The sequence below is a fragment of the Heptranchias perlo genome, chromosome 12, assembly GCF_035084215.1.
Source record: "Heptranchias perlo isolate sHepPer1 chromosome 12, sHepPer1.hap1, whole genome shotgun sequence".
NCBI classification, from domain to species: domain Eukaryota; kingdom Metazoa; phylum Chordata; class Chondrichthyes; order Hexanchiformes; family Hexanchidae; genus Heptranchias; species Heptranchias perlo.
Genome location: NC_090336.1, coordinates 71091165 through 71162509, shown reverse-complemented (window position 1 = coordinate 71162509; position 71345 = coordinate 71091165). Strand labels below are relative to the sequence as shown.

The following is a 71345-nucleotide window of genomic DNA, read 5'->3' as shown; positions in this document are numbered from 1 at the left end:
ATAGACTTAAAACCTCAATACATGTGGCAGTGCCTCAAATCAATCGACACACCCATAACACGTCTGAGTTTCTGATGTGGGTCGCCTTTTTAATGTGTGTGTGTGTGTGTGTGTGTGTGTGAAAACATCAACAGCTGTGAATTATGGTACATTGTGATAGCTTTTTATATTGAAATTATGTGTGCTTTAGAATATCTTTTTTTTAAAAAAAAACAAATACCTGTTTGTTGAGTAACTACATTCGGGAAATGGGACTGTTGGTGTCCAGACAAAGATAATTTTTTTTTTTAGTTATTGTGGGAAACGTAGTCTAGCTTTTCTGTGTCGACAGAAAACAAAAAAAAAACAGGAAAATAATGATTGTAGACACAAAACATTTAACTGTGGGATGACTGTGTAAAGATAATTTATTTAAAAGAGTTTTTTTTTTCCAAAGATGGTATATTCACAGGTATATATTTATCGACATGTGGATATGCGGGAGATAGCGTCAGGATGAAGTTAGCGGGCTCAGGCCGAGAAGTATCTCAATGCTGGTGAAAGAATGTCAGTAATTTAAAACAGTCACCAGGTCTGTTTGCTTTCAGGTTTCCTTAACAAAAAAAAAAATAAGAAAAACACACACACACTCCTTATTTTAGGACATTGTTAAATTGGAATGCAGTAACTCGCGCCTCGAACCAACTGGACAGTTCCGGGGAAAAAAACCCAATCAGCAACCTCCAGATGGTGTTGAACGTTAAATTTTCACGAGGGTGAAAAGAGTGCTCGACGCGCACGCCCCAGGTATTTCAGTTATTGATCGAGACTAAGACCGGGATTAGATCTTGCTTTGCCACTTGACGGTGACACTTACCGCAAGGACCTGTTCAGTGATGACTGCAGAAAGGTTGCACAATTTTTAAATTTTAATTTGCAGGAGAAGGATGGATATACATCGATCGTGAGCTGTTGTTTCTTTGTAAACTTTATGAGGAAATGGTTAACCGGTTGGTCACCACGGTGGGGAAGTGACTTTCTGAAGGCTGAAGCTTTTTGGTTCTGAGAGTACACAAAAAAAATAATAAAAATCATAATTCCACCATTTAAAAAAAAAAAAAATTTTAAAATCTTTGAATCCACTTTTCACTCAAAGCAGGGAAAAAAAAAAACAGGAATTCTTCCCCAGCCCACAAAGAAATCCCGGCTCAGTTCCTGGTGAAAGTTTGCAGGACATTTGTATCTGTGTACAGCAGGGGCACCGTTCCGGATCTGAATGTGAAGGGGGGTTCTCATACCAAATTAAAAACTATGACCGTATTGCAAGAATTTATTACGAGAGTACTGTGAATTAAGAAACAGCCAGTGTTTTGTATGTTTCTATAATTCTATTTTGTAATAGTGTTTGGACGTTTACTTAAAAGAAAAAGCGTATTTTTTTTTTGCGCCTGTGAGAAGTTGCATGTTTTTTGAAAGCCACGGGGAGTTCAGTACTCGCAGATACCGCCCCTGCCGTAGATTTGTAATGTTGCTCGCTTAAGAGGCTTGTAAACGAACCAGTGTGATTTGTATCCTTGAGTTGACGAGGTGTGTGTTTGAATGAACCGAAAGAAACTGCCAGCAAGAAGTGAGCAGCGTTACATCCAAGCGAGCGGTGAATTTAATGACGCCTCTCTGTCCTGAGCACTTGGTTCTTTTTTTTGAGACGCGCAATACTCCAGCGGGGTGCCTCGCCTTTTTTTTTTCCTCTTGTATTTTGTTTCAACTTTGGTACTTGCGTGTGTAATCAGGTGTGCATTGTCCCAGTTAATTTGGCAGGAAGGTGACGATCGTGTAAACAAACCAGCTTCCGTGTGTTAAGGTTTTGACTTAAGTTGCAATGGCGCAGTCGCTAAATGTTTAATTTTGGGGAAAAAATGCCATGGTTTTAAAGCATTTGTCTTTACACAATTAAATGTGTAAGCGAAAAACACTGTTGTGATCACTGTTCATTGTGAGAAATTAATGAAATCCAAATAAGATGTAACTGAAGCTGTGAGTTCTTTCCTAAGCTGGAAGTTTCTGATATGTTATCAGTAACATTTCTTTTCTGATGTAATTTTAATTCAGTGCTACCAAAGCGTAGATTAATCAGTGCCTTAATAGCGTACGATAGGAAAATACAGTTCGCCTGTAGATCTACATTTTTAATTGGAGAATACTGTGCTTTGAAAACTGTTGAGTGCTTTGTCTCTTACTGCTACCCTTTCCAACGTACCTGTGTTGCGTGCGATGGATCCGAACACGCTTTAAAGGGATTTTGAGAGTCTTTTTTTTTTAAAGTGTGTTAAATCATTGTGCCAACTGAATGGAATTGATGAAACGATCACTTCAATTCGGTCAAACGAGGACCTCGTTTCACGGTTTGGATTACAACCAGCGCAGAAACGCAAAAGTAGCCAGCCTTCTCGACACATGCCTTTAATATCTAAATGACCAAATAACGATCTTCATGCATTTCCTGCACTCCAGCACGTAAGTGCCTTTCTTTTTCGATATTCCAGCCTAGAAAAGATCAGCTCAGTCAAAAGGAAAAAAAAAAATAAAAATTGTGCGCAGACCAGAAACCAAAAAAGTAAACAAGTAAAGTGATCACCTTTATTGCCTTTATTGGGTTTGAGTACTGCAAGAAACACTGAAATAGGATAAATCCAGAGGTGGCGTTTTGACGAAGTGTGTTCGGAGATGCATTCGGAAGACACAACTGAGGTAAAATTGTACAGCTGAAGCAAAAAAAAAAAAAAGAAAAATGATTGCAATTGTTTATTTTTTTAGCGGATGTTATGGAGCTTGAACCTTGCGGCGGATTTTGACCATTTGCACGAGAAATCGTGAGAAGGTTGTTTGTAGAAACTGTAACCTCGACAGCCCTGTGTCAGCATCGAACTTCTACAAACACAGTGACTGTTGAGGGGTTTTTTGGGGGTGGGGGGGGGAGGTGGGGGAAGAGCCTATGGTTTGTAGATTAAATGAGTACTGATTAAATTATCCTTTTAAGAAATACACAGTGCAGTGCAAAGTGCTGACCTCCAACATGATATAACTAATAGATTTAACGTTGGGTTTGTTTGACATAGAACGAACAGCACAGGAACAGGCCAACTGGCGTTTATGCTCCACACGAGCCTCCTCCCTGACCCTACTTCATCTCACCCTCTCAGCATATCCTTCTATTCCTTTCTCCCTCGTGTGTTTATCGAGCTTTCCCTTAAATGCATCTACGCTGCTCGCCTCGACTGCTCCATGTGGGAGCGAGCTCCACATTCTCACCACTCTCTGGGTAAAGAGGTTTCTCCTGAATTCCCTGTTGGATTTATTAGTGACTGTTCTTGTATTTATGGCCCCTTGTTCTGGATTCCAGCACATGTGGCAACATCTTCGATCGGGTAGACGTAGAGAACGCTTTCGTAGTCTTAAAGACCCCGACTAGGTCACCCCTCAGCCTTCTCTTTTCCAGAGACATTGGGGCTCGAGGCTGATCTTAACAAATCAGGCTGCTGATTTGTTAAGATCAACCCGTATTTTTATTTTCCGGTTCTCGTTAGCCGGCAGCTGTGCCGTGAATCCGGAGTGACACTGCTCGGATGTGTCCCAGTTTAGCACCTGCGGCAGTCAACAAACTGGAGGAGGATCCAGCCTGGATCTGAACCCAGTTCTGTGGGTAGATGGAGGAACAGCATTTAAGGCCGAATGCTTTTTTTTTTTTGGCCGATTTAAATGCCATTTGAAACATGGAAAACAGGAGCGAGAGTAGGCCATTCGGCCCTTCAGGCCTTGCTCCGCCGTTCAAAATGATCACGGCTGATCGTCTAACTCAGTCCCCTGTTCCCGCTTTTTCCCCGTATCCCTTGATCCCTTTAGCATTAAGAAATATATCTCTCTCCTTCTTGAATACATCTAATGACTTGGCTTCCACTGCCTTCTGTGGTAGAGAATTCCACAGGTTCACCACCCTCTGAGTGAAGAAATTTCTCCTCATCTCGGTTCGAAATGGCGTACCCCGTATCCCGAGACTGTGACCCCTGGTTCTGGACTCCCCAGCCATTGGGAGCATCCTCCCTGCATCTGGTCTGTCTAGTCCTGTTAGAATTTTATATGTTTCGATGAGATCACCTCTCATTCTTCTAAACTCGAGTGAATACAGGCCTAGTCGACCCAATCTCTCCTCATACGTCAGTCCTGCCATCCCAGGAATCGGTCTGGTAAACCTTCGTTGCACTCCCTCCATGGCAAGGACATCCTTCCTCAGATAAGGAGACCAAAACTGCACACAATACTCCAGATGTGGTCTCACCAAGGCCTTGTATAACTGCAGTAAGACATCCCTGCTCGTGTACTCAAACGTTGTAGGTGGGATTCTTTTCGGCCCATCATGCCTGTACTGGCCCTTTGAAAGAGCTCTCCAGTTAGGCTCACTCCCCGTCTCTTTCCCCATAGACCAGCAATTCTTTTTCCCCTCCAAGTATTTATCCGATTCCCTCTTGAAAGTTACTATTGAATCTGCTTCCACCGCCCTTTCAGGCAGTGAATTCCAGATCATAACAACTCACTGCGTAAAAAAAAACTCTCCTTATCTCTCTCCTGGTTCTTTTGCCAATTATCTTAAATCTGTGTCCTCTGGTTACCAACCCTCCTGCCAGTGGAAACAGTTTCTCCTTATTTACTCTATCAAAAACCCTTCATGATTTTAAACACCTCTATTAAATCTCCCGTTAACCCCTCTGTTCTGAGGAGAACAATCCCAGCTTCTCCAGTCTCTCCAGACAACTGAAGTCCCTCATCCCTGGCACCATTCTAGTAAATCTCCTCTTCTGGCTTAGCAGTGAATTGTTTAGTCCCCAAAAGCTCAGGTCTTGGCTTCTCTTCAGCAGCGCTTCCATTGGTCTCCCCATGTGATGGCGGCAGAAAGAGACATTAATCTCGGGTCTTCACCAAGCCCAGTTGCGATCTGGAGTGTTCGCTTGGTTTTTGGTGTTGGGAGATTCTGGTTTCTTAGGGTGTGCATAGAATTTACAGCACAGAAACAGGCCATTCGGCCCAACTGGTGCGTGCCGGTATTTATGCTCCGCACGAGCCTCCTCCCTCCCTACTTCAACTAACTCTATCAGCATATCCTTCTATTCCTTTCTCCCTTAAGCTTCCCCTTAAATGCATCTATGCTACTCGCCTCAACTGCTCCTTGTGGGAGCGAGTTCCACATTCTCACCACTCTCTGGGTGAAGAGGTTTCTCCTGAATTCCCTGTTGGATTTATTAGTGACTATCTTATATTTATGGCCCCTAGTTCTGGTCTCCCCCACAAGTGGAAACATCTTCTCTACGTCTACCCGATCAAACCCCTTCCGTAATCTTCAAGACCTCAATCAGGTTACCCCTCAGTCTTCTCTTTTCTGGAGAAACGTGGAGATCAGGGATGCTGATCTCCATCACCAATTTGACCTCTGCAATTTCCCAGCACTTGAACTGTATTCTGAAGCGCTCGGGATTCTGCCTCGTGGCATTTTTTTCAAGGGCCTTTGTCTGGCTGCCGCCAGAGTTTTCTGCCTTCCGTCGGCTCCGAGCATACATCGCTCATGGGGAGCCCGTCGTCTGCTATTCTCATCGCCTTGCCTGGCCGATCTCATTTGCGCCTTCACCGGCGTGGCTTTGATCCAGATGTTGCCGCTCCGCGCAAGACGCAAGTGTCGGGGAATCTTGGCGTCGAACAATGTTCCTCTCCCTCAATGTGCCGACCATTCATATAATGGAGACGCAGAACGTGAGTTTCCAATCCGATAGCCTATTGCCTCCAGCCTCCTTTTTTTTTTTCCCTCAAAGTCTATTAAGGCTTCTTGTTCGGTTTGGAGAACCGATTCGACGATGTCCTATCCCCGGTGGATATAAACTGGCGTTGGGGTTCAGTGTACTGTTCTTGAGGTTGACCTGGGGTTCGGAAGAGTAGTTTGGAGGCATGCCCCTCCTGTCGTCTTCAAGCTAATCATGGGGCCGACTCTCTTGCGAAAGGACGTACAGCGGATCCTCTTCCGGATGGGCAGTTGTCACCAAAAAACCGAGTTCGGGAACAATCCTTCCCTTCGCCTTGGCTCAACGTCTCCATCGATGGAATAGTTTCCCTTCCCAAACGCACGCTACCAACATGTACGGTCTGCAGTGAGGATGAACTATTGCAGTTTATTTCTGTGAGTGTGAGAGTCCCAGCCCTGAATCATAGAATCGTACGGCACAGGAGGAGGCCATTCGCTCCATCCTGTTCGTACCGGCTCTTTGAAAGAGCTATCCAATTAGTCCCACTCCACCCCACCCCCCCCGCCTGCTCTTCCCCCAGAGCCCTGTATATTTTTCCCCTTCAAGTATCTTTCCAATTCCCCTTTTGAAAGTTATTATTGAATCTGCTTCCACCGCCCTTTCAGGCAGCGCGTTCCAGATCATCGCAACTCGCTGCGTTAAATAATTTCTTCTCGTCTCCCCATGAAGTGAAGAGGTTTCTGGAACTCAATTATCCATGAAGTATTGTGCGTGGGCTACACAACCTCTTTTTTTTTTTGGTGAGGCTTGTTTGAATTCTGGAGCTAGGGTGCCAGATTTCAAATTGCAGTCCTCCGACCGATGCTGGCCGCGCTCTGTACGGTCTCCTGTGCACCGCGCTGTTTCAAGCTGGGTCATTGGGGCGGGACAGGGGAGGAAGAGCAGAGAAAAACTGACTGGGAACTGGTCTCCACCTCCCCCCCCCACCCCCCCCGCTATCGTATCCCAGTAACTTCCCCACATGCTTCATATCCAGTAAATCACACCGTGTGTGCAACTGCTGTTGCTGTGCAGATAAGAATGACTTTGGAACAACGATATAAATTATCACGTTTTCTTTTCACGGGGAAAATCTTTGAGGGAACTGAAAATTCCGCTCGTTGAATGAGTTGTAATTAGGTTTGATCCCTCGCTTCTGTTTCCTCCTGATAACCCATTAATTGTGGGGGGTTTTTTTTTTCAAATCGTTAGTTATATGCATTTTGGAGGTCCATGGTCCTTCTTATATCCAAAAGATAATGCTTGTACTTCAGACACATCTATCATGTGAGACATTTAAACTAAAAAAGGGCACTTTGTATATCTGTCCACAGGAGTTTAAACACACGCACACAGATACACGCAGACATGCACATGAACAGATACAGACGCACGCACACAGGCGCACAGACGCACATGCACACAGACACACATGCACACAGACAGTGGAAGTAGTCGAGGTCTGAGTGATTGAAGGATGCAAAAAAAAAAAAAACAGCTTGTCCGTGTACATAAAATGTTAGTCACAACGAGGCCATTTTGACACAAGTTAGCGCAATTGTTACTGTAATTCTGGAAAAGCTAATGGTATAGATTTGGTTATTTTTGTGCGGGAAGTGCGGTAACTGTGTGTGGGAGTTTGCCTTTGCTTTGTAAACCTGTGCGTTTGGAACGCACAGTGGATGAACTTCGGAACAATGTTTTATTTTCGCGGTGGAGAATTCTTGGAATCAACATACGGACTTCACCCATAACTGCGTAATTGCAGGAACAGCCGTGATACCTCCTTACTGGCAAATGGTTTTATCGCAGCCTGTGTGCAGTTGTGACCTGTGACTTGATCAAGTGAAGATTAGCCAGGGGGGAAAAAAAAAATGTGCCTGAGTTAAGATAATAAAAAAAAAGGAGTTCAGTATCCTTTAAAACCTAAGTAGCCTTTCATGTTTTTTCCCCTCTATCTGCAAGTTCCTTCTGTGTAAACAATTGTTTATTGCCATGTGTGTCTGCTCACATGTATGAAATAACTCATTGAATTTAACTCTGCTTATTTTATTTTTTTGTGTTGTAATGTGTATGAGATGGTATTGTGGCTTTAACTGATGCTTTAAAATATGGTCTGGTTACTTTTAATATCACATACAGCTGGTAAATTTGATAGAAATTTCTTCTTTTGACACATCCCACGTACACACACACCCCCGGGGAAAAAAAGAAACGATTTGACTGAAAAAAAAAACCTTTAACGTTCCAAGACGGAGCCCTCGTTCTGAGTGATTAATCGTCGCAGCAGGGTGAGAGGTCAGGGGGAAACACTGCCCTTAAAATATAAATTGTACTGTGTGTGTGTTTTTTTTTTAAAAAAAAGTACTTTTCTGCTAAATGTGGGTAGATGCGTTTGTCCTTTTTAATTTATTTCCAGCACTTGGCCTTACTCCCGAACTTGTGCCCTCCTGCGTCGCTGTCCCAGTGACCTTTTCCCCACAGCTGCTCACAAGAACACTAAATTATAAACCGTCTGGAGGAGGAGATTGCTTCAAACTTGCGAGCTGTACAAGTATGTTTTTTTTGTATTGCTGTTGACGTGTAGGTACTGGTACCTTTTTTTTTGGTTATAACCATTTAAAATGTTGGCTTTGAAGTAAGACGCATCTTTACTATGGATAGTTATATAAAATTTATAGGGTTTTTTGTGTGCAGAGAATTTTTTTAAAAGGTGCTTTGTAAAAAGGATGTATCTTAGCTTTCTTGGTACAGATGTGCGATAACCTTAATATCCATGACAGTTAAGTGCAATTATTTGATCATCACTCTGAAACACAACTTTCTGTGCCCCTTTACAGCAAATGTTTGACACATTTTAATGATTTCCTAATAAAGTAGTAGACATTTTTGTAGCTTTCTAGAAACTTTGTATTTGTATTCATACAGTATAAATCAACAATAAAAAAAAAGGACAATACCTTACCTCTTTTCTTTTTACTGTCAAAAAGTGTTGCAGCCTTTTTTTTTTCGAATACATACCTGAGTGCGGGTTAAGCATATTGGCCTTTTCGTCCGGATGTCTACAGCGGAATTCAATTCTCAAAAAGAAAAACCAACCCTGTCGTTGCCACCAGCGAGATTGAGTTGTGGTTTATTGGGTGCGTTAAATAAGGACGTAAGAAATAGGAGCAGGAGTAGGCCAATCGGCCCCTCGAGCCTGCTGCGCCACTCAATAAGATCATGGCTGATCTGATCCTAACCTCAAATCGAAATTCATGTCCAATTTCCTGCCCGCTCCCCGTAACCCCTAATTCCCTTTACTTCGAGGAAACTGTCTATTTCTGTTTTAAATTTATTCAATGATGTAGCTTCCTGGGGCAGCAAATTCCACAGACCTACTACCCTCTGAGTGAAGAAGTTTCTCCTCATCTCAGTTTTGAAAGAGCAGCCCCTTATTCTAAGATTATGCCCCCTAGTTCTAGTTTCACCCATCCTTGGGAACATCCTTACCGCATCCACCCGATCAAGCCCCTTCACAATCTTATATGTTTCAATAAGATCGCCTCTCATTCTTCTGAACTCCAATGAGTAGAGTCCCAATCTACCAGTTTCTAACCAGAGGACACAGATTTAAGGACCAGAAGGGAGACGAGGAGAATTGTTTTTAATGCAGCGAGTTGTTATGATCTGGAACGCGCTGCCTGAAAGGGCGGTGGAAGCAGATTCAATGGTAACTTCCAAAAGGGAATTGGATAAATACTTGAAGGGGAAAAAATTTGCAGGGCTGTGGGGAAAGAGCAGGGGGGAGTTGGGACCAATTGGACAGCTCTCTCAAAGAGCCGGCACAGGCACGATGGGCCGAATGGCCTCCTTCTGTGCTGTATGATTCGATGATTTCCGAATGTAATCATGACGCTACATCCAGAGACCATACAGCATCGGTGAAATTTCACGCAGCAATTGTCTAAGGAACACAAGAAGTTGCTACTCAACCTCTCCTCATATGTCCGTCCCCTCATCCCCGGGATTAACCGAGTGAACCTTCTTTGTACTGCCTCGAGAGCAAGTATGTCTTTTCTTAAGCATGGAGACCAAAACTGTATGCAGTATTCCAGGTGCGGTCTCACCAATACCTTATATAACTGCAGCAATACCTCCCTGTTTTTATATTCTATCCCCCTAGCAATAAAAGCCAATATTCCGTTGGCCTTCTTGATCACCTGCTGCACCTGCATACTAACTTTGTGATTTTCTTGCACTAGGACCCCCAGATCCCTTTGTACTGCAGCACTTTCCAGTCTCTCGCCATGTTTCAATATCTAAATTACTGTGATGAATAAAACAAAGACTTTGCCTATTTGAAGCTTCCACGTCTCTCAAAGAGCTTCACGTGCAATGACTTACTTGTGTGCTGCGGTGCCCATTGTCATTTAGGCAAAAGCGAATAGTGAGGTTCAGCCCCGACAACTCATTGGTTTTATTATAATGAGACCCGAAAGTTGAGTAAAAGCACCAGCACCATTCGGGGCAACCCAGTTCAGCACAGGGAGGTCGCAAGTGGGGGTTGGCCCCCCTTATTTTCATTTGCACAGTGCCTAACGACTGAATGGGGTGTGGGTCCCTGGACGCTTTAGGGGTGATCTAATCGAGGTGTTTAAGACGATTAAAGGATTTGATAGGGTGGATAGAGTGAAACTATTTCCTTTGGTTGCCGGGGTGGGGGTAGTCCAGAACAAGGGGAGGGCATAACCTTAAAGTTAGAGCCAGGCCGTTCAGGGGTGATGTCAGGAAGCACTTCTTCACACAAAGGGGAGTGGAAATCTGGAACTCTCTCCCTCTAAAATCTGTTGAGGCTGGGGGATCGATTGAAAATGTCAAAACTGAGATGGATAGATTCTTGTTGGGTCAGGGTTTTTAGGGTTACAGAACCAAGGCGGGTAAATGGAGTTAAGATACAGATCAGCCATGATCTAATTGAATGGCAGAACAGGCTCGAGGGGCTGAATGGCCTCCTCCTGTTCCCGTTTTGTACTGCAGCTGCAGTATAATTTTTTAACTCTCGGAAAGACAGTTTCTGAGCTGCAGCCTGAAATTTACAAGCAGTTGGTGCTGCCGATTATTCTTCAGTTTACAAATAGCCTCCATTACCTGCATTTGCCTCGTTGGGACCATTGCCTCCGCAGGGAGGACTTGAGCAGTAGCCTTAAAGGGACAGGCCTGGTTAGCAACTAAACATCGCAAACATGCTCCGGACCTCAGACTGCTCATGAGCGACTCCACAGGACGTCTACTAACATATATATATTTTTTTAGAACACAGTTCTGGAATACATATGGGTACAATTCCAGATCAAAATTATGAGGGGTTTTGATAGAGTAAAACTGTTTTATGAGGAGAGGTTGAGTCGATTGGGACTCTACTCATTGGAGTTCAGAAGAATGAGAGGCGATCTTATTGAAACATATAAGATTGTGAAGGGGCTTGATCGGGTGGATGCGGTAAGGATGTTCCCAAGGATGGGTGAAACTAGAACTAGGGGGCATAATCTTAGAATAAGGGGCTGCTCTTTCAAAACTGAGATGAGGAGAAACTTCTTCACTCGGAGGGTAGTAGGTCTGTGGAATTTGCTGCCCCAGGAAGCTACATCATTAAATAAATTTAAAACAGAAATAGACAGTTTCCTAGAAGTAAAGAGAATTAGGGGTTACGGGGAGCGGGCAGGAAATTGGAGATGAATTTAGATTTGAGGTTAGGATCAGATCAGCCATGATCTTATTGAATGGCGGAGCAGGCTCGAGGGGCCGATTGGCCGACTCCTGCTCCTATTTCTTATGTTCTCATGTTTCCTCTGGCAGCAGGGTCAGTCACCAGAGGACACAGATTTAAGGACCAGAAGGGAGACGAGGAGAATTGTTTTTAACGCAGCGAGTTGTTATGATCTGGAGCGCGCTGCCTGAAAGATTCAATAGTAACTTCCAAAAGGGAATTGGATAAATACTTGAAGGGGAAAAAATTTGCAGGGCTATGGGGAAAGAGCAGGGGGGGAGTGGGACCAATTGGATCGCTCTTTCAAAGAGCCGGCACAGGCACGATGGGCCGAATGGCCTCTTTCTGTGCTGTATGATTCGATGATTTCCGAATGTAATCATGACGCGACATCCAGAGACCAGACAGCATCGGTGAAATTTCACGCAGCAATTGTCCAAGGAACACAAGAAGTTGCTATAGTAATTAATTCCCAGGAGTAAATCATTCCACCTGCAGGAAATAATATTCCCAAACTGAATTCAACAGAAACTCGGGAACGAGCTGGTGAGTCAATGTTTTGTTAATGCAATACAATGATTTTGCTAATGATTACCTGCATCGACTTTCGCGTGATGCTGATGTTTGCCTACAGCTTCACCTGCATTTCACCTGTTCTCAACTACAATCCTTGGTGAGGCAGATGCACCAAAGCCAAGTCTGGAGTATCAAACAAGAAGCCGTAAGCTTTGTTCAATTAAATGTTGAAGAATGCAGTTTGAATGTTTAATTAATGCAAAACTTTCAGGATTGTGCGTGTATGTATTTGTGAGTTTGGGCGTGTGTGTATTTGCATCTGTGTGTGTGTATTTGAGTCTGTGTGTGTATGTATATTTGTCTCTGTCTATTTGTGTCTGTGACTGTGTATTTGTGTCTCCATATGTATGTGTGTGTGGTGTGTGTATTTGTGCCTGTGTATGTGTCTCTGTAGGTATTAGTGTCTGTGTCTCTGTATTTGTGTCTGTGTGTGTATGTATATTTGTCTCTGTCTATTTATGTGTGTGTATTTGTGTCTATATATTGTAAACAATTTTACAACACCAAGTTATAGTCCAGCAATTTTATTTGAAATTCACAAGCTTTCGGAGGCTACCTCCTTCCTCACATTCACCTGAGGAAGGAGGAAGCCTCCGAAAGCTTGTGAATTTCAAATAAAATTGCTGGACGATAACTTGGTGTTGTAAAATTGTTTACAATTGTCAACCCCAGTCCATCACCGGCATCTCCACATCGTGTCTATATATGTGTGTGTATGTGTATTTGTGTCTGTGTCTCTGTTTATTTGTGTGTGTGTGTATTTGTGTCTATATATATGTGTGTGTGTGTTTGTATTTGTGTCTGTGTCTCCATTTATTTGTGTGTGTGTGTATTTGTGTCTATATTTCTGTGTGTGTTTGTATTTGTGTCCATATATATGTGTATGTGTGTTTGTATTTGTGTCTGTGTCTCTTTATTTCTGTGTGTGTGTGTGTGTATTTGTGTCTCTATATATGTGTGTTTGTATTTGTGTCTCTGTTTATTTGTGTGTGTGAACATTCTTGCTTCAAAATAAAACCTTTCTGAGCAGGAAGCTCAGTTCAGAATTTAAAGGCTTCACAAAATGTATTGGTGGGCAAACCTTATATTTGGGTGTAGAGGGTTGGTGCATCATTTGACACAATAACATCACGAGGAGGTGACATTTTGATTTTTAAAACAGGTTTGGTTATCTCCTCTTGCTGGCAATGCCCTTTAAAGATTCTGGCTGTGTAAACTAGACACTCAGGAATAGTTGTATTACTTCATTCTTTCCATTGTTTACTTACGTGCTTAAAATTTAAGTCATCTCTCATTAATTGCTTACATCTCTCATGCGACACAAAGCTCGGCTCCAGAAGCCACAAGCTCCTACTTGCAATGTGCTCCCTCAAGAACATCGATTGGACCTCCTGACGGATCGAAATCACCTTTAATGCAGGAAAAAAAAGTAGCAAAGCTCTTCACGCAGGCAGAGTGAGTCAAAGAACGGGTGACCAAAAGCTCGTGGAGTTTTAAAGAAGGGAGTTAAAGGTCGTGAGTTCGAGTCCCACTCCAGAGACTTGAACCTATACTCCAGGCTGACGAACCCCAGTGCAGAACTGAGGGAGTGCTACACTGTCGGAGGTGCCGTCTTTTGGATGAGACGTTGCCCTCTCGGGTGGATGTAAAAGATCCCATGGCACTATTTCGAAAGGGGAGTGCCCCCCGGCGTCCTGGCCAATATTTATCCCTCAATCAACATTATTAAAACAGATTATCTGGTCATTTATTTCATTGCTGGGATCTTGCTGTGCGCAAATTGGCTGCCGCGTTTCCTGCATTACAGCAGTGCCTACACTTCAAAAGAATTTCATTGGCAGCAAAGCGCTTTGGGACGTCCAGAGGTCATGGAAGGCGCTATGTAAATGTAAGTCTGTCTTTTCTCCTTTGGTTAGGAGCAGTTTCGACTTGCACGGATGCTTATTATAATGTCTACAAAACATTGCTGAGAAAAATTAGGCCTGGACTCAATGTTGTGCCATCAAATCAAAATAAACAGCACACTTTCTCTGCTGAAAGGGGTGATAGACCATGAGAGATAGGAGCAGGAGTGGGCCATTCGGCCCCTCGAGCCTGCTCCGCCATTCAATGAGATCATGGCTGATCTGATTTTTACCTCAGCTCCACTTTCCCCGCCCTTCCCCCATATCCTTTGACTCCCTCGCTGATCAAAAATTTGTTCCAACTCAGCCTTGAACGTGTTCAATGACTCAGCCTCCACAGCTTCTTGTGGTAAAGAATTCCAAAGATTCACCACCCTCTGGGAGAAGAAATTCCTCCTCATTTCCGTCTTAAACGGGCGACCCCTTATTCTGAGACTATGCCCCCTAGTTTTAGATTCCCCCATGAGGGGTAACATCCTCTCAGCATCTACCCTATCGAGTCCCCTCAGAATCTTGTATGTTTCAATAAGGTCTCCTCTCGTTCTTCTTAACTCCAATGAGTATAGATTCAATCTTTCCTCATAAGACAACCCTTCCATACCCGGAATCAACCGAGCTGACCAGTTTACTACAAAAAAGGGTAGATTCATCCAATTTTAGATGGTGTAACGTAGGAGATTTTTGTACAAAGTAAAAACTACTGGAAGGGGGAGCTCTCCATTTTTTTTTTGGGTGAGGAAAATGTAAAATGTCTGTGCTGCAGATTCTTTTTGTGCTTTTGATGGTAAAATGGTAAGACAAAAAAAAAAGTGCGCGAGTGCTTTTCGATCTTTTGGTCACTGAATGGTGGCAGATCTTTAAGTAAATATCCACATGTGAAGTAGATTTACCCGTATTCCAGTAAAATTAGTGCATGAGGTTAAAACGGTCTCACCATAACCTCACCTGTGGCTAGTCAGCGATTTCAACTGGTTAACGTGAAGGATAGTACCAGACTTCAGGAGGACGTAGACAGACTGGTGAGATGGGCAGACACGTGGCAGGTGGGATTTAACACAGAGAAGTGTGAAGTGATGCATTTTGGTAGGAAGAATGAGGAGAGGCAAAATAAACTAAATGGTACAATTTTAAAGGGGGTGCAGGAACAGAGAGACCTGGGGGTGCACGTACACAAATCTTTGGAGGTGGCAGGACAAGTTGAGAAGGCTGTTAAAAAAGCATATGGGATCCTGGGCTTTATTAATAGAGGCAGAGAGCACAAAAGCAAGGAAGTTCTGCTAAACCTTTATAAAACACTGGTTAGGCCTCAGCTGGAGTATTGTGTCCAATTCTGGGCACCGCACTTTAGGAAGGATGTCAAGGCCTTGGAGAGGGTGCAGAGGAGATTTACCAGAATGGTGCCAGGGATGAGGGACCTCAGTTATGTGGAGAGACTGGAGAAGCTGGGGTTGTTCTCCTCAGAGCAGAGAAGGTTAAGGGGAGATTTGATAGAAGTGTTCAGAATCATGAAGGGTTTTGACAGAGTAAATAAGGAGAAACTGTTTCCAGTGGCAGAAGGGTCAGTGACCAGAGGACACAGATTTAAGGTGATCGGCAAAAGAGCCAGAGGCGACATGAGGAAACATTTTTTTACGCAGCGAGTTGTGATGATCTGGAACGCGCTGCCTGAAAGGGCGGTGGAAGCAGATTCAATAGTAACTTTCAAAAGGGAATTCGACAAATACTTGAAGGGAAAACATTTGCAGGGCTGTGTGGGGGAAAGAGCAGGGGGGAGTGGGACTAATTGGACAGCTCTTTCAAAGAGCCGGCACAGGCACAATGGGCCGAATGGCCTCCTTCTGTGCTGTACCTACTATGACACTATGAGCACTAGTCTAGTCAGTGATTTCTATTGGCCAACGCTGATCTAAAGGGGCTGCGGAGTTCGCTCATAAAAACAGCCAGGGCATTTTTTTCCCTTTTACTCTCATTAGCCTGCTCCTCCTGGCCTCAAATGTATCCTGGCCCTCTGCCAGCCTGTCCCTCCCCTCCCCGGATCTCCGTCTACAACATTCCCTTTATCATAGAATGGTTACAGCCATTCGGCCCGTTGAGCCCGTGCTGGCTCTCTGCAAGAGCAGTCCAGCTTGTCCCACTCCCCCGCCCTTTCCCCGTAGCCCTGCAAATTTTTTTTCCCTTCAAGTATTTATCCAGTTCCCTTTTGAAGGCCATGATTGAATCTGCCTCCACCACCCCCTCGGACAGTGCATTCCAGATCCTAACCGCTCGCTGTGTAAAAAGGTTTTTCCTCATGTCTCTTTTGGTTCTCTTGCCAATCACCTTAAATCTGAGTCCTCAGTTTCTCTCCACTGGCTAGACCCCTCATGATTTATCTATCCAGTTAGTCACTTCTTTGAATAAAAGCTCTTACATTTGTCAAACATTACTTGCCTTGAACAAATCTAGGAACATAGGAACAGGAGTAGGCCATTCAGCCCCTCGTGCCTCCTCTGCCATTTGATAAGATCATGGCTGAGCTGTGATCTAACTCCATATACCTGCCTTTGGCCCATATCCCTTAATACCTTTGGTTGCCAAAAAGCTATCTATCTCAGATTTAAATTTAGCAATTGAGCTAGTATCAATTGCCGTTTGCGGAAGAGAGTTCCAAACCTCTACCACCCTTTGTGTGTAGAAATGTTTTCTAATCTCGCTCCTGAAAGGTCTGGCTCTAATTTTTAGACTGTGCCCCCTACTCCTAGAATCCCCAACCAGCGGAAATAGTTTCTCTCTATCCACCCTATCCGTTCCCCTTAATATCTTATAAACTTTGATCAGATCACCCCTTAACCTTCGAAACTCCAGAGAATACAACCCCAATTTGTGTAATCTCTCCTCGTAACTTAACCTTTGAAGTCCGGGTTAACCCTTGAAGGATATCTGTGTTGGATATTCTTAATTAACCCATGAGTTTCGAAATACTCACTAATTTTACCTCGAATTATGGATTCGAAGTGTTTAGCCTGCACCTGAGTTAGATTAACCAGTCGTAATCCTTGATCTCCCTTCTTCAACAATGATGTTATATTAGCTATTCTCCTGTCCATGATAAAATCTGCATATTTAAAGAGGATTGAAAGAATTGTTGGCAGACACTCTCTCTTGTGGGGGAGTCCAAAACTCAGGAGTCATTAATATAAGATTGTCTCCAATAAATCCAATCGGGAATTCAGGAGAAACTTCTTTCCCCAGAGAGCGGTGAGAATGTGGAACTCGCTCCCACATGGAGTAGTTGAGGCGAATAGCAGAGATGCATTTAAGGGGAAGTTCGATAAACACATGAGGGAGAAAGGAATAGAAGGATATGCCGATAGGGTGAGATGAAGTAGGGAGGGAGGAGGCTCGTGTGGAGCATAAACACCAGCATAGACCAGTTGGGCCGAATGGCCTGTTTCTGTGCTGTAAAACTCTATGTCTGACTTCCTTCAACAGCCTTGGGTGTTTACTGTCAGGTCCTGGCAACTTATCCACTCAGTTCTGCTCAAGTGACAGGAAACAGAGAGCAGGAGGGAGGTGTACAGTGGTGTTCCCCAGGGGTCGGTGCTGGGACCACTGCTTTTCTTGATATATATTAATGACTTGGACTTGGGTGTACAGGGCACAATTTCAAAATTTGCAAATGACACAAAACTTGGAAGGGTAGTAAACAGTGAGAAGGATAGTGATAGACTTCAAAAGGACATAGACAGGCTGATGGAATGGGCGGACACATGGCAGATGAAATTTAACGCCAAGAAGTGCGAAATGATACATTTTGGCAGGAAGAATGAGGAGAGGTGATATGAACTAAAGGGTACAATTCTAACGGGGATGAAGGAACAGAGAGACCTGGGGGTACATGTGCACAAATCTTTGAAGATGGCAGGACAGGGATCCTGGGCTTTATAAATAGAGGCATAGAGTACAAAAGCAAGGAAGTCATGATGAACCTTTATAAAACACTGGTTCGGCCACAGCTGGAGTATTGTGTCCAATTCTGGGCACCGCACTTTAGGAAGGATGTGAAGGCCTTAGAGAGGGTGCAGAAAAGATTTACTGGAATGCTTCCAGGGATGAGGGACTTCAGTTACGTGGATAGACTGGAGAAGCTGGGGTTGTTCTCCTTAGAGCAGAGAAGGTTGAGAGGAGATTTGATAGAGGTGTTCAAAATCATGAAGGGTTCAGATAAAGTAAATAAAGAGAAACTGTTTCCATTGGCAGAAGGGTCGAGAACCAGAGGACACAGATTTAAGGTGATTGGTGAAAGGACCAAAGGTGACATGAGGAAAAACATTTTTACGCAGCGAGTACTTATGATCTGGAATGCGTTGCCTGTAAGGGCGGTGGGAGCAGATTCAGTCGTGGCTTTCAAAAAGAAATTGGATAAACACTTGAAGGGAAAAAATTTACAGGGCTACGGGGGAAATAGCGGGTGAATGGGACTAACTGGATTGCTCTTCCAAAGAGCCGGCACGGGCTCAATGGGCTGAATGGCCTCCTATCGCTGTAACCATTCTATGATTTCCAACCAATTCCTTCTCTCCAGTTCAATTGATCGATTCCCTTACGGATGTTGAATGCTTGAATAATCTCTTCACCCCTCTATAATAAACAATCCCATGCTCTGAACTCTCTCCTCTGACCTCAACAACAACAACTTGCATTTATATAGCGCCTTTAACGTAGTAAAACGTCCCAAGGCGCTTCACAGGAGCGATCATCAAACAAAATTTGACACCGAGCCCACATAAGGAGATGTTAGGACAGGTGACCAAAAGCTTGGTCAAAGAGGTAGGTTTTAAAGGAGCATCTTAAAAGGAGGAGAGAGGTTTAGGGAGGGAATTCCAGAGCTTAGGGCCTAGACAGCTGAAGGCACGGACGCCAATGGTGGAGCGAAGAAAATAGAGGGTAAACAAGATGCCAGAATTGGAGGAGCGCAGAGATCGCGGAGCGTTGTAGGGCTGGAGGAGGCTACTGAGATAGGGAGAGGGGGCGAGGGCCATGGAGGGATTTGAAAACAAGGGTGAGAATTTTATACTCGAGGAGTTGCTGGACCAGGAGCCAATGTGGGTCAGCGAGCGCAGAGTTTAAATATCACCTTGGTTACCCTTTTTCTGCACGGCCTCCAATTCCTGGATGTCCTCGCTGTAATCCGGTGACCAGAGTTGTACCCAATACTCCGGGTATGGCTGTCCCACGGACTGAAATATCACCTTCTGGGAAATGGGAAAAAGAGTCGAGAGGGTTGGATGGGGAACTGAGGGTACAGTTAAAGAGGAAGCTTTTGAGAATTGTTTGTGAAAGTCAGGAGAGAGGTTGAAAGCGGGTTAGACAGTTCCAGAGGGCAAGAGTAAAGAGGCTGAGCAAAAGACCGTCACTGGTGGAGCGAGGGGCAAGGAGAACATAAGAACATAAGAAATAGGAGCAGGAGTAGGCCAATCGGCCCCTCGAGCCTGCTCCGCCATTCAATAAGATCATGGCTGATCTGATCCTAACCTCAAATCTAAATTCATCTCCAATTTCCTGCCCGCTCCCCGTAACCCCTAATTCCCTTCACTTCTAGGAAACTGTCTATTTAAGTTTTAAATTTATTTCATGATGTAGCTTCCACAGCTTCCTGGGGCAGCAAATTCCACAGACCTACCACCCTCTGAGTGAAGAAGTTTCTCCTCATCTCAGTTTTGAAAGAGCAGCCCCTTATTCTAAGATTATGCCCCCTAGTTCTAGTTTCACCCATCCTTGGGAACATCCTTACCGCATCCACCCGATCAAGCCCCTTCACAATCTTATATGTTTCAATAAGATCGCCTCTCATTCTTCTGAACTCCAATGAGTAGAGTCCCAATCTACTCAACCTCTCCTCATATGTCCGCTCCCTCATCCCCGGGATTAACCGAGTGAACCTTCTTTGTACTGCCTCGAGAGCAAGTATGTCTTTTCTTAAGTATGGAAAGAGGAGAAAGAAAGAAAGAACTTTCATTTATATAGCGCCTTTTACAAGCTCAGGATGTCCCAAAGCGCTTTACAGCCAATGAAGTACTTTTGAAGTGTAGTCACTGTTGTAATGTAGGAAACGCGGCAGCCAAATTGCGCACAGCAAGATCCCACAAACAGCACTGAGATTCAATGATCAGAATTTTTTTTTTTAAAGTGATGTTTGTTGAGGAATAAATATTGACCAGGACACCGGGGAGAGCTCCCCTGCTCTTCTTCGAAATAGTGGCCATTGGATCTTTTACATCCACCTGAGAGGGCAGGCGGGGCCTCGGCTTAACGTCTCGGACAAAAGACGGCACCTCTGACAGTGCAGCACTGCACCGGCAGAGTCAGCCCAGATTTTGTGCTCAGTGACAAGCCTGGTGTCGAGAGGGGTTGGAGTTTTGGAATCACTTCCGGGCTCTTGTCACTATTTAGAAGAGTTTGTATGATTGTGCTCGAATCTATTCTGCAACTCCTACAAACCAATCTTTCTGACTTAGGAATAGGAGTAGGCCATTCGGCCCCTCGTGCCTGCTCCGCCATTTGATAAGATCATGGCTGATCTGTGATCTAACTCCATATACCTGCCTTTGGCCCATATCCCTTAATAACTTTGGTTGCCAAAAAGCTATCTACCTCAGATTTAAATTTAGCAATTGAGCTAGTATCAATTGCCGGTTTGCGGAAGAGAGTTCCAAACTTCTACCACCCTTTGTGTGTAGAAATGTTTTCTAATCTCGCTCCTGAAAGGTCTGGCTCTAATTTTTAGACTGTGCCCCCTACTCCTAGAATCCCCAACCAGTGGAAATAGTTTCTCTCTATCCACCCTATCCGTTCCCCTTAATATCTTATAAACTTCGATCAGATCACCCCTTAACCTTCGAAACTCCAGAGAATACAACCCCAATTTGTGTAATCTCTCCTCGTAACTTAACCCTTGAAGTCCGGGTATCATTCTAGTAAACCTACGCTGCACTCCCTCCAAGGCCAATATGTCCTTCCGAAGGTGCGGTGCCCAGAACTGCTCACAGTACTCCAGGTGCGGTCCAACCAGGGTTTTGTATAGCTGCAGCATAACTTCTGCCCCCTTGTACTCCAGTCCTCGAGATATAAAGGCCAGCATTCCATTAGCCTTATTGATTATTTTCTGCACCTGTTCATGACACTTCAATGATCGATGTACCTGAACCCCTAAGTCCCTTTGGACATCCACTGTTTTTAACTTTTTACCATTTAGAAAGTACCCTGTTCTATCCTTTATTGATACAAAGTGGATGACCTCACATTTGTCTACATTGAATTCCATTTGCCACAGTTTTGCCCATTCACCTAATCTATCAATATCGCTTTGTAATTTTATGTTTTCATCTACACTGCTTACAATGCCACCAATCTTTGTAAGGAATCTTACAACACCAGGTTATAGTCCAACTGTTTTATTTGAAAATCACAAGCTTTCGGAGGCTTTCTCCTTCGTCAAGTGAGCAAGTGTGTGCAAGCATTTGTCAACCCCAGTCCATCACCAGCATCTCCACATCATGACCAATCTTTGTGTCATCGGCAAACTTAGATATGAGACTTTCTATGCCTTCATCTAAGTCGTTAATAAATATTGTGAATAATTGAGGCCCCAAGACAGATCCCTGCGGGACTCCACTAGTCACATCCTGCCAATGTGAGTACCTACCCATTATCCCTACTCTCTGTCACCTTTCGCTCAGCCAACTTCCTAACCAAGTCCGTACTTTTCCCTCGATTCCATGGGCTTCTATCTTAGCAAACATTCTCTTATGTGGGACTTTATCAAATGCCTTCTGGACATTCCCCTGTCCACTACTTTAGTCACCTCTTCAAAAAATTCAATCAGGTTTGTCAGGCACGACTTACCTTTCACAAATCCATGCTGGCTCTCTCTGATTAACTGAAAATTCTCGAGGTGTTCAGTCACCCTATCCTTAATTACAGACTCCAGCATTTTCCCCACAACAGATGTTAGGCTAACTGGTCTATAATTCCCTGGTTTCCCTCTCTCTCCTTTCTTAAAAAGCGGAGTGACGTGTGCAATTTTCCAATCCAGAGGGGCAGTTCCTGAATCTAGAGAACTTTATTTTGCAAAAACATTCCCTTGCTGCTTTAATCCAGTTCCTGTGCACTGACACCAGTCAAAAGCTGAGATGCAGTGAAAAATAAACAAACGGAAAGCTTATAACTACGGTCCCTCTTTTGTTAAATAACGAACACAAGTCAGTCGAATGTTTCATGGGCACTTATTATTCACTTCAAATTGGTTGCAAAACATATTTCAAGAATTCAGAATATCTGCTCGAAACACCAATTTAAATAAAAAAACAAGCCAGTCAGGTTTTGCACAATCGAGATCCCTTATTCGAAATACTCCGCTGTGGTTCGAAACTCTTCATCTGTGACTCATTCGGTGTTGGAACAAGAGGTGTTTGGTCACCAATCTTTTGAAGTCGCAAGGATATTGCATCGAGCAACTGGGACTATCGCACGTCTGCGGTAATGAGGAAAGAAATTGTATCTCTCACATCCTTCGGACATCCCAAAGTGTTTCACAGCCAATGAAGTACATTTGAAGTGTAGTCACTGTTATTATATAGGGAAATGTGGCAGCCAATTTGCGCACAGCAAGATCCCACGAACAGCAATGAGGTTAATGACCAGTTAATCTCTTTTGGTATTGGCAGTTGAGGGAAAGTTTTGGCCAGGACATAGAATCATAGAAGTTTACAACATGGAAACAGGCCCTTCGGCCCAACATGTCCATGTCGCCCAGTTTATACCACTAAGCTAGTCCCAATTGCCTGCACTTGGCCCATATCCCTCTATACCCATCTTACCCATGTAACTGTCCAAATGCTTTTTAAAAGACAAAATTGTACCCGCCTCTACTACTGCCTCTGGCAGCTCGTTCCAGACACTCACCACCCTTTGAGTGAAAAAATTTGCCCCTCTGGACCCTTTTGTATCTCTCCCCTCTCACCTTAAATCTATGCCCCCTCGTTATAGACTCCCCTACCTTTGGGAAAAGATTTTGACGATCTACCTTATCTATGCCCCTCATTATTTTATAGACTTCTATAAGATCACCCCTAAACCTCCTACTCTCCAGGGAAAAAAGTCCCAGTCTATCCAACCTCTCCCTATAAGTCAAACCATCAAGTCCCGGTAGCATCCGAGTAAATATTGGGGAGAACTCCCCTGCTCTTCTTTGAATAGTGCAATGGGATCTTTTACATCAAACTTAACAGGCAGATAGACCCGATTTAACCATCCAGCCATAGTTAGCATCGCTGACAGTGCAGCACTCCCTCAGTGACTGCACTGGAGTGTCAGCCTGGATCATGTGCTCGATTGCCTGGGCTGGGCCTTGACCCCAAAACACGGACTTTTGACAAAGGGGCAAAAGTGAGACCTGTGGTAGGACAGAGGTGTCCAGCTGCTCGCTGACTGACATTGGCTCCCTCTCCGGCAATGCCTCGATTTTGAAAAATTGTCAAGGGTCCGTAACGCAGGGGTCTCCAGCTTCTACACCCCGTCCGAGAGTTCCGATTGGCCTGAGTATCAGTCAGGGTGTCTCATTGAAACTGACAACCTCACTCCTCCTCCCCCTCCCACCCTCCTCCGCCCCCTCCGGCGTTACAGCCCGTTTTGCACCACTGCCCAGACAAATCTTTCTCTTGGAATTGTACAGCCAACTCGGAAATGGCCCAAACTCGGCAGCGGGAGAAGCAGCACCCTGTTTTCGAAAAAAAAATCAAAGAAGAGTGCAGATAAACTAGAGGAGGGAGGGGAGGAGTGGTGGGGGGGAACATAAGAGCAGGAGTAGGCCATTCGGCCCCTCGAGCCTGCCCCGCCATTCAATGAGATCATGGCTGATCTTCGACCTCAACTCCACTTTCCCGCCCGATCCCCATATCCCTTGATTCCCCCAGAGTCCAAAAATCTATCTCCACCTTGAATATAATCAACGACTGAGCATCCACAGCCCTCTGGGGTAGAGAATTCTAAAAAGTCACAACCCTCTGAGTGAAGAAATTCCTCCTCATCTCAGTCTTAACCTGAACCTGAGACTATGCCCCCTAGTTCTAGCTCTTCAGGCAGGGGAAACAGCCTCTCAGGTATGTTTCAAAGAGACCACCTCGCATTCGTCTAAATTCCAGAGAGTATGGGCCCATTCTACTCAATCTCTCCTCATAGGACATCCTAGGAATCAATCTAGTGAACCTGGAGGGAAGGGGGCAGAGGAGTAGCATAGCGGTTATGTTACTGGACTAGTAATCCAGAAATGGCCCAGCAAGCCACTCAGTTGTACAATCTCACTGCACAAAAGTCATGATAAGAATAAAACCGGACGGACCACCAGGTACCGGACACTATAAAGGCAAACCAAGCCCAGGCGACCCTGCAAAGTCCTCCTCACTAACATCTGGGGACTTGTGCCAAAATTGGGAGAGCTGTCCCACAGACGAGTCAAGCAATAGCCATACTCATAGAATCATACCTTTCAGCCAACGTCCCAGACTCTTCCATCACCATCCCTGGGTATGTCCTGTCCCACCGGCAGGACAGACCCATCAGAGGTGGTGGTACAGTGATATACAGTCAAGAGGGAGTGGCCCTGGGAGTCCTCAACATTGACTCTGGACCCCATGGCATCAGGTCAAACATGGGCAAGGAAACCTCCTGCTGATTACCACCTACCGTCCTCCCTCAGCTGATGAATAAGTCGTCCTCCATGTTGAGAAGCACTGAGGGCAGCAAAGGGCGCATGGATTGCAATGTGGGTGGAGGGACTTCAATGTCCATCACCAAGAGTGGCTCGGTAGCACCACTACTGACCGAGTCCTGAAGGACATAGCTGCCAGACTGGGCCTGTGGCAGGTGGTGAGGGAAAAACCTACCTTGACTTCGTCCTCACCAATCTACCTGTTGCAGATGCATCTGTCCATGACAGTATCGGTAGGAGTGACCACCGCACAGTCCTCGTGGAGATAAAATCCCGTCTTCGCACTGAGGACACCATCCAATGTGTTGTGTGGCACTACCACCGTGCTAAATGGGATAGGTTCAGAACAGATCTAGCAGCTCAAAACTGGGCATCCATGAGGCGCTGTGGGCCATCAGCAGCAGCAGAATTGTATTCCAGCACAATCTGTAACCTCATGGCCCGGCATATTCCTCACTCTACCATTACCAACAAGCCAGGGGATCAACCCTGGTTCAATGAGGAGTGTAGAAGAGCATGCCAGGAGCAGCACCAGGCGTACCTAAAAATGAGGTGCCAACCTGGTGAAGCTACAACTCAGGACTACATGCATGCTAAACAGCAGAAGCAACATGCTATAGACAGAGCTAAGCGATTCCACAACCAAAGGATCAGATCAAAGCTCTGCAGTCCTGCCACATCCAATCGTGAATGGTGGTGGACAATTAAACAACTAACGGGAGGAGGAGGCTCTGTAAACATCCCCATTCTCAATGATGGCGGAGTCCAGCACGTGAGTGCAAAAGACAAGGCTGAAGCGTTTGCAACCATCTTCAGCCAGAAGTGCCGAGTGGATGATCCATCTCAGCCTCCTCCCGATATCCCCACCATCACAGAAACCAGTGTTCAGCCAATTCGATTCACTTCACGTGATATCAAGAAACGGCTGAGTGCACTGGAGACAGCAAAGGCTATGGGCCCTGACAACATCCCGGCTGTAGTGCTGAAGACTTGTGCTCCAGAACTAGCTGCGCCTCTAGCCAAGCTGTTCCAGTACAGCTACAACACTGGCATCCACCCGACAATGTGGAAAATTGCCCAGGTATGTCCTGTCCACAAAAAGCAGGACAAATCCAATCCGGCCAATTAACGCCCCATCAGTCCAATCTCAATCATCAGCAAAGTGATGGAAGGTGTCGTCGACAGTGCTATCAAGCGGCACTTACTCACCAATAACCTGCTCACCAATGCTCAGTTTGGGTTCTGCCAGGACCACTCGGCTCCAGACCTCATTACAGCCTTGGTCCAAACATGGACAAAAGAGCTGAATTCCAGAGGTGAGGTGAGAGTGACTGCCCTTGACATCAAGGCAGCATTTGACCGAGTATGGCACCAAGGAGCCCTAGTAAAATTGAAGTCAATGGGAATCAGGGGGAAAACTCTCCAGTGGCTGGAGTCATACCTAGCACAAAGGAAGATGGTAGTGATTGTTGGAGGCCAATCATCTCAGCCCCAGGACATTGCTGCAGGAGTTCCTCAAGGCAGTGTCCTAGGCCCAACCATTTTCAGCTGCTTCATCAATGACCTTCCCTCCATCCTAAGGTCAGAAATGGGGATGTTCGCTGATGATTGCACAGTGTTCAGTTCCATTCGCAACCCCTCAGATAATGAAGCAGTCCGTGCCCGCATGCAGCAAGACCTGGACAACATCCAGGCTTGGGCTGATAAGTGGCAAGTAACATTCGTGCCAGACAAGTGCCAGGCAATGACCATCTCCAACAAGAGAGAGTCTAACCACCTCCCCTTAACATTCAACGGCATTACCATCACTGAATCCCCCACCATCAACATCCTGGGGGTCACCATTGACCAGAAACTTAACTGAATCAGCCACATAAATACTGTGGTTACAAGAGCAGGTCAGAGGCTGGGTATTCTGCGGCGAGTGACTCACCTCCTGACTCCCCAAAGCCTTTCCACCATCTCCAAGGCACAAGTCAGGAGTGTGATGGAATACTCTCCATTTGCCTGGATGAGTGCAGCTCCAACAACACTCAAGAAGCTCGACACCATCCAGGACAAAGCAGCCCGCTTGATTGGCACCCCATCCACCACCCTAAACATTCACTCCCTTCACCACCGGCGCACTGTGGCTGCAGTGTGTACCATCCACAGGATGCACTGCAGCAACTCGCCAAGGCTTCTTCGACAGCACCTCCCAAACCCGCGACCTCTACCACCTAGAAGGACAAGAGCAGCAGGTACATGGGAACAACACCACCTGCACGTTCCCCTCCAAGTCACGCACCATCCCGACTTGGAAATATATCGGCCGTTCCTTCATCGTCGCTGGGTCAAAATCCTGGAACTCCCTTCCCAACAGCACTGTGGGAGAACCGTCACCACACGGACTGCAGCGGTTCAAGAAGGCGGCTCACCACCACCTTCTCAAGGGGGCAATTAGGGGATGGGCAATAAATGCCGGCCTCGCCAGCGACGCCCACATCCCATGAACGAACAAAAAAGGATCTGAGTTTCAATGAAGGAATGGTTAAACTCACCTGATCTTCTGTGTGGATGTTGTGGTTGAACATTTGGTTTCAGTTGCGTTTGTTTATTAAAAGGTTGATGACTGAAAGAGGAGGAGCTCACAAGAGTGGCGAGGTGAGGATTCGCCCCCAGGAACTAAAAATACATTCTGAAACCTGTGGAACTTTTGACACAACCGAAGCAGCGCAGTGCTGAAAATTCTTGGGGCCGGGTCCTCGCCCCCACCCAGCCTGCCGAAGGTACAAAGCTTTGTATATATTTTAAACAAAAGTGGACGGGAAGAAAGTGCCTCTTGACTGTTTTCCAAGCAGGAACTGGGGTTCTCCTTGGAGGAATACGGTGAGGGCTGCACTTGGAATATGTGTTAGGGATAACTGGATTACTGGATCCAGTGTCTGTTTACTTGTAATCCAGTCACTCTCCATCTGCTCAAGGAAAGTAAATAAAGTAAAAAAAAAACTTTGAAAGCTGTGGGGGGAGAAAAGCTTCGGAATAAATGAGTCGCACTTTCAGAAAGCTGGCATCGGCACAAGGTGTCCGGTTATGTCCTGTGATTCTATTTGTGTGCGGGACGTTTGAATATTAGCTGAAGGAAAATAAGTGTGCAGATGAAGAGCTGTCCCCGTAGCCTCTGCCTCTCCTGAAGTACTTTACAACCAGTGATATACTTTCGAAGTGAAGTTGGCTCAGTGGGTAGCCCACTCGCCTCTGAGGTCAGAAAGCCAGGGGTTTCAAACCCCACTCTGGAGACTTGAGTCCCCGAATGCCAGGCCGACGCTCCCAGTGCAGTACTGAGGGAGTGCTGCACTGTCAGAGGTGCCGTCTTTCGGAAGAGACGATAAACCGAGGCCCCGTCCGCCCTCTTGGGCGGACCTGAAAGATCCCTCGGCACCATTTTGAAGTGCGTGCTCCCGGCGTCCTGGGCCAATATTTCTCCCTCGACCGACAACCCTGAAACAGATCATCCGGTCATTTATCTCATTGCTGTTTGTGGGATCTTGCTGTGCGCAAATTGGCTGCCGTGTTTCCCCACAATACAACAGTGACTGCACTTCAAAAGTGCTTCATTGTCTGCAAAGCGCTTTGGGACGCCCTGAGGTTGTGAAAGGCGCTATATAAATGAAAGTGGGCAAGCATCAGAGTTCACTTTTCCTGATCCCCGAGTGTCTCAGTGCAGTTGAGTCACTGCGCAAACTTGAGGGACAATGGTTACTGTGGAATGAGAATATCCATGTGACCCTCTCCCAGAGGGTGGTGAATCTTTGGAATTCTTTACCCCGAAAAGCTGTGGAGGCCGAGTCATTGAACACATTCGAGGCTGAGTTGGACACATTTTAGATCAGCGAGGGAGTCAAAGGATACGGGGAAAGGGCGGGGAAAGTGGAGTTGAGGTAAAAATCAGATCGGCCACGATTTTATTGGATGGCGGAGCAGGCTCGAGGGGCCGAATGGCCCACTCCTGCTGCTATCTCTTATGGACGTTAGCTGGTTCTTTCAGGCGATTGGTAAAGTGATTATAAGATGCGAATGCAAGTATTTGTTGCTGCCGGTAATGTTCTACGGCCAGTCAGAGTAATTGGAACAGAGTGAATATTGGCACCAATGAGTTGGAGGAGGGGGTGGGACTTGTCTCCGAACTGATGACCAAAACGACAGCAAACGGCCTCCTGATGACAACAGGATTTTGCCAGCAAAATGCAATGAGTGGAGGATAGTTACATAATACAACAAAAACTTGCATTTATATAGCGCCTTTAACGTAGTAATACGTCCCAAGGCGCCTCACAGGTGTGATTATCAAACAAAATTTGAAACCGAGTCGCACAAGGAGACATTAGGACAGGTGACCAAAAGCTTGGTCAAAGAGGTAGGATTGAAGAAGAGAGAGAGAGGCGGAAAGGTTTAGGGAGGGAATTCCAGAGCTTAAGGCCTGGGCAGCTGAAGGCACGGCCGCCAATGGTGGAGGGAAAGAAAGTGGGAGATACACGAGGAAAAAATTGGCGGAGGGTTGTAGGGCTGGAGGAGATAGGGAGGGGGGGCGAGGGCCATGGAGGGATTTGAAAACAAGGACGAGAGTTTTAAAATCGAGGCGTTCCCAGACCGGGAGCCAATGTGGGTCAGCGAGCACAGGGGGGTGATGGGTGAACGGGACTTGGTGCGAGTTAGGATACGGGGGCAGCAGAGCTTTGGATGGGCTCGTGTTTATGGAGGGGGGGAGATGGGAGAGCATTGGAAAAGGCAAGTCTCGAGGTAACAAAGGCACGGATCAGGTCTTAAGCAGCCGATGAGCTGAGGCAGGGGGCGGAGACGGGCGATGTTATGGAGGTGGAGGTCGGCGGTCTTGGTGATGGAGCGGAGATATGGTTTTTTTTGGTCATTTTGATAGTTACATAAAACAAATTCTGTGCATCGAATCGATCCCAGTCACTTACGGCAGTGCGGTCTCCAGGCGTGATTGACGGGGAAATTACCCAATCATCTCCATTCTGAGGGTGACAAACTGGCCTGGAGCAAGCCAGTTACAGAGGAAACGAAAAGCTGCAGTGAGAACATTGCAAATGGGAGTCGTCATTCGAATAACAGGGGGTAAAATTCGACTTTTTGTGGGGAGGGGTGGGGTTAATAGGAACATAGGAACAGGAGCAGGCCATTCAGCCCCTCGTGCCTGCTCCGCCATTTGATAAGATCATGGCTGATCTGTGATCTAACTCCATGTACCTGCCTTTGGCCCATATCCCTTAATACCTTTGGTGGCCAAAAAGCTATCTATCTCAAACGGCAATTGAGCTAGTATCAATTGCCGTTTGTGGAAGAGAGTTCCAAACTTCTACCACCCTTTGTGTGTAGAAATGTTTTCTAATCTCACTCCTGAAAGGTCTGGCTCTAATTTTTAGACTGTGCCCCCTACTCCTAGAATCCCCAACCAGTGGAAATAGTTTCTCTCTATCCACCCTATCCGTTCCCCTTAATATCTTATAAACTTCGATCAGATCACCCCTTAACCTTCGAAACTCCAGAGAATACAACCCCAATTTGTGTAATCTCTCCTCGTAACTTAACCCTTGAAGTCCGGGTATCATTCTAGTAAACCTACGCTGCACTCCCTCCAAGGCCAATATGTCCTTCCGAAGGTGCGGTGCCCAGAACTGCTCACAGTACTCCAGGTGCGGTCTAACCAGGGTTTTGTATCGCTGCAGCATAACTTCTGCCCCCTTGTACTCCAGTCCTCTAGACATAAAGGCCAACATTACAAATGCACTGTCAGTGGGCCACTTATTCCTGCACCATGGAGTAATCTGGGGCACATCGTACAATAACACAGCACAGAAGGAGGCCATTCGGCCCGTCGAGCCTTGTGCTGGAATAGGCGCAATCATGAAACATAACGTTGAATTCAGAATTTTGAAGCTTTCAATGGTTGGAAAACCGATTTAACAAAAAACTCAACAAGAACGTTCCACGTTGCTCAACGTACCCGTGGATAGATCTCCCTCTGGTTGAACGTCTCCTACTAACCCTTAATGCCCTCACATTGCACTGGGTTTACACACATTTGAACACCGGTTAATGCCTGAGAAACAGACCGCACACTTGTAGTGCATCTGTACGTGAATTTCCTGGGCCTAGCCAGTGATTTATAAAGGTTTACATAAGAACATAAGAAATAGGAGCAGGAGTAGGCCAATCGGCCCCTCGAGCCTGCTCCGCCATTCATTAAGATCATGGCTGATCTGATCCTAACCTCAAATCTAAATTCATGTCCAATTTCCTGCCCGCTCCCCGTAACCCCTAATTCCCTTTACTTCTAGGAAACTGTCTATTTCTGTTTTAAATTTATTTAATGATGTAGCTTCCTGGGGCAGCAAATTCCACAGACCTACCACCCTCTGAGTGAAGAAGTTTCTCCTCATCTCAGTTTTGAAAGAGCAGCCCCTCATTCTAAGATTATGCCCCCTAGTTCTAGTTTCACCCATCCTTGGGAACATCCTTACCGCATCCACCCGATCAAGCCCCTTCACAATCTTATATGTTTCAATAAGATCGCCTCTCATTCTTCTGAACTCCAATGAGTAGAGTCCCAATCTACTCAACCTCTCCTCATATGTCCGCCCCCTCATCCCCGGGATTAACCGAGTGAACCTTCTTTGTACTGCCTCGAGAGCAAGTATGTCTTTTCTTAAGTATGGACACCAAAACTGTATGCAGTATTCCAGGTGCGGTCTCACCAATACATTTAGCGTAACTTCTTTGCTTCTGTACTCTGCGCCTCCACTTGTAAAGCCCAGAATTATTTAGATTTCACAGCACAGAAAGAGGCCATTTGGTCTATGCCGGTGTTTATACTCCACACGAGCCTCCTCCCTCTCTATTTACTTCAACTCTCACCCTATCAATGGAAGGTGCCTGCTGCCCGTATCCTAACTCGCACCAAGTCCTGTTCGCCCATCACCCCCCCCCGTGCTCGCTGACCGATGTTGGCTCCTGGTCCAGGAACATCTCAATTTTTAAAATTCTCATCCTTGTGTTCAAATCCCTCCATGGCCCTACGTCTGTAACCTCCTCCAGCGCTACGACCCTCCGAGATCTCTGCGCTCCTCCAACTCTGGCCTCTTGTGTATCCCCGATTTCCATCGCTCCACCATTGGCGGCCGTGCCTTCAGCCGCCTCGGCCCCAAGCTCTGGAATTCTCTCCCTAAGCCTCGCTACCTCTCCTCGCAGCCTCACTCCCTCTCCTTGCTACCTCTCCTCCTTTTAAGACGCTCCTTAAGACCTACCTCTTTGACCAAGCTTTTGGTCGCCTGTCCTAATATCTCGTGTGGCTCGGCATCGAATTTTGTCTGATAACACTCCTGTGAAGCGCCTTGGGACGTTTTACTACGTTTAAAGTTGCTGTATCAATGCAAGTTGTTGTTAATTCCTGCTAGATCCTTCCAGTCCACTGATTCTCAGCCGCCCTAATCTCTTTCCTTAAAGATGTCTGAACTAGCTTGAAAATGTTCCTTTTCCATGGGGGGGGCAGAAGCAGAATCCAAAAATAATTTGCACGCTCTCCTTCTGTACTCACATGAATAGGGACGGTCGCGTTGCATCCGAAGGCACGGCCGCCAATGGTGGAGCGATGAACATTGGGGACGCGCAAGAGGCCGGAATTGGAGAAACGCAGAGACCTCTCATCTCTTACACTCAATCTCTCGCGCTCACCAACTCGACTCTCTTTTCCTGTTTCTCTCTCTGTTTTTTGCTTTCTCTTTCTCTTCCTGACACGTGCGCTCACTCTGCCTTCCTCTCTCTGCGTCTCTCTCTGTTGCAACTACAGCAACTTATATTTATACGGTGCCTTTAACATCGGAAAACGTCCCCTGCTGGGTCCCCAACTCTTTACAATCATTATTAACGATTTGGAGGAGGGGACCGAGTGTAACATATCAAAGTTTGCAGATGATACAAAGATGGGAGGGAAAGTAGAGAGTGAGGAGGACATAAAAAACCTACAAGGGGATATAGACAGGCTGGGGGAGTGGGCGGAGATTTGGCAGATGCAATACAATATTGGAAAATGTGAGGTTATGCACTTTGGCAGGAAAACTCAGAGAGCAAGTTATTATCTTAATGGCGAGAAACTGGAAAGTACTGCAGTACAAAGGGATCTGGGGGTCCCAGTGCAAGAAAATCAAAAAGTTGGTATGCAGGTGCAGCAGGTGATCAAGAAGGCCAACGGAATGTTGGCTTTTATTTCTAGGGGGATAGAATATAAAAACAGGGAGGTATTGCTGCAGTTATATAAGGTATTGGTGAGACCGCACCTGGAATACTGCATACAGTTTTGGTCTCCATACTTAAGAAAAGACATACTTGCTCTCGAGGCAGTACAAAGAAGGTTCACTCGGTTAATCCTGGGGATGAGGGGGTGGACATATGAGGAGAGGTTGAGTAGATTGGGACTCTACTCATTGGAGTTCAGAAGAATGAGAGGCGATCTTATTGAAACATATAAGATTGTGAAGGGGCTTGATCGGGTGGATGCGGTAAGGATGTTCCCAAGGATGGGTGAAACTAGAACTAGGGGGCATAATCTTAGAATAAGGGGCTGCTCTTTCAAAAGTGAGATGAGGAGAAACTTCTTCACTCAGAGGGTAGTAGGTCTGTGGAATTTGCTGCCCCAGGAAGCTGTGGAAGCTCCATCATTAAATAAATTTAAAACAGAAATCGACAGTTTCCTAGAAGTAAAGGGAATTAGGGGTTACGGGGAGCGGGCAGGAAATTGGACTTGAATTTAGATTTGAGGTTAGGATCAGATCAGCCATGATCTTATTGAACGGCGGAGCAGGCTCGAGGGGCCGATTGGCCTACTCCTGCTCCTATTTCTTATGTTCTTATCCCAAGGCGCGTCGCAGGACCGATTATCAAACAAGAATCAACACTGAGCCAAAGACGGAGATATAAGGATGGGTGACTTGCAGTTTGGTAAAAGTGGAAATTTTTTAAGGAGCGTCTTAAAGGAGGAGAGAGAGGTAGAGAGGTTTCGGGGGGGAATTCCTGAGCTTAAGGCCTAGGCAGCTGAATGCACGGCCGCCAATCATAGAATCATAGAATCATAGAAGTTTACAACATGGAAACAGGCCCTTCGGCCCAACATGTCCATGTCGCCCAGTTTATACCACTAAGCTAGTCCCAATTGCCTGCACTTGGCCCATATCCCTCTATACCCATCTTACCCATGTAACTGTCCAAATGCTTTTTAAAAGACAAAATTGTACCCGCCTCTACTACTGCCTCTGGCAGCTCGTTCCAGACACTCACCACCCTTTGAGTGAAAAAATTGCCCTTCTCTATCTCTCCCCTCTTACCTTAAATCTATGCCCCCTCGTTATAAACTCCCCTACCTTTGGGAAAAGATTTTGACTATCGACCTTATCTATGCCCCTCATTATTTTATAGACTTCTATAAGATCACCCCTAAACCTCCTACTCTCCAGGGAAAAAAGTCCCAGTCTATCCAACCTCTCCCTATAAGTCAAACCATCAAGTCCCGGTAGCATCCTAGTAAATCTTTTCTGCACTCTTTCTAGTTTAATAATATCCTTTCTATCGTAGGTGGAGCAATGGAAATGATTGACAAGAGTCCAGAGTTGGTGGAACGCAGAGATAGCAGAGGGTTGTAGGGGCTGGAGGAGGTTACAGAGATAGGGAGGGGGGGCGAGGCCGTCGAGGGTTTTGAACACAAGGATGAGATTTTTAAAATCGAGGCCTTGCCAGACCGGGAGCCAGTGTCGGTCAGCGAGCACAAGGGTGATGGGTGAACGGGACTTGGTGCGAGTTAAGAAACAGCAGCAGAGCTTTGGATGAGCTCAAGTTTATGGAGGTTGGATGATGGGAGGCCGGCCAGGAGAGCATTGGGATGCAACCATTCCATTGGAATGGAGCCAGGAGGCAACAATGGCATGGATGAGGGTTTCAGCAGCAGATGGCAGGGGAGTTCTCCCGGGTGTCCTGGGCCAATATTTATCCCTCAACCAACAGCACTTAAAGAGACGATCTGGTCATTATCACATTGCTGTTTGTGGGATCTTGCTGTGCGTAAATTGGCTGCCGCATTTCCGAAATTATAACAGCGACTAGACTTCAAAAAGTACTTCGTTGGCTGTGAAGCGTTTTGCGGCACCCTGAGGTCAAGAAAGGCGCTACATAAATGCAAGGGATACAAAATTGGATTGACGGCAGAAGACAGAGGGTGGTTGTCGAGGGTTGTTTTTCAAATTGGAGGCCTGTGTCCAGCGGTGTGCCTCAGGGATCGGTGCTGGGTCCACTGTTATTTGTTATTTATATTAATGATTTGGAGGCATGGTAAGTAAGTTTGCAGATGACACCAAGATTGGTGGCATTGTGGACAGTGAAGAAGGTTATCTAGGATTGCAACGGGATCTTGATAAATTGGGCCAGTGGGCCGATGAATGGCAGATGGAGTTCAGTTTAGATAAATGTGAGGTGATGCATTTTGGTAGATCGAATCGGGCCAGGACCTACTCCGTTAATGGTAGGGCGTTGGGGAGAGTTATAGAACAAAGAGATCTAGGAGTACAGGTTCATAGCTCCTTGAAAGTGGAGTCACAGGTGGATAGGGTGGTGAAGAAGGCATTCAGCATGCTTGGTTTCATTGGTCAGAACATTGAATACAGGAGTTGGGATGTCTTGTTGAAGTTGTACAAGACATTAGTAAGGCCACACTTGGAATACTGTGTACAGTTCTGGTCACCCTATTATAGAAAGGATATTATTAAACTAGAAAGAGTGCAGAAAAGATTTACTAGGATGCTACCGGGACTTGATGGTTTGACTTATAGGGAGAGGTTGGATAGGCTGAGACTTTTCTCCCTGGAGAGTAGGAGGTTAAGGGGTGATCTTATAGAAGTCTATAAAATAATGAGGGGCATAGATAAGGTAGATAGTCAAAATCTTTTCCCAAAGGTAGGGGAGTCTATAACGAGGGGGCATAGATTTAAGGTGAGAGGGGAGAGATACAAAAAGGGTCCAGAGGGGCAATTTTTTCACTCAAAGGGTGGTGAGTGTCTGGAACGAGCTGCCAGAGGCAGTAGTAGAGGCGGGTACAATTTTGCCTTATACAAAGCATTTGGACAGTTACATGGGTAAGATGGGTATAGAGGGATATGGGCCAAGTGCAGGCAATTGGGACGAGCTTAGTGGTATAAACTGGGCGACATGGACATGTTGGGCCGAAGGGCCTGTTTCCATGTTGTAAACTTCTATGATTCTATGATTCTTCTATGATTCTAAGTTCCTCCTTCTTTCCTGGTTGTTTTCTGGCAATGCAATCAATTCCAAACCAGCAATCAACAGAGAGCTACAAATACTTTGATAATTGTCTGTGTTTTCAGGAGTCAGGAGATGAGAAAAGTTGCAATGATATGGAGAACGTTTGCCCGTTGCGTTCGATGCAGGCATCTGCCTTGGCTTGTTCTGTTCGTGGCTGCCATCTTGATTCTCCAGCACAGAATGGACGTTCACCAAGTGAAGAGAGTAGAGCCCTCCCAGGTAAGGGGAAAGGACATCGCAGGGACACTCAACGAAAGTACCAGCACAGCTTGCTTCCAAAACAGCGAAACAATTAAAAGTAGAAAAGTGACAGCACTGAAATAAAAACAGGGAAAACGCAGAGCATCTGAAGAGAAAAGTGAATCAGTTTTCTGGGTGTCGTTAAGTCGTGATTAAGGGTCTCGAGAGAATGGATTTGCATTTATATATCACCTTTTACATCGTCAGTATGTCCCAAAGCATTTAGAGTCATAGAGTCATAGAGTCATAGAGTTATACAACACGGATCGAGGCCCTTCGGCCCATCGTGTCCGCGCCGGCCATCAGCCCTGTCTACTCTAATCCCATATTCCAGCATTTGGTCCCAAAGCATTTCACAGCCAATGAACGACCATTTGAAGTGCAGTCACTTGTTTTTAACGCAAACGCGGTGGCCAATTTATGTACAGCAAGATCCCACAAACAGTAAATGAATGAAATGAAAACAGAAAATGCTGGAGAAGCTCAGCAAGTCAGGCAGCGTCTGTGGAGAAAGAAACAGAGTTAACCTTTCAGGCCGAAGACCTTTCGTCAGAACTGGAAGATGTTAGAATTTTTGAGCAAGTACAGAGTCAGGGAAAGGGTGGGGGAGCGAGGGAGGGAGGAAAGAGGTTTGTGATCGGGTCGAGGGCCCGCATGATTGAACGAATTTGGTTTTGATGATGTTGGTTGCCAGGCATCAGAACTCAGCCTGCTCTTCTGTTGAATCGTGGCCGTGGGATCTTTCACGTCCACCCGAGGGGGACAGGCTGGGCCTCGGTTTAACGTCTCATCTGACAGTGCAGCACTCCCTCAGTCCTGCACTGGGAGTGTCGCTCTGGATCATGGGCTCAAGTCTCTGGCGTGGGGCTTAGAACCCACGATCTTCTGAGTCGGAGACGGAAGTGCTGCCCGCTGAGCCGAGAAACACCAACTGACCCCTCCGAAATGTTAACACATCTTTATTCATTCATGGGATGTGGGCGTCGCTGGCGAGGCCGGCATTTATTGCCCATCCCTAAGTGCCCCTTGAGAAGGTGGTGGTGAGCCGCCTTCTTGAACCGCTGCAGTCCGTGTGGTGAAGGTTCTCCCACAGTGCTGTTGGGAAGGGAGTTCCAGGATTTTGACCCAGCGACGATGAAGGAACGGCCGATATATTTCCAAGTCGGGATGGTGTGTGACTTGGAGGGGAACGTGCAGGTGGTGTTGTTCCCATGTACCTGCTGCTCTTGTCCTTCTAGGTGGTAGAGGTCGCGGGTTTGGGAGGTGCTGTCGAAGAAGCCTTGGCGAGTTGCTGCAGTGCATCCTGCGGATGGTACACACTGCAGCCACTGTGCACCGGTGGTGAAGGGAGTGAATGTTTAGGGTGGTGGATGGGGTGCCAATCAAGCGGGTTGCTTTGTCCTGGATGGTGTTGAGCTTCTTGAGTGTTGTTGGAGCTGCACTCATCCAGGCAAGTGGAGAGTATTCCATCACACACCTGACTTGTGCCTTGTAGATGGTGGAAAGGCTTTGGGGAGTCAGGAGATGAGTCACTCGCCGCAGAATACCCAGCCTCTGACCTGCTCTTGTAGCCACAGTATTTATATGGCAGGTCCAGTTAAGTTTCTGGTCAATGGTGACCCCCAGGATGTTGATGGTGGGGGATTCGGCGACGGTAATGCCGTTGAATGTCAAGGGGAGGTGGTTAGACTCTCTCTTGTTGGAAATGGTCATTGCCTGGCACTTATCTGGCGCGAATGTTACTTGCCACTTATCAGCCCAAGCCTGGATGTTGTCCCTTTGCAGATGCTGACGGACTGTCCTTCTCTGTGTGTCATCTGCTTTTATTTATACTATAACTGAGACGCGCCAGTTAATGGTTCACTAAATGGTTGGCTTGCTTCAAGGAAAGATAAAAGAAAGACTTTGCATTTATTTAGGGTTTTTCTTGACCTCATGATGTCGCAAAGCGCTTCAAAGTACTTTTGTTTGAAGTGAGGTCACTCTTGTAATGTCGAAAAAGCGGCAACCAATTTGCGCACAGGAAGATCCCACAAACAGCCACGTGATAATGACCAGATAATCTGTTTTTAGTGATATTGGTTGAGGGATAAATCTTGGCCCCAGGAAATCGGGGAGAAATCTCCTGCTCCTCTTCTTCAAAATAGTTCCATGGGATCCACCTGAGAGGGCAGACGGAGCCTCGGTTTGGCATCTCGTCCGAAAAACGGCACCTCCGACAGTGCAGCGCTCCCTCAGTATTGCACCGGGAGTGTCGGCCTGGATTACGCGCTCAGGTCTCTGGAGGGGGGCTCGAACGCACGACCTTCTGACTCAGAGACGAAAGGAAAAAGTGTTGGGGAGAACATCCGGGAATAAAATCCCTCTCGCCCATTATCGGGACGGAAAGTCCATCTGGACTTCTTGCCGTTCAATCTGCAGCTCGTCAAAATGAGCAGTGTTATTTTTCTAAATAAAACTGGCTGAAATCACTCTCTAACTGTGCTCCCGAACTGCCCATTCGCTTTAAGGGAGGGAAAATTGTCATATCTTGTCTACCTTGGATGGCACAAAGATTGGTGGCATTGTAAGCAGTGTGGATGAAAACATAAAATTCCAAAGCGATATTGATAGATTAGGTGAATGGGCAAAACTGAGGCAAATGGAATTCAATGTAGACAAATGTGGGGTCATCCACTTTGGATCAAAAAAGGATAGAACAGGGTACTTTCTAAATGGTAAAAAGTTAAAAACAGTGGATGTCCAAAGGGACTTAGGAGTTCAGGTACATCGATCATTGAAGTGTCATGAACAGGTGCAGTAAATAATCAAGAAGGCTAATGGAATGCTGGCCTTTATATCTCGAGGACTAGAGTACAAGGGGGCAGAAGTTATGCTGCAGCTATACAAAACCCTGGTTAGACCGCACCTGGAGTACTGTGAGCAGTTCTGGGCACCGCACCTTCGGAAGGACATATTGGCCTTGGAGGGAGTGCAGCGTAGGTTTACTGGAATGATACCCGGACTTCAAGGGTTAAGTTACGAGGAGAGATTACACAAATTGGGGTTGTATTCTCTGGAGTTTCGAAGGTTAAGGGGTGATCTGATCAAAGTTTATAAGATATTAAGGGGAACAGATAGGGTGGATAGAGAGAAACTATTTCCGCTGGTTGGGGATTCTCGGAGTAGGGGGCACAGTCGAAAAATTAGAACCAGACCTTTCAGGAGCGAGATTAGAAAACATTTCTACACACAAAGGGTGGTAGAAGTTTGGAACTCCCTTCCGCAAACGGCAATTGATACTGGCTCAATTGCTAAATTTAAATCTGAGATAGATAGCTTTTTGGCAACCAAAGGTATTAAGGGATATGGGCCAAAGGCAGGTATATGGAGTTAGATCACAGATCAGCCATGATCTTCTCAAATGGCGGAGCAGGCACGAGGGGCTGAATGGCCTACTCCTGTTCCTATGGCAGAAGGCGAACTAGATCGACCTTCATCTCTTCTCGTTCTCAATTCCTGTGTTGAAAATCACAGTCTGGCGTGCACTGAAATTTCCAGGGGCGAGGTCGTGTCGTGGAATATAGGAGCTGGACGAGGTCATTCGGCCCCTTGAGTCTGTTCTGGACTAATAATCCAGAGAGTGATTGAGTTCAAATCGCACCATTGGCGCTTTGAGAATTTGAACTTAGTTTAAAAAAAAACCTGAAAATCTTAAGCTGGGATCAGCCAAAGTGACCGCGAATCTGTCAGATTGTCGTAAAAACCCAACTGGTTCACAGTTGTCCCTTTTTAGGGAAGGAAACCTGCCGTCCTCACCCGGTCTGGGCCTATATGTGACTCCAGTCCCCACAACGACGTGGTTGACTTTGAACTGCCCTCTGAAGTGGCCTCTCAGTTGTATCAAAATCAGGGCAACTGGGGATGGGCAATAAATGCCGGCCTTGCCAGCGACGCCCACATCCCAAGAATGAATAGTTTAAAAAAATATTAGATTTCTTTAGAAACCTGCCATGTAAATTATTTACAAAGGCTTGTGGCTGTGTTCAAAGACAGGATGGAAACTCTGCAGTTATCGGGGTCTTGTTTTTTTCATCCTGGGCCAATGGTGAAATTTCTGATTTCTTTTTAATCAAACCAATCCTTCTCTCGAAAGATCATGCCTTACATCACTTGATCGAAACATAGAACCAACGAATATTGTTCCAGAATTTTTTTTTGTTATTCGTTCGTGGGATGTGGGCGTCGCTGGCGAGGCCGGCATTTATTGCCCATCCCGAATTGCCCTTGAGAAGGTGGTGGTGAGCCGCCTTCTTGAACCGCTGCAGTCCGTGTGGTGACGGTTCTCCCACAGTGCTGTTAGGAAGGGAGTTCCAGGATTTTGACCCAGCGACGATGAAGGAACGGCCGATATATTTCCAAGTTGGGATGGTGTGTGACTTGGAGGGGAACGTGCAGGTGGTGTTGTTCCCATGTGCCTGCTGCTCTTGTCCTTCTAGGTGGTGGAGGTCGCGGGTTTGGGAGGTGCTGTCGTAGAAGCCTTGGTGAGTTGCTGCAGTGCATCCTGTGGACGGTACACACTGCAGCCACGGTGCGCCGGTGATGAAGGGAGTGAACGTTTAGGGTGGTGGATGGGGTGCCAATCAAGCGGGCTGCTTTGTCCTGGATGGTGTCGAGCTTCTTGAGTGTTGTTGGAGCTGCACTCATCCAGGCAAGTGGAGAGTATTCCATCACACTCCTGACTTGTGCCTTGTAGATGGTGGAAAGGCTTTGGGGAGTCAGGAGGTGAGTCACTCGCCGCAGAATACCCAGCCTCTGACCTGCTCTTATAGCCACAGTATTTATGTGGCTGATCCAGTTAAGTTTCTGGTCAATGGTGACCCCCAGGATGTTGATGGTGGGGGATTCAGTGAATTGTTTCAGAATTAAACACTGGAAATGCTGGAAACACTCAGGCAGCATCTGTAGAGAGAGAGAGAAACAAAGTTAACGTTTCAGTTTGATGATCTCAGAAACATAGAAAAATAGAAAATAGGAGCGAGAGTAGGCCATTCGGCCCTTCGGGCCTGCTCCACCATTCAAAATGATCATGGCTGATCGTCTAACTCAGTGCCCTGTTCCCACTTTATCCCCATATCCCTTTATCCCTTTAGCGTTAAGAAATATATCTATCTCCTTCTTGAATACATCTAATGACTTGGCCTCCACTGCCTTCTGTGGTAGAGAATTCCACAGGTTCACCACCCTCTGAGTGGAGAAATTTCTCCTCATCTCGGTTCTAAATAAGAACAAGAACATAAGAAATAGGAGCAGGAGTAGGCCAATCGGCCCCTCGAGCCTGCTCCGCCATTCAATAAGATCATGGCTGATCTGATCCTAACCTCAAATCTAAATTCATGTCCAATTTCCTGCCCGCTCCCTGTAACCCCTAATTCCCTTTACTTCTAGGAAACTGTCTATTTCTGTTTTGAATTTATTTCATGATGTAGCTTCCTGGGGCAGCAAATTCCACAGACCTACTACCCTCTGAGTGAAGAAGTTTCTCCTCATCTCAGTTTTGAAAGAGCAGCCCCTTATTCTAAGATTATGCCCCCTCGTTCTAGTTTCACCCATCCTTGGGAACATCCTTACCGCATCCACCCGATCAAGCCCCTTCACAATCTTATATGTTTCAATAAGATCGCCTCTCATTCTTCTGAACTCCAATGAGTAGAGTCCCAATCTACTCAACCTCTCCTCATATGTCCGCCCCCCTCATCCCCGGGATTAACCGAGTGAACCTTCTTTGCACTGCCTCGAGAGTAAGTATGTCTTTTCTTAAGTATGGAGACCAAAACTGTATGCAGTATTCCAGGTGCGGTCTCACCAATACCTTATATAACTGCAGCAATACCTCACTGTTTTTATATTCTATCCCCCTAGTAATAAAAGCCAACATTCCGTTGGCCTTCTTGATCACCTGCTGCACCAGCATACTAACTTTTTGATTTTCTTGCACTGGGACCCCCAGATCCCTTTGTACTGCAGTACTTTCCAGTTTCTCGCCATTAAGATAATAACTTGCTCTCTGATTTTTCCTGCCATCTGATGAGATGTTAAACCGAGGACCTGTCTGCCCCTCAGGTGGACGTGAAAGATCCCACGGCCGCTATTTTGAAGAAGAGCAGGGGAGTTCTCTCCCCGGTGTCCTGGGGGCAATGTTAATCCATCAACCAACATCACTAAAAAACAGATTATCTGGTCATTGTCACACTGTGGGATCTTGCTGTGTGCAAACGGGCTGCATTACAACAGTGAGTACACTTCAAAAGTACTCAATTGGCTGTAAAGCACTTTGGGACGTCCTGAGGTAGCGAAAGGCGCTATTTAAATTTTTTTTTTTTTTTTATTCGTTCACGGGATGTGAGCGTCGCTGGCGAGGCCGGCATTTATTGCCCATCCCTAATTGCCCTCGAGAAGGTGGTGGTGAGCCGTCTTCTTGAACCGCTGCAGTCCGTGTGGTGAAGGTTCTTCCACAGTGCTGTTAGGAAGGGAGTTCCAGGATTTTGACCCAGCGACAATGAAGGAACGGCCGATATATTTCCAAGTCGGGATGGTGTGTGACTTGGAGGGGAACGTGCAGGTGGTGTTGTTCCCATGTGCCTGCTGCTCTTGTCCTTCTAGGTGGTAGAGGTCGCGGGTTTGGGAGGTGCTGTCGAAGAAGCCTTGGCGAGTTGCTGCAGTGCATCCTGTGGATGGTACACACTGCAGCCACTGTGCGCCGGTGGTGAAGGGAGTGAATGTTTAGGGTGATGGATGGGGTGCCAATCAAGCGGGCTGCTTTATCTTGGATGGTGTCGAGCTTCTTGAGTGTTGTTGGAGCTGCACTCATCCAGGCAAGTGGGGAGTATTCCATCACACTCCTGACTTGTGCCTTGTAGATGGTGGAAAGGCTTTGGGGAGTCAGGAGGTGAGTCACTCGCCGCAGAATACCCAGCCTCTGACCTGCTCTCGTAGCCACAGTATTTATATGGCTGGTCCAGTTAAGTTTCTGGTCAATAGTGACCCCCAGGATCTTGATGGTGGGGGATTCGGCGACGGTAATGCCGTTGAATGTCAAGGGGAGGTGGTTAGACTTTCTCTTGTTGGAGATGGTCATTGCCTGGCACTTACCTGGCGCGAATGTTACTTGCCACTTATGAGCCCAAGCCTGGATGTTGTCCAGGTCTTGCTGCATGCGGGCTCGGACTGCTTCATTATCTGAGGGGTTGCGAATGGAACTGAACACTGTGCAGTCATCAGCGAACATCCCCATTTCTGACCTTATGATGGAGGGAAGGTCATTGATGAAGCAGCTGAAGATGATTGGGCCTCGGACACTGCCCTGAGGAACTCCTGCAGCAATGTCCTGGGGCTGAGACGATTGGCCTCCAACAACCACTACCATCTTCCTTTGTGCTAGGTATGACTCCAGCCACTGGAGAGTTTTCCCCCTGATTACCATGGACTTCAATTTTACTAGGGCTCCTTGGTGCCACACTCGGTCAAATGCTGCCTTGATGTCAAGGGCAGTCACTCTCACCTCACCTCTGGAATTCAGCTCTTTTGTCCATGTTTGGACCAAGGCTGTAATGAGGTCTGGAGCCGAGTGGTCCTGGCGGAACCCAAATTGAGCATCGGTGAGCAGGTTATTGGTGAGTAAGTGCCGCTTGATAGCACTGTCGACGACACCTTCCATCACTTTGCTGATGATTGAGAGTAGACTGATGGGGTGGTAATTGGCCGGATTGGATTTGTCCTGCTTTTTGTGGACAGGACATACCTGGGCAATTTTCCACATTGTCGGGTAGATGCCAGTGTTGTAGCTGTACTGGAACAGCTTGGCTAGAGGCGCAGCTAGTTCTGGAGCACAAGTCTTCAGCACTACAGCTGGGATGTTGTCGGGGCCCATAGCCTTTGCTGTATCCAGTGCACTCAGCCGTTTCTTGATATCACGTGGAGTGAATCGAATTGGCTGAAGACTGGCTTCCGTGATATCGCAAGTCTTTATCGATGCCACGCGATTCCAACTTTTTTTCTGAGGTTAGGATCAGATCAGCCGTGATCTTATTGAATGGCGGAGCAGGCTCGAGGGGCCGATTGGCCTACTCCTGCTCCTATTTCTTCTGTTCTTTTTACTTTGTAAATATCACTCCTAAATAAAATTGACTCATATGCACCCGTGTGTCCCTTTCACTCCTCTGATTTCAGGACGTTGCTCGGAATGAACAAAATCGCAGTGGGGAAGTCGGGAGAGAATGTCTCCAGAGAAGGCAGAACGCAACAGCTGAGATCGAGATTTCTCAACCGCTGGACATTTCTTATTTATATTTAGCGGGGACTCTTCCCAAAAGTAGAAGTAAGTACTCATGATTTTTCACGATTTGGTACAGCACAGAAAGAGGCCATTCGGCCCATTTTGCCTGTGCCGGCTGTTTGAAAGAGCTGTCCAATTAAGAACATAAGAACATAAGGAATAGGAGCAGGAGGAGGCCAATCGGCCCCTCGAGCCTGCTCCGCCATTCAATAAGATCATGGCTGATCTGATCCTAACCTCAAATCTAAATTCATGTCCAATTTCCTGCCCGCTCCCCGTAACCCCGAATTCCCTTTTACTTCTCGGAAACTGTCTATTTCTGTTTTAAATTTATTTAATGATGTAGCTTCCTGGGGCAGCAAATTCCACAGACCTACTACCCTCTGAGTGAAGAAGTTTCTCCTCATCTCAGTTTTGAAAGAGCAGCCCCTTATTCTAAGATTATGCCCCCTAGTTCTAGTTTCACCCATCCTTGGGAACATCCTTACCGCATCCACCCGTTCAAGCCCCTTCACAATCTTACATGTTTCATTCCCCCCCTGCTCTTTCCCCGTAGCCCTGCAAATTTTTCCTTTTCAAGTATTTATCCAATTCCCTTTTGAAAGTTATTATTGAATCTGCTTCCACCGCCCTTTCAGGCAGCGCGTTCCAGATCGTAGCAACTCGCTGCGTTTTTTAAAAGTAATTCTCCTCATCTCCCCCTTTTGCCCAATTAAAGTTTGTTTTGTAGGGTTATATTTCACGTGAAATAAACCATAATGAGAACGATTTAGCGCTTGTGAGCACAGGCTGAGCTTCTCGAGTGTCTTACATAAGAAATAGGAGCAGGAGTAGGCCAATCGGCCCCTCGTCTTCCTACCAAATCCTCCTGCTTCTACCATCCGTAAACAGCGAGTGATCCAGGACGCTGAGACTGTATCTCTGTCCGCAGCGAGGGCCCATCCTCATCGCCCTTGTTTTCACCAAATTCCAATGGCCTGCTGTCTCCCAGAGAATCAAATTTAAGGTTTTCCTCCTTGGCTTCAAAATCTCCCACAGATTCGTCTCTCCCCCACCTTTTAAAAAAAAAATTATTCATTCTCGGGATGTGGGCGTCGCTGGCAAGGCTGGCATTTATTGCCCACATCCCCTAGTACGACCCAGGATCTCGCTAGACCCACTTCAGAGGGCAGTTAAGAGTCAGCCACGTTGGTGTGTGGGGACTGGTGTCACATATAGGCCCAGACCGGGTAAGGAGGGCAGGTTTCATGGAATCATAGAAGTTTACATTGCCAGAAAACAACCAGGAAAGAAGGAGGAACTTAGAATCATAGAATCATAGAATCATAGAAGTTTACAACATGGAAACAGGCCCTTCGGCCCAACATGTCCATGTCGCCCAGTTTATACCACTAAGCTCGTCCCAATTGCCTGCACTTGGCCCATATCCCTCTATACCCATCTTACCCATGTAACTGTCCAAATGCTTTTTAAAAGACAAAATTGTACCCGCCTCTACTACTGCCTCTGGCAGCTCGTTCCAGACACTCACCACCCTTTGAGTGAAAAAACTGCCCCTCTGGACCCTTTTGTATCTCTCCCCTCTCACCTTAAATCTATGCCCCCTCGTTTCCTTCCCCAAAGGGACATTGGTGAACCAGTTGGGTTTTTAATGACAACCCGACAGCTTCACGGTCACTCTTACTGACCCCGGCTTTTTATTCCAAATTTTTCATACTGGTCGGATTTGAATTCATGGTCTCTGGACTCCTATTTCAGCAACCATAACCGCTGCACTATCATACCCTGTATACGTGTCCCTGCACACACCCTCCAGCCCTGAAACACTGGTCTACTCCTCGTTCCCCAACTCCCTCCACTCCGGTAGTTTTTGCCTCCTTCAGAAACAATGTGCGACACTGTGGAGCAAGGAACGAGCATTTGGTCCATTCCTTCGTCAGAGCATCAACAATATTCTCCAACTCGGGCTCCATCCTGAATATTCCGATGCTCTCCCGGCCGGCCTCCCATCTTCCAGCCTCCATAAACTTGAGCTCATCCAAAACTATCCTGACTCGCACCGAGTCCCGTTCTCCCGTCGCCCCCTGTAGCTCGCTGACCGACATTGGCCGGCAACACCTCAATTATTAAAATTCTCATCCTTGTTTTCAAATCCCTCCGTGGCCCTCGCCCCCCCCTCCCTATCTCTGTAACCTCCTACAACCCTCCGAGATCTCTGCGCTCCTCCAATTCCGGCCTCTTCTGCATCCCCGATTTCCATCGCTCCACCATTGGCGGCCGTGCCTTCAGCTGCCCGGGCCCTAAGCTCTTAAGTTACAGAAATCCCCCACAATCAACATCCTGGGGGTCACCATTGACCAGAAACTTAACTGGACCTGCCATATAAATACTGTGGCTACAAGAGCAGGTCAGAGGCTGGGTATTCTGCGGCGAGTGACTCACCTCCTGACTCCCCAAAGCCTTTCCACCATCTACAAGGCACAAGTCAGGAGTGTGATGGAATACTCTCCACTTGCCTGGATGAGTGCAGCTCCAACAACACTCAAGAAGCTCGACACCATCCAGGACAAAGCAGCCCGCTTGATTGGCACCCCATCCACCACCCTAAACATTCGCTCCCTTCACCACCGGCGCACAGTGGCTGCAGTGTGTACCATCCACAGGATGCACTGCAGCAACTCGCCAAGGCTTCTTCGACAGCACCTCCCAAACCCGCGACCTCTACCACCTAGAAGGACAAGGGCAGCAGGTACATGGGAACAACACCACCTGCACGTTCCCCTCCAAGTCACACACCATCCCGACTTGGAAATATATCGGCCGTTCCTTCATAGTCGCTGGGTCAAAATCCTGGAACTCCCTTCCCAACAGCACTGTGGGAGAACCGTCACCACACGGACTGCAGCGGTTCAAGAAGGCGGCTCACCACCACCTTCTCAAGGGGCAACTAGGGATGGGCAATAAATGCCGGCCTCGCCAGCGATGCCCACATCCCATGAACGAATAAAAAAAAATGATAGGGAGTTGAGGTCGAAGGTCAGCCATGATCTTATTGAATGGCGGAGCAGGCTCGAGGGGCCGTATGGCCTACTCCTGCTCCTATTTCTTATGTTCCTGAACTAGAGCATTGTTCATTTTTATCGTAGACATGCAATTTTTTTTTTTGTCTCAGAATACTTATCGATAGGGATCTCGTCGGTCAGGCGAGTGAAAGAGAACTACCTGCTGGACACCCTCCAGTCCATTTTTGAGAAGTCCAGCGACGTGGAGCTGGAGCAGATGGTGGTGGTGATCTACCTCGCTGAATTTGATGTGTCGTGGAGCACAAGGACCGCTGCAGAAATCAAAGCCAAGTTTGGTTCGCACGTCGGCGCAGGACGCCTGCTTATCATCCAATGTTCAAAGGACATCTACCCAACGCTGGAGGGCCTCAAGAGAAACTACAATGATCCTGAGGAGAGAGTCCAGTTCAGGTCAAAGCAGAACGTGGATTATGCTTTCCTGGTCAACTTCTGCTCCGACCTATCCGACCACTACTTAATGTTGGAGGACGACGTTTTGTGCGCCCAGAACTTTCTCTCTTCGATCAAGAGATCCGTTGCCTCGACCAAGGGTTCACCCTGGACGACCCTGACCTTTTCAAAGTTGGGCTACATCGGGAAGCTCTACCGCAACGCCGACCTCCCCAAGCTGGCCAGGTTCCTGCTGATGTTTTACGACGAGATGCCTTGTGACTGGCTGCTGGAGCTGTTCCGCAAGGCCGAGGCGCAGCCTCACGAGATGAGGTTTAAGCCGTCCCTCTTCCAACACATGGGCACCTACTCCTCGTTCAAGGGGAAGCGCAACCAGCTGAAGGACGACGAGTTCCGGGAGTTCGTGGGCAGTTTGCCCGACAATCCCCCTGCCTTGGTTTTCACCGACATCCAAGTACACGAGCAGCACTCGCCAGGCAAGGCCTACGAGTTCGGGACTGGCCATTTCTGGGGCAAGTCCCCCAGAAAGGGAAACTATTTCCTCGTCGTTTTTGAGCGTCCGGTTGAGATATCGGAAATCTACATTTGGACGGGGTCACCTGAACACAAAGGGGACATTCTCCATTCTGGGATGGTTGAACTGGGCAGAGGCAAGGCACAAGAGAAGAGTCATCAAGACTGCAAATCTTACGCTCAACTCGGCCCATTCAACTCAGGGAAGTTTGAAATGAAGAATGTTTCGACTTTTACCTCTGAACCGATTGAATGCGTACGAGTGTTGGTAACAGGAGATCAGATAGACTGGCTTATAATTTCTGACGTGAATATTTGGATTAAAACGGGGAAATAATTTCACAACCCCCACCCACTTCTCCCTCTCTTTGGGTTCCCTCTCCCAAAGTTCAACAATTAAGTGATGACCGACTGAACCCTCCTCCTTATATTCTCTTACCGTTCCCATTGGTTCAGCCATGCTTTGCCTTGGTCCTCCGCTGGACGCTGGCGGGAGGCAGTCACTCTCAATGTTTTTCTCGGTTCCAGCTCAAAGGCTGTTGGCAGAGGCAACTTGCCGGTGTCGTCATTAGACCCTGGAGAAGGTGCGAAGAAAGATTTGCAAGGGTGGTAGCAGAACTGAGAGGATATCCTCATCAGGAAAGGCTGAACAGGCTGGGGCTCTTCTTTCTCTGGAAAAGAGAAGACTGAGGGGTGACCCGATAGAGGTCTTTAAAAATTATGAAGGTCTTCGATAGGGTTGCCGTAGAGATGTTTCCACTTGCGGGGGAGACCGGAACTAGGGGCCACAAGTATAAGATGGAGAGCATTCCATCGCACTCCTGACTTGTGCCTTTGTAGGTGGTGGAGAGGCTTTGGGGAGTCGGGAGGCGAGTCACTCGCCGCAGAATACCTGCTCCAGTATCCGCAATATTTTACGGCTGGTCCAGTTCAGCTTCTGGCCAATGGTGACACCGCGCCCCCACACTCCCAGGACTCTGGTGGTGGGGGACTTGCCAATGGCGGTGCTGTTGAATCTCAGACTGCCGTCACTCGACCGCTGACTCGGGGTCAACGGCAAGGAGCAAATTACTCTTTAGGGATTTCAGTCGTGTGGAGAGACTGGAGGAGCTGGGATTGTTCTCCTTAGAGCAGAGATGGTTAAGGGGGAGATTTAATAGAGGTGTTCCAAATCATGAAGGGGTTTCATGGAGTAAATCAGGAGAAACCCTTTCCAGTGTCAGGAGGGTCGCTAACCAGAGGACGCAGATTTAAGATAATTGGCAAAAGAACCAGAGAGGAGATGAGGAGAATTTTGTTTTTGTTATGATCTGGAACGCGCTGCCAGATTCAATAGTAACTTTCAAAAGGGAGTTGGAGAAATATTTAAAAAGGGAAAATTTGCAGGGCTGTGAGGGGAATGATGTGGAGATGCCGGTGATGGACTGGGGTGGACAAATGCAAGGAATCTTACAACACCAGGTTATAGTCCGACAATTTTATTTTAAAATCACAAGCTTTCGGAGATTATCCCCTTCATCAGGTGAATGAGTGAAAGGTTCTCAAATCGCATATCTTATACTAGGCTGGGACAGCGTCACACCAATCAAAAGGCGTCGTTGTTGTTCAAACGGGCCAGCCACGGAGAACAGCACGTCCCAGTACACTGGATGTACATTGTGTCAGATTACACAGACAGAGAGAAAGAGACCCAAATGGCAGTGAGAGAGAGAGAGAATATTAAAAACCGATAATTTTTTTTCCTTGCTGGTGGGGTAACGTGTTGCGTGACACGAACCCAAGATCCCGGTTGAGGCCGTCCTCATGGGCGCGGAACTTGGCTATCAACTTCTGCTCGACGATTTTGCGTTGTCGTGTGTCTCGAAGGCCGCCTTGGAGAACGCTTACCCGAAGATCGGTGGCTGAATGTCCCTGACTGCTGAAGCGTTCCCCGACTGGGAGGGAACCCTCCTGTCTGGCGATTGTTGCGCGGTGTCCGTTCATCCGTTGGAATGGGACTAATTGGATAGCTCTTTCAAGGAGCCTGCACAGGTTCGATGGAGACCCTTAGCCCCCTGTGCTGTAAGGTTGTATGACACTCTCTTACCCACTTGGCGGGAGCCTAGCTTTAAAAAAAAATTCAATTCTGCTCGGCTGTGATTTCAGATTCAAGCGCGGGGTGGCCGTCCCTTCAATGCCGTGTCTCGAGTCTCGGTCAGGAGGTCGTGGGTTCGAGTCCCTCTCCAGAGACTTGAGGGCATAATCCAGGCCGGCACTCCCAGCGCCAGCACTGAGGGAGCGCTGCACTGTCGGAGGTGCCGCCTTTCGGATGAGACGTGAAACTACAAGGCCCTGTCTGCCTTCTCCAGCGGACGGAAAAGATCCAACGGCCCGATTCAAGGATACAGGGCTATGGGGAGGGCAGTCGGGTTAGTTTGGGATTGCTCCACCAAAGAGCTGGCACGGGTATGATGGGCCGAATGGCAGCCTCGTGCACTGTAAACTTGTTTGGTTCTAACAATGTGGTAAATAAATGTGGAATAAGCTCCTTCCGACCGGAGGCATTCAAAAATCCCGTCTTTCTTTTGCCGACAATGAGTTACTGGAAACGGCCTGAATGTGAGGTTTTCAATTCTGTTGAATTGCACCAGAGGGCAGCAGAAGCCAACAAAAAAATCTGCATCCACAGAAACGGTTTCTCCGGCAAGAGGGACATATTTTACTTTTTTTCATAAAATAAACCTTGTGTGCGGTGATTGAATCTTTAAAAAGTTACGATCAGCGCTCCAATGATGGTGTAAGACAGCGCCGACGTACAGTGATATGTGCTGCCCTCGATCACGGTGTTAGCTCAGCGGGGAGCCCTCTCACTTCTCAGTCAGACAGCTCGTGGGCTCGCAGCCACCGCAACCCCCACCTCCAGAGACTTGTACGCATAATCCAGGCCGACGCTCCCCGCGCAGTACTGAGGGAGCGCTGCGCTGTCGGAGGTGCCGTCTTTCGGATGAGACGTCAAACCGAGGCCCCGTCTGCCCCTCTCGGGCGGGTATGAAAGATCCCCATGGCCACTATTTTTGAAGAAAAGCAGGGGGGAGTTCTCCCCAATATTTATCCCCCATCCAACACAGATTAGCTGGTCATTTCTCCCATTGCTGTTTGTGGGATCTTCCTGTGCACAAATTGGCTGTCTTATGTCCTACGATGACAAGAGTGACCACACTTGGAGGAACAGAAGTAGTTAATCGGCTGTAAAGTGCCCCTGGCTCGTCCTGAGGTCGTGAAAGGCGCCATATAAATGCAAGTTCTTTCTTTAAAGACTTTTCAAATGAGATTTTAGATTGAGGTGAGAATGATAAGCAAACACAGTTTTCGTTTGCTAATTTCTAGATTTTGCTGCCATATTTTTATGTGAATTGTATCCAGATGAACCGATGCATTAAAAAAGAGTTTATTTTAAAAAAGATGATTGCTCAAAAAGTTGTGTTAATTTTAAAGAGGTCGGGACAGATTTAAAATTCAAAATAATTAGCAGTGAGAGACTGATGGTGAACCGGTAATGGAGAGGGCAGGAGGGGCATGTTCTGAAAGGTCATCAAGAGAAGGACAAGGAGGGAAGTTAGAACATTGAACGCGTTACCACAAGAGACTATTGCAGCAGAGACGAACATTTAAAAGGTAATTGGGTTTTTTTTTATTCGTTCATGGGATGTGGGCGTCGCTGGCGAGGCCGGCATTTATTGCCCATCCCTAATTGCCCTTGAGAAGGTGGTGGTGAGCCGCCTTCTTGAACCGCTGCAGTCCGTCTGGTGAAGGTTCTCCCACAGTGCTGTTAGGAAGGGAGTTCCAGGATTTCGACCCAGCGACGATGAAGGAACGGCCGATATATTTCCAAGTCGGGATGGTGTGTGACTTGGAGGGGAACGTGCAGGTGGTGTTGTTCCCATGTGCCTGCTGCTCTTGTCCTTCTAGGTGGTAGAGGTCGCGGGTTTGGGAGGTGCTGTCGAAGAAGCCTTGGTGAGTTGCTGCAGTGCATCCTGTGGATGGTACACACTGCAGCCACGGTGCGGCGGTGGTGAAGGGAGTGAATGTTTAGGGTGGTGGATGGGGTGCCAATCAAACGGTGACAAGGAAGGATTTAAAAGAAGTCGGGGGGGGAAAGAGCAGGGCAATGGGATTACAGTAGATCGAGCCAGTTGAGGAGCTAGTCCAGGCACGATGGGCCAAATGGCCCTCCTGCTGTGCTGTAATTGCGATGGTGCTACCCGACCGGATCGTGGGTGAAAGTCTCCTCCACCTGCTGGCTGAAAGAGTCCAATCTCGAGTGAATTTTGGGCCCATTCTCGACCCAGGGCTTCTCGGGGATGGGGACAGGGCCTGAACCACCCTTAACCCAGCACCAAAGCGTAAAATTCCACGTCCAAACCCCCAGCGTGCGTCACAAACGCCTCTTGGAATCTTACAGCACAGAGGGAGGCCATTCGGCCCATCGTGCCTGTGCCGGCTCTTTGAAAGAGCCGTCCAATTAGTCCCTCTCCCCCCCTGCTCTTTCCCCGTAGCCCTGCAAATTTTTCCTTTTCAAGTATTTATCCAATTCCCCTTTTGAAAGTTACTATTGAATCTGCTTCCACCGCCCTTTCAGGCAGCGCGTTCCAGATCAGAACAACTCGCTATGTAAAAACATTTCTCCTCATCTCCCCCTCTATTATATCTCCCCTTAACTTTCTCTGCTCTAAGGCGAACAATCCCAGCTTCTCCAGTCTCTCCACATAACTGAAGTCCCTCATCCCTGGAACCATTCTAGTAAATCTCCTCTGCACCCTCTCTAAGGCCTTGACATCCTTCCTAAAGTGCAGTGCCCAGAATTGGTCACAATACTCCAGCCGAGGCCTAACCAGTGTTTTATAAAGGTTTAGCATAACTTCCTTGCTTTTGTACTCTATGCCTCCATTAATAAATGTGAGGAATCTTACAACATCAGGTTATAGTCCAACAATTTTATTTTAAAATCACAAGCTTTCGGAGATTATCCCCTTCATCAGGTGAATGAGTGAAAGGTTCTCAAATCGTATATCTTATATTAGGCTGGGACAGCATCACACCAATCAAAAGGTGTCGTTGTTCAAACAGGCCATTCACAGAGAACAGCACGTCCTAGTCCACTGGATATACATTGTGTCAGATTACACAGACAGAGAGAAAGAAACCCAAATGGCAGTGAGAGAGAGAGAATATTCAAACACATAACTTTTTTTTCCCTTTTTGCTGGTGGGGTAACGTGTAGCGTGACATGAACCCAAGATCCCGGTTGAGGCCGTCCTCATGGGTGCGGAACTTGGCTATCAATTTCTGCTCGACGATTTTGCGTTGTCGTGTGTCTCGAAGGCCGCCTTGGAGTACGCTTACCCGAAGATCGGTGGCTGAATGTCCTTGACTGCTGAAGTGTTCCCCGACTGGGAGGGAACCCTCCTGTCTGGCGATTGTTGCGCGGTGTACGTTCATCCGTTGTCGCAGTGTCTGCATGGTCTCGCCAATGTACCGTGCTCCGGGGCATCCTTTCCTGCAACGTATGAGGTAGACAACGTTGGCCGAGTCACAGGAGTATGAACTTTAGCAGTCAAGGACATTCAGCCACCGATCTTCGGGTAAGCGTTCTCCAAGGCGGCCTTCGAGACACACGACAACGCAAAATCGTCAAGCAGAAGTTGATAGCCAAGTTCCGCACCCATGAGGACGGCCTCAACCGGGATCTTGGGTTCATGTCACGCTACACGTTACCCCACCAGCAAAAAGGGAAAAAAAAGTTATGTGTTTTAATATTCTCCCTCTCTCACTGCCATTTGGGTTTCTTTCTCTCTGTCTGTGTAATTTGACACAATGTATATTCAGTGTACTGGGACGTGCTGTTCTCCGTGACTGGCCTGTTTGAACAACAACGAGACCTTTTGATTGGTGTGATGCTGTCCCAGCCTAATATAAGACATGCGATTTGAGAACTTTTTCACTCATTCACCTGACGAAGGGGATAATCTCCGAAAGCTTGTGATTTTAAAATAAAATTGTTGGACTATAACCTGGTGTTGTAAGATTCCTTACATTTGTCCACCCCAGTCCATCACCGGCATCTCCACATCATGTCCATTAATAAAGCCCAGGATCCCATTTGCTTTTTTAAAAGCCTTCTCAATTTGTCCTGCCACCTTCAATGATTTGTGTACGTGCACCCCCAGGTCTCTCTGTTCCTGCACTCCCTTTAAAATTGTACTATTTAGCTTATATTGCCTCTCCTCATTCTTCCTGCCAAAATGCATCACTTCACACTTCTCTGCGTTAAATTTCATCTGCCACGTGTCTGCCCATTTCATCAGTCTGTCTCTGTCCTCCTGAAGTCTGTTACTATCCTCCAGATTGTTTACCACATTTCCGAGTTTCGTGTCACCTGCAAACTTTGAAATTATACCCAAGTCCAGGTCATTAATATATATCAAAAAGAGCAGTGGTCCTAATACTGACTCCTGGGGAACACCACTGGAGACTTCCCTCCAGTCTGAAAAACAACCGTTCACCACTACACTCTGCTTTCTGCCCCTGAGCCAATTTTGTATCCATGCTGCCACCGTCCCTTTAATCCCACGGGCTTTAACTTTGCGAACAACTCTATTACGTGGTAACTCGCAGTGGACTTTTTGTTTTAACCCTTAAATTAAGAGTCTCCCCAGATGGCCCACAGACTGGCTGGTGTGGGAAATCAAGAAAAAACTGCAATGGTGCAGCAGAGAGTGCTCTCCTGGGGTTAAAACCAGCACATTGTTGAGGCAGTGTCGAGGGAGCTTTACTCTGCATTTAATCTGACTTGGGAGAGTTTGATTCTGACCCTGGGTGTTGGGAATGGAAAGTGTTCTGGACCTCAGCACGAAAATCCCTCGACTTCAAGAGGACAGAATTCACAAAAACTTGAGAAAAACGCAATGCTGTGAAAATTATACGTAAAGGGGAAAAAAAACTTACATTTATATAGCGTCTCTCTCATCCTCAGGACGTCCCAAAGTTCTTCACAGTCAATGAAGCATTTTTTAAGTGTAGGCACTGTTGTAATGTGGGGGGAGAAAAGGCAGCCAATAGGCACACAGCAAGATCCCACAAACAGCAATTGACGAAATAATCTTTCTCTTAATTCATTCACGGGATGTGGGCGTCGCTGGCGAGGCCGGCATTTATTGCCCATCCCTAATTGCCCCTTGAGAAGGTGGTGGTGAGCCGCCTTCTTGAACCACTGCAGTCCGTGTGGTGACGGTTCTCCCACAGTGCTGTTAGGAAGGGAGTTCCAGGATTTTGACCCAGCGACGATGAAGGAACGGTGATATATTTCCAAGTCGGGATGGTGTGTGACTTGGAGGGGAACGTGCAGGTGGTGCTGTTCCCATGTGCCTGCTGCTCTTGTCCTTCTAAGCAGGAGGAGGCCTGCCAGCAGGAGAGTGGGATTAGACTGGGTGGGATATTAAGGGGTATGGGGAGTGAGGGGGAGAGTGGGATTAGACTGGGTGGGATATTAAAGGGTACGGGGAGTGAGTGGGAGAGTGGGATTAGACTGGGTGGGATATTAAAGGGAACGGGGAGTGAGCGGGAGAGTGGGATTAGACTGGGTGGGATATTAAAGGGAACGGGGAGTGAGCGGGAGAGTGGGATTAGATTGGGTGGGATATTAAATTGTACGGGGAGTGAGCGGGAGAGTGGGATTAGATTGGGTGGGATATTAAAGGGTATGGGGAGTGAGGGGGAGAGTGGGATTAGTCTGGGTGGGATATTAAAGGGAACGGGGAGTGAGCAGGAGAGTGGGATTAGATTGGGTGGGATATTAAATGGTACGAGGAGTGAGTGGGAGAGTGGGATTAGACTGGGTGGGATATTAAAGGGTGCGGGGAGTGAGCGGGAGGGTGGGATTCGACTGGGTGGGATATTAAAGGGTGCGGGGAGTGAGTGGGAGAAGGGGATTAGACTGGGGGGGATATTGGAGGGAATGGGGAGTGAGGGGGACACTGGGATTAGACTGTGTGGGATATTAAAGGGTACGAGGAGTGAGCAGGAGAGTGAGATTCGACTGGGTGGGATATTAATGGGTGCGGGGAGTGAGGGGGAGAGTGGGATTAGACTGGGTGGGATATTAATGGGTGCGGAGAGTGAGCAGGAGAGTGGGATTAGACTGGGTGGGATATTAATGGGTGCGGGGAGTGAGCAGGAGAGTGGGATTAGACTGGGTGGGATATTAATGGGTACGGGGAGTGATCAGGAGAGTGGGATTAGACTGGGTGGGATATTAAAGGGTACGGGGAGTGAGGGGGAGAGTGGGATTAGACTGGGTGGGATATTAAATGGTACGGGGAGTGAGGGGGAGAGTGGGATTAGACTGGGTGGGATATTAAAGGGAACGGGGAGTGAGCGGGAGAATGGGATTAGACTGGGGGTGTTATCAAAGGGTATGTGGAGTGAGTGGGATTCGACTTGTGGGGATATTGAAGGGTACGGGGAGTGACTGGGAGAGGGGGATTAGACTGGGGGTGACATTAAAGGGTGTGGGGAGTGAGGGTGAGAGTGGGATTCGACTGGTTGGGATATAAATGTGCACGGGGAGAGAGGGGGGCGAGTGGGATTAGACAGGGTGGGATATTAAAGGTTGTGGGGAGTGAGCGGGAAAGTGGGATGAGACGGGGTGGGATATTAAAGGGTACGGGGAGTGAGCAGCAGAGTGGGATTAGACTGGGTGGCAGATTAAAGGGTGTGGGGAGTGAGGGGGAGAGTGGGATTAGACTGGGTGGGATATTAAGGGGCATGGGGAGTGAGCAGGAGAGTGGGATTGGACTGGGTGGGATATTAAGGGGTACGGGGAGTGAGCGGGAGAGTGGGATGAGACTGGGTGGGATATTAAGGGGTACGGGGAGTGAGCGGGAGAGTGGGATGAGACTGGGTGGGATATTTAGGGGTATGGGGAGTGAGCAGGAGAGTGGGATTGGACTGGGTGGGATATTTAGGGGTATGGGGAGTGAGCGGGAGAGTGGGATGAGACTGGGTGGGATATTAAGGGGTACGGGGAGTGAGCGGGAGAGTGGGATGAGACTGGGTGGGATATTAAATGGTACGGGGAGTGAGCAGGAGAGTGGGATTAGTCTGGGTGGGATATTAAAGGTTACGGGGAGTGAGTGGGAGAATGGGATTAGACTGGGGGTGTTATCAAAGGGTATGTGGAGTGAGTGGGATTCGACTTGTGGGGATATTGAAGGGAACGGGGAGTGAGCAGGAGTGTGGGATTAGACTGGGTGGGATATTAAGGGGCATGGGGAGTGAGCGGGAGAGTGGGACTAGACTGGGTGGGATATTAAAGGGTACGGGGAGTGAGCGGGAGAGTGGGATTAGACAGGGTGGGATATTAAGGGGCATGGGGAGTGAGCGGGAGAGTGGGACTAGACTGGGTGGGATATTAAAGGGTACGGGGAGTGAGCGGGAGAGTGGGATTAGACAGGGTGGGATATTAAGGGGCATGGGGAGTGAGCGGGAGAGTGGGATTAGACTGGGTGGGACATTAAAGGGTACGACGAATGAGTGGGAGATTGGGATTAGACTGGGTGGGATATTAAATGGTATGTGGAGTGAGCGGGAGTGTGGGATTGGACTGGGTGGGATATTAAGGGGCATGGGGAGTGAGGGAATATTGTGATTAGACTGGGTGGGATATTAAGGGGTACGGGGAGTGAGCGGGAGAGTGGGATTAGACTGGGTGGGATATTAAAGGGTATGGGGAGTGAGCGGGAGTGTGGGATTGGACTGGGTGGGATATTAAAGGGCGCGGGGAGTGAGTGGGAGAATGGGATTAGACGAGGGGGGATATTGGAGGGAATGGGGAGTGAGGAGGAGAGTGGGATTAGACTGTGTAGGATATTAAAGGGTACAGGGAGTGAGTGGGGGAGTGGGATTAGACTGGGTGGGATATTAAAGGGTACGGGGAGTGAGGGGGGAGAGTGGGATTGGATTGGGTGGGATATTAAAGGGTACGGGGAGTGAGCGGGAGAGTGGGATTAGACTGGGTGAGATATTAAAGGGTACGGGGAGTGAGGGGAGAGTGGGATTAGACTGGGTGAGATATTAAAGGGTACGGGGAGTGAGCGGGAGAGTGGGATTAGACTGGGTGAGATATTAAAGAGTACGGGGAGTGAGGGGGAGAGTGGGATTAGACTGGGTGGGATATTAAAGAGTACGGGGAGTGAGCGGGAGAGTGGGATTAGACTGGGTGGGATATTAAAGGGTACGGGGAGTGAGCGGGAGAGTGGGATTAGACTGGGTGAGATATTAAAGAGTACGGGGAGTGAGGGGGAGAGTGGGATTAGACTGGGTGGGATATTAAAGGGGCCAGTGAGTGAGTGGGAGAGTGGGATTAGACTGGGGGGGATATTAAAGAGTACGGGGAGTGAGGGGGAGAGTGGGATTAGACTGGGTGGGATATTAAAGGGTACGGGGAGTGAGCGGGAGAGTGGGATTAGACTGGGTGAGATATTAAAGAGTACGGGGAGTGAGGGGGAGAGTGGGATTAGACTGGGTGGGATATTAAAGGGTACGGGGAGTGAGCGGGAGAGTGGGATTTGACTGGGTGGGATATTAAAGGGTACGGGGAATGAGCGGGAGAGTGGGATTAGACTGGGTGGGATATTAAAGAGTACGGGGAGTGAGGGGGAGAGTGGGATTGGACTGGATGGGATATTAAAAGGGACAGGGAGTGAGTGGGGGAGTGGGATTGGACTGGGTGGGATATTAAAGGGTACGGGGAGTGAGGGGGAGAGTGGGATTAGACTGGGTGGGATATTAAAGGGTACGGGGAGTGAGGGGGAGAGTGGGATTAGAGTGGGTGGGTTATTAAAGGGGCCAGGGAGTGAGGGGGGAGAGTGGGATTAGACTGGGTGGGATATTAAAGGGGCCAGGGAGTGAGGGGGAGAGTGGGATTAGACTGGGTGGGATATTAAAGGGCGCGGGGAGTGAGCAGGAGATTGGGATCAGACTGGGTGGGATATTAAAGGGTACGGGGAGTGAGGGGGAGAGTGGGATTAGACTGGGTGGGATATTAAAGGGTACGGGGAGTGAGGGGGAGAGTGGGATTAGACTGGGTGGGATATTAAAGGGTATGGGGAGTGAGGGGGAGAGTGGGATTAGACTGGGTGGGATATTAAAGGGTACGGGGAGTGAGCGGGAGAGTGGGATTAGACTGGGTGGGATATTAAAGGGTACGAGGAGTGAGCGGGAGAGTGGGATTTGACTGGGTGGGATATTAAAGGGTACGGGGAGTGAGGGGGAGAGTGGGATTAGACTGGGTGGGATATTAAAGGGTACGAGGAGTGAGGGGGAGAGTGGGATTAGACTGGGTGGGATATTAAAGGGTACGGGGAGTGAGGGGGAGAGTGGGATTAGACTGGGTGGGATATTAAAGGGTACGGGGAGTGAGCAGGAGAGTGAGATTAGACTGGGTGGGATATTAAAGGGTACGGGGAGTGAGGGGGAGAGTGGGATTAGACTGGGTGGGATATTAAAGGGTACGGGGAGTGAGCGGGAGAGTGGGATTAGACTGGGTGGGATATTAAAGGATATGGGTAGTGAGGGGGAGAGTGGGATTAGACTGGGTGGGATATTAAAGGGTACGGGGAGTGAGGGGAGAGTGGGATTAGACTGGGTGGGATATTAAAGGGTACGGGGAGTGAGGGGAGAGTGGGATTAGACTGGGGGGGATATTAAAGGGTACGGGGAGTGAGGGGGAGAGTGGGATTAGACTGGGTGGGATATTAAAGGATATGGGTAGTGAGGGGGAGAGTGGGATTAGACTGGGTGGGATATTAAAGGGTACGGGGAGTGAGGGGAGAGTGGGATTAGACTGGGTGGGATATTAAAGGGTACGGGGAGTGAGGGGAGAGTGGGATTAGACTGGGGGGGATATTAAAGGGTACGGGGAGTGAGGGGGAGAGTCAGATTCGACTGGGTGGGATATTAAAGGGTACGGGGAGTGAGGCTAAGAGGGGGATTAGACTGGGTGGGATATTAAAGGGTACGGGGAGTGAAGGGAGTGTTGGATTAGACTGGGTGGGATATTAAAGGATATGGGGTGTGACTGGGATAATGGGATTAGACTCGTTGGGATATTAACGGGCACGAGGAGAGAGCAGGAGAGTGGGATTAGACTGGGTGGGATATTAAAGGGTACGGGGAGTGAGCGGGAGAGTGGGATTAGACTGTGTGGGATATTAAAGGGTACGGGGAGTGAGCAGGAGAGTGGGATTAGACTGGGTGGGATATTAAAGGCTACGGGGAGTGAGCGGGAGTGTGGGATTCGACTGGGTGGGATATTAAAGGGTACGGGGAGTGAGGGGGAGAGTGGGATTGGACTGGGTGGGTGTATAAAGGGTGCGAGGTGAGAGGGGGAGAGTGGGATTAGACTGGGTGGGATATTAAAGGGTACGGGGAGTGAGGGGGAGAGTGGGATTAGACTGGGTGGGAAATTAAAGGGTATGGGGAGTGAGGGGAGAGTGGGATTAGACTGGGTGGGATATTAAAGGGTACGGGGAGTGAGCGGGAGAGTCGGATTAGACTGGGTGGGATATTAAAGGGTACGGGGAGTGAGCGGGAGAGTGGGAGTAGACTGGGTGGGATATTAAAGGGTACGGGGAGTGAGGGGGAGAGTGGGATTAGACTGGGTGGGAAATTAAAGGGTACGGGGAGTGAGGGGGAGAGTGGGATTAGACTGGGTGGGATATTAAAGGGTACGGGGAGTGAGGGGGAGAGTGGGATTAGACTGGGTGGGTTTGTAAAGGGTGCGGGGAGTGACAGGGAGAGTGGGATTAGACTGGGTGGGATATTAAAGGGCACAGGGATTGAGTGGGAGAGGGGGATTAGACTGGGTGGGATATTAAAGGGTACGGGGAGTGAGTGGGAGAGTGGGATTAGACTGGGTGGGATATTAAAGGGTGTGGGGAGTGAGGGGGAGAGTGGGATTAGTCTGGGTGGGATATTAAAGGGTACGGGGAGTGAGGGGGAGAGTGGGATTAGACTGGGTGGGATATTAAAGGGTACGAGGAGTGAGGGGGAGAGTGGGATTAGACTGGGTGGGATATTAAAGGGTACGGGGAGTGAGGGGAGAGTGGGATTAGACTGGGTGGGATATTAAAGGGTACGGGGAGTGAGGGGGAGAGTGGGATTAGACTGGGTGGGATATTAAAGGGTGTGGGGAGTGAGCGGGAGAGTGGGATTAGACTGGGTGGGATATTAAAGGGTACGGGGAGTGAGGGGGAGAGTGGGATTAGACTGGGTGGGATATTAAAGGGTACGGGGAGTGAGGGGGAGAGTGGGATTAGACTGGGTGGGATATTAAAGGGTACGGGGAGTGTGGGGGAGTGTGGGATTGGACTGGGTGGGATATTAAAGGGTACGGGGAGTGAGGGGGAGAGTGGGATTAGACTGGGTGGGATATTAAAGGGTACGGGGAGTGTGGGGGAGTGTGGGATTAGACTGGGTGGGATATTAAAGGGTACGGGGAGTGAGGGGGAGAGTGGGATTAGACTGGGTGGGATATTAAAGGGTACGGGGAGTGAGGGGGAGAGTGGGATTAGACTGGGTGGGATATTAAAGGGTACGGGGAGTGTGGGGGAGTGTGGGATTGGACTGGGTGGGATATTAAAGGGTACGGGGAGTGAGGGGGAGAGTGGGATTAGACTGGGTGGGATATTAAAGGGTACGGGGAGTGTGGGGGAGTGTGGGATTAGACTGGGTGGGATATTAAAGGGTACGGGGAGTGAGGGGGAGAGTGGGATTAGACTGGGTGGGATATTAAAGGGTACGGGGAGTGAGGGGGAGAGTGGGATTCGACTGGGTGGGATATTAAAGGGTACGGGGAGTGAGGGGGAGGGTGGGATTAGACTGGGTGGGATATTAAAGGGTATGGGGAGTGAGCGGGAGAGTGGGATTAGACTGGGTGGAATATTAAAGGGTATCGGGAGTGAGCGGGAGAGTGGGATGAGACTGGGGGGGATATTAAAGGGGACGGGGAGTGAAGGGAGAGTGGGATTAGACTGGGTGGGATATTAAATAGTACGAGGAGTGAGTGGGAGAGTGGGATTAGACTGGGTGGGATATTAAAGGGTACGGGGAGTGAGGGGGAGAGTGGGATTAGACTGGGTGGGATATTAAATGTTATGGGGAGTGAGGGGAGAGTGGGATTAGACTGGGTGGGATATTAAAGGGTACGGGGAGTGAGGGGGAGAGTGGGATTAGACTGGGTGGGATATTAAAGGGTACGGGGAGTGAGGGGGAGAGTGGGATTAGACTGGGTGGGATATTAAAGGGTACGGGGAGTGAGGGGGAGAGTGGGATTAGACTGGGTGGGATATTAAAGGGTACGAGGAGTGAGGGGGGGAGTGGGATTAGACTGGGTGGGATATTAAAGGGTGTGGGGAGTGAGGGGGAGAGTGGGATTAGACTGGGTGAGATATTAAAGGGTACGAGGAGTGAGCGGGAGAGTGGGATTAGACTGGGTGGGATATTAAATGGTACGGGGAGTGAGCGGGAGAGTGGGATTAGACTGGGTGGGATATTAAATGGTACGGGGAGTGAGCGGGAGAGTGGGATTAGACTGGGGGGGATATTAAAGGGGACGGGGAGTGAAGGGAGAGTGGGATTAGACTAGGCGGTATATTGAAGGGGACGGGGAGTGAGGGGAGAGTGGGATTGGACTTGGGAGGGATATTAAAGGGTACGAGGAGTGAGCGGGAGAGTGGGATTAGACTGGATGGGATATTAAAGGGTACGAGGAGTGAGTGGGAGAGTGGGATTAGACTGGGTGGGATATTAAAGGGTACGGGGAGCGAGGGGGAGAGTGGGATGAGAGTGGGTGCGGATATTAAAGGGTACGAGGAGTGAGTGGGAGAGTGGGATTAGACTGGGTGGGATATTAAATTGTACGGGGAGTGAGGGGGAGAGTGGGATTAGACTGGGTGGGATATTAAAGGGTACGGGGAGTGAGGGGGAGAGTGGGATTAGACTGGGTGGGATATTAAAGGGTACGGGGAGTGAGGGGGAGAGTGGGATTAGACTGGGTGGGATATTAAAGGGTATGGGGAGTGAGCGGGAGAGTGGGAATAGACTGGGTGGGATATTAAAGGGTATGGGGAGTGAGCGGGAGAGTGGGATTTGACTGGAGGGGATATTAAAGGGTACGGGGAGTGAGGGGGATAGTGGGATTAGACTGGGTGGGATATTAAAGGGTATGGGGAGTGAGGGGGAGAGTGGGATTAGACTGGGTGGGATATTAAAGGGTATGGGGAGTGAGGGGGAGAGTGGGATTAGACTGGGTGGGATATTGAAGGGTTGGGGGAGTGAGCGGGAGAGTGGGATTAGACTGGGTGTGATATTAAAGGGTACGAGGATTGAGCGGGAGAGTGGGATTTGACTGCGGGGGATATTAAAGGGTACGGGGAGTGAGCGGGAGAGTTGGATTAGACTGGGTGGGATATTAATGGGTACGGGGAGTGAGCGGGAGAGTTGGATTAGACTGGGTGGGATATTAAAGGGTACGGGGAGTGAGGGGGAGAGTGGGATTAGACTGGGTTGAATATTAAAGGGTATGGGGAGTGAGCGGGAGAGTGGGATTAGACTGGGTGGGATATTAAAGGGTACTGGGAGTGAGTGGGAGAGTGGGATGAGACTGGGTGGGATATTAAAGGGTACGGGGAGTGAGCGGGAGAGTGGGATAAGACAGGGTGGGATATTGAAGGGGATGGGGAGTGAGGGGGAGAGTGGGATTAGACTGGGTGGGATATTAAAGGGGACGGGGAGTGAAGGGAGAGTGGGATTCGACTCGGGGGGATATTAAAGGGGACAGGGAGTGAGGGGAGAGTGGGATTGGACTTGGGGGGGATATTAAAGGGTACGGGGAGTGAGGGGGAGAGTGGGGTTAGACTGGGTGGGATATTAAAGGGTGTGGGGAGTGAGGGGGAGAGTGGTATTAGACTGGGTGGGATATTAAAGGGTACGGGGAGTGAGCGGGAGAGTGGGATTAGAGAGGGTGGGATATTAAAGGGGATGGGGAGTGAGGGGAGAGTGGGATTAGAGAGGGTGGGATATTAAAGGGGATTGGGAGTCAGCGGGAGAGTTGGATTAGACTGGGTGGGATATTAAAGGGTACGGGGAGTGAGGGGGAGAGTGGGGTTAGACTGGGTGGGATATTAAAGGGTGTGGGGAGTGAGGGGGAGAGTGGGATTAGACTGGGTGGGATATTAAAGGGTACGCGGAGTGAGGGGAGAGTGGGATTCGACTGGGTGGGATATTAAAGGGTACGCGGAGTGAGGGGAGAGTGGGATTCGACTGGGTGGGATATTAAAGGGTACGGGGAGTGAGGGGAGAGTGGGATTAGACTGGGTGGGATATTAAAGGGTACGAGGAGTGAGGGGGAGAGTGGGATTAGACTGGGTGGGATATTAAAGGGTACGGGGAGTGAGGGGGAGAGTGGGATTAGACTGGGTGGGATATTAAAGGGTACGAGGAGTGAGGGGGAGAGTGGGATTAGACTGGGTGGGATATTAAAGGGTACGGGGAGAGAGGGGGAGAGTGGGATTAGACTGGGTGGGATATTAAAGGGTACGGGGAGTGAGGGGGAGAGGGGCATTAGACTGGGTGGGATATTAAAGGGTATGGGGAGTGAGGGGGAGAGTGGGATTAGACTGGGTGGGATATTAAAGGGTACGGGGAGTGAGGGGAGAGTGGGATTAGACTGGGTGGGATATTAAAGGGTATGAGGAGTGAGGGGAGAGTGGGATTAGACTGGGTGGGATATTAAAGGGTATGAGGAGTGAGGGGAGAGTGGGATTAGACTGGGTGGGATATTAAAGGGTACGGGGAGTGAGGGGGAGAGTGGGATTAGACTGGGTGGGATATTAAAGGGTACGGGGAGTGAGCAGGAGAGTGGGATTAGACTGGGTGGGATATTAAAGGGTACGGGGAGTGAGGGGGAGAGTGGGATTAGACTGGGTGGGATATTAAAGGGGACGGGGAGTGAGGGGGAGAGTGGGATTAGACTGGGTGGGATATAAAAGGGTACGGGGAGTGAGGGGGAGAGTGGGATTAGACTGGGTGGGATATAAAAGGGGACGGGGAGTGAGGGGGAGAGTGGGATTAGACTGGGTGGGATATAAAAGTGTACGGGGAGTGAGGGGGAGAGTGGGATTAGACTGGGTGGGATATAAAAGGGGACGGGGAGTGAGGGGGAGAGTGGGATTAGACTGGGTGGGATATTAAAGGGTACGGGGAGTCAGGGGAGATTGTGATTAGACTGGGTGGGATATTAAAGGGTATGGGGAGTGAGGGGGAGAGTGGGATTAGACTGGGTGGGATATAAAAGGGGACGGGGAGTGAGGGGGAGAGTGGGATTAGACTGGGTGGGATATAAAAGTGTACGGGGAGTGAGGGGGAGAGTGGGATTAGACTGGGTGGGATATAAAAGGGGACGGGGAGTGAGGGGGAGAGTGGGATTAGACTGGGTGGGATATTAAAGGGTACGGGGAGTGAGGGGGAGAGTGGGATTAGACTGGGTGGGATATTAAAGGGTATGGGGAGTGAGGGGGAGAGTGGGATTAGACTGGGTGGGATATTAAAGGGTACGAGGAGTGAGGGGGAGAGGGGGATTAGAGTGGGTGGGATATTAAAGGGTACGGGGAGTGAGTGGGAGAGTGGGATTAGACTGGGTGGGATATTAAAGGGTATGGGGAGTGAGCGGGAGAGTGGGATTAGACTGGGTGGGATATTAAAGGGTACGGGGAGTGAGGGGGAGAGTGGGATTAGACTGGGTGGGATATTAAAGGGTACGGGGAGTGAGGGGGAGAGTGGGATTAGACTGGGTGGGATATTAAAGGGTACGGGGAGTGAGCGGGAGAGTGGGATTAGACTGGGTGGGATATTAAAGGGTACGGGGAGTGAGGGGGAGAGTGGGATTAGACTGGATGGGATATTAAAGGGTGTAGGGAGTGAGGGGGAGAGTGGGATTAGACTGGGTGGGATATTAAAGGGTACGGGGAGTGAGGGGGAGAGTGGGATTAGACTGGGTGGGATATTAAAGGGGACGGGGAGTGAGGGGGAGAGTGGGATTAGACTGGGTGGGATATTAAAGGGGACGGGGAGTGAGGGGGAGAGTGGGATTAGACTGGGTGGGATATTAAAGCGTACGGGGAGTGAGGGGGTGAGTGGGATTAGACTGGGTGGGATATTAAAGGGTACGGGGAGTGAGGGGGTGAGTGGGATTAGACTGGGTGGGATATTAAAGGGGACGGGGAGTGAGGGGAGAGTGGGATTAGACTGGGTGGGATATTAAAGGGTACGGTGAGTGAGCGGGAGAGTGGGATTAGACTGGGTGGGATATAAAAGGGTACGGGGAGTGAGGGGGAGAGTGGGATTAGACTGGGTGGGATATAAAAGGGGACGGGGAGTGAGGGGGAGAGTGGGATTAGACTGGGTGGGATATAAAAGTGTACGGGGAGTGAGGGGGAGAGTGGGATTAGACTGGGTGGGATATAAAAGGGGACGGGGAGTGAGGGGGAGAGTGGGATTAGACTGGGTGGGATATTAAAGGGTACGGGGAGTGAGGGGGAGAGTGGGATTAGACTGGGTGGGATATAAAAGGGGACGGGGAGTGAGGGGGAGAGTGGGATTAGACTGGGTGGGATATTAAAGGGTACGGGGAGTGAGGGGGAGAGTGGGATTAGACTGGGTGGGATATTAAAGGGTACGGGGAGTGAGGGGGAGAGTGGGATTAGACTGGGTGGGATATTAAAGGGTATGGGGAGTGAGGGGGAGAGTGGGATTAGACTGGGTGGGATATTAAAGGGTACGGGGAGTGAGGGGAGAGTGGGATTAGACTGGGTGGGATATTAAAGGGTACGGGGAGTGAGGGGAGAGTGGGATTCGACTGGGTGCGATATTAAAGGGTATGAGGAGTGAGGGGGAGAGTGGGATTAGACTGGGTGGGATATTAAAGGGTATGAGGAGTGAGGGGGAGAGTGGGATGAGAGTGGGTGGGATATTAAAGGGTACGGGGAGTGAGGGGGAGAGTGGGATGAGACTGGGTGGGATATTAAAGGGTACGGGGAGTGAGGGGGAGAGTGGGATTAGACTGGGTGGGATATTAAAGGGTACGGGGAGTGAGGGGGAGAGTGGGATTAGACTGGGTGGGATATTAAAGGGTACGGGGAGTGAGGGGGAGAGTGGGAATAGACTGGGTGGGATATTAAAGTGTATGGGGAGTGAGGGGGAGAGTGGGAATAGACTGGGTGGGATATTAAAGGGTACGGGGAGTGAGTGGGAGAGTGGGATTAGACTGGGTGGGATATTAAAGGGTACGGGGAGTGAGGGGGAGAGTGGGAATAGACTGGGTGGGATATTAAAGGGTACGGGGAGTGAGTGGGAGAGTGGGATTAGACTGGGTGGGATATTAAAGGGTATCGGGAGTGGGCGGGAGAGTGGGATTAGACTGGGTGGGATATTAAAGGGTACGGGGAGTGAGCGGGAGAGTGGGATTAGACTGGGTGGGATATTAAAGGGTATCGGGAGTGGGCGGGAGAGTGGGATTAGACTGGGTGGGATATTAAAGGGTACGGGGAGTGAGTGGGAGAGTGGGATTAGACTGGGTGGGATATTAAAGGGTACGGGGAGTGAGGGGGAGAGTGGGATTAGACTGGGTGGGATATTAAAGGGTACGGGGAGTGAGTGGGAGAGTGGGATTAGACTGGGTGGGATATTAAAGGGTACGGGGAGTGAGGGGGAGAGTGGGAATAGACTGGGTGGGATATTAAAGGGTACGGGGAGTGAGTGGGAGAGTGGGATTAGACTGGGTGGGATATTAAAGGGTATCGGGAGTGGGCGGGAGAGTGGGATTAGACTGGGTGGGATATTAAAGGGTACGGGGAGTGAGCGGGAGAGTGGGATTAGACTGGGTGGGATATTAAAGGGTATCGGGAGTGGGCGGGAGAGTGGGATTAGACTGGGTGGGATATTAAAGGGTACGGGGAGTGAGTGGGAGAGTGGGATAAGACTGGGTGGGATATTAAAGGGTACGGGGAGTGAGGGGGAGAGTGGGATTAGACTGGGTGGGATATTAAAGGGTATCGGGAGTGGGCGGGAGAGTGGGATTAGACTGGGTGGGATATCAAAGGGTTCGGGGAGAGAGGTGAAAGACGGATTAGACGGGTTGGGATATTAAAGGGTATGAGGAGTGAGGGGGAGAGTGGGATGAGAGTGGGTGGGATATTAAAGGGTACGGGGAGTGAGTGGGAGAGTGGGATTAGACTGGGTCGGATATTAAAGGGTACGGGGAGTGAGTGGGAGAGTGGGATTAGACTGGGTGGGATATTAAAGGGTACGGGGAGTGAGGGGGAGAGTGGGATTAGACTGGGTCGGATATTAAAGGGTACGGGGAGTGAGGGGGAGAGTGGGATTAGACTGGGTGGAATATTAAAGGCTACGGGGAGTGAGTGGGAGAGTGGGATTAGACTGGGTGGGATATTAAAGGGTACGGGGAGTTAGCGGGAGAGTGGGATTAGACTGGGTGGGATATTAAAGGGTACGGGGAGTGAGCGGGAGAGTGGGATTAGACTGGGTGGGATATTAAAGGGTACGGGGAGTGAGCGGGAGAGTGGGATTAGACTGGGTGGGATATTAAAGGCTACGGGGAGTGAGGGGAGAGTGGGATTAGACTGGGTGGGATATTAAAGGGTACGGGGAGTGAGGGGGAGAGTGGGATTAGACTGGGTGAGATATTAAGTGGTATGGGGAGTGAGCAGGAGAGTGGGATGAGACTGGATGGGATATTAAAGGGTATGGGGAGTGAGGGGGAGAGTGGGATTAGACTGGGTGGGATATAAAAGGGGACGGGGAGTGAGCGGGAGAGTGGGATTAGACTGGGTGAGATATTAATGGGTGCGGGGAGTGAGCGGGAGAGTGGGATTAGACTGGGTGGGATATTAAATGGAACGGGGAGTGAGGGGGAGATTGGGATTAGACTGGGTGGGATATTAAAGGCTACGCGGAGTGAGCGGGAGAGTGGGATTGGACTGGGTGGGATATTAAATGGAACGGGGAGTGAGCGGGAGAGTGGGATTCGACTGGGTGGGATATTAAATGGAACGGGGAGTGAGCGGGAGAGTGGGATTCGACTGGGTGGGATATTAAAGGGTACGGGGAGTGAGGGCGAGAGTGGGATTAGACTGGGTGGGATATTAAAGGCTACGCGGAGTGAGCGGGAGAGTGGGATTGGACTGGGTGGGATATTAAATGGAACGGGGAGTGAGCGGGAGAGTGGGATTCGACTGGGTGGGATATTAAATGGAACGGGGAGTGAGCGGGAGAGTGGGATTCGACTGGGTGGGATATTAAAGGGTACGGGGAGTGAGGGCGAGAGTGGGATTAGACTGGGTGGGATATTAAAGGCTACGCGGAGTGAGCGGGAGAGTGGGATTGGACTGGGTGGGATATTAATGGGTGCGGGGAGTGAGCGGGAGAGTGGGATTCGACTGGGTGGGATATTAAATGGAACGGGGAGTGAGCGGGAGAGTGGGATTCGACTGGGTGGGATATTAAATGGAACGGGGAGTGAGCGGGAGAGTGGGATTCGACTGGGTGGGATATTAAATGGAACGGGGAGTGAGTGGGAGAGTGGGATTAGACTGGCTGGGATATTAAAGGGTACGGGGAGTGAGGGGGAGATTGTGATTCGACTGGGTGGGATATTAAAGGGTACGGGGTGTGAGCGGGAGAGTGGGATTAGACTGGGTGGGATATTAAAGGGTACGGGGAGTGAGTGAAGAGTGGGATTAGACTGGGTGGGATATTAAAGGGTACGGGGAGTGAGCGGGAGAGTGGGATTAGACTGGGTGGGATATTAAATGGAACGGGGAGTGAGGGGGAGAGTGGGATTAGACTGGGGGGGATATTAAAGGGCATGGGGAGTGAGGGGGAGAGTGGGATTAGACTGGGTGGGATATTAAAGGGTACGGGGAGTGAGTGGGAGAGTGGGATTAGACTGGGTGGGATATTAAAGGGTACGGGGAGTGAGGGGGAGAGTGGGATTAGACTGGGTGGGATATTAAAGGGTACGGGGAGTGAGGGGGAGAGTGGGATTAGACTGGGTGGGATATTAAAGGGTACGGGGAGTGAGCGGGAGAGTGGGATTAGACTGGGTGGGATATTAAAGGATACGGGGAGTGAGCGGGAGAGTGGGATTAGACTGGGTGGGATATTAAAGGATACGGGGAGTGAGGGGGAGAGTGGGATTAGACTGGTTGGGATATTAAAGGGGACGGGGAGTGAGGGAGAGAGTGGGATTAGAATGGGTGGGATATTAAAGGGTGTGGGGAGTGAGGGGAGAGTGGGATTAGACTGGGTGGGATATTAAATGGAACGGGGAGTGAGGGGGAGATTGGGATTAGACTGGGTGGGATATTAAAGGGTACGGGGAGTGAGGGGGAGAGTGGGATTAGACTGGGTGGGATATTAATTGGTACGGGGAGTGAGCGGGAGAGTGGGATTAGACTGGGTGGGATATTAAGGGGTACGGGTGTGAGCGGGAGAGTGGGATTAGACTGGGTGGGATATTACAGGGTACGGGGAGTGAGCGGGAGAGTGGGATT

General features: G+C 48.4%; 2 protein-coding genes across 5 annotated transcripts in view; both read left to right on the top strand.

The window, feature by feature from the left end:
- LOC137328085 (transcriptional enhancer factor TEF-1) overlaps window positions 1-8760 on the top strand; it is a 270061-nt gene extending 261301 nt beyond the window's left edge. For all 4 annotated transcript variants that reach the window (XM_067994247.1, XM_067994245.1, XM_067994246.1 and 1 more), the window contains one exon: window positions 1-8760. This exon is cut by the window's left edge and continues 169 nt beyond it. The gene's annotated coding sequence lies outside the window, so the exon portion shown is untranslated.
- Window positions 8761-36213: 27453 nt separating this feature from the next.
- Window positions 36214-52099, top strand: LOC137327758 (alpha-1,6-mannosyl-glycoprotein 4-beta-N-acetylglucosaminyltransferase-like). The gene is made up of 3 exons (XM_067993566.1): window positions 36214-36357; window positions 44587-44734; window positions 47865-52099. The coding sequence occupies exons 1-3, from the start codon at window positions 36226-36228 to the stop codon at window positions 49013-49015; spliced, it is 1431 nt and encodes a 476-aa protein (XP_067849667.1). The 5' UTR covers window positions 36214-36225; the 3' UTR covers window positions 49016-52099.
- Window positions 52100-71345: the final 19246 nt, after the last annotated feature.

Excerpts from the sequence above, each read along its gene's own strand:
- LOC137327758 (XM_067993566.1), top strand. The coding sequence starts at position 36,226 with ATGATATGGAGAACGTTTGCCCGTTGCGTTCGATGCAGGCATCTGCCT. Across the intron at positions 36,358-44,586 it reads AGAGAGTAGAGCCCTCCCAG|GACGTTGCTCGGAATGAACA; the intron begins GTAAGGGGAAAG and ends CTCTGATTTCAG. Across the intron at positions 44,735-47,864 it reads GACTCTTCCCAAAAGTAGAA|AATACTTATCGATAGGGATC; the intron begins GTAAGTACTCAT and ends TTTTTGTCTCAG.